The sequence below is a fragment of the Zosterops lateralis genome (assembly GCF_965231275.1).
Source record: "Zosterops lateralis genome assembly, chromosome: 31".
Classification (NCBI taxonomy): domain Eukaryota; kingdom Metazoa; phylum Chordata; class Aves; order Passeriformes; family Zosteropidae; genus Zosterops; species Zosterops lateralis.
Window position 1 is genome coordinate 4,422,594 of NC_139791.1, and position 71,809 is coordinate 4,494,402.

Sequence of the window (71,809 nt, forward strand, 5' to 3'; positions counted from 1 at the left end):
AATCCTCTAGTAGTAGAAAACAGAACTGATGTACTAACATTGGTGCATGAACTACAAAGCACCCGACTACGATTAATTAAGAGTTCTAACTGTCTGCACTGTGACAAGCCTAACTGTGGTGCTTGGGTAAAAATATATTGTGGGGCTTGTTGCTGACAGTGGTGGGTTTTTCCACAGCAGCTTGCACAGCCATGGTGCCCACGCTGCTGCTTTTATTGGCATCGTTATAATTGGTAGACAGCCATAAAAAATTATACAGGGTGCAGTACTGTGCCAGAAGCAGTAAACCTTGTTCAAGATTTAGGTCAAAGATATAGGCTAAAATTGGTATTTTTAATAGAAAAAGAGGTGTGTCGCCTGTTGGCACAAAAGGCTACTCGCATATTGCAGACAACCTGCAAATATGGGGTGAGGATACCTCATATGCATCAGGTGGGTCCTGCTGATTGGGATGTGTGTTGTTGCCGCTGGGCTCACAGAGCTACCAAAAATAGACGAAAGGCAAAACATGTGGGTCACTTGGGTTAATCAATCTGGTCAGGATAATTTGTGTTTATCACTTGCCACGCCTTCCAATCCATTTCGCACTTGTTTAATTGGAAAACAAGAATGTGCGAGGGAAGCGTGGAAAAGTTACGTTTCTCACTGGCAAAATGAGACAACAGCACAATGAGAATATTGCTCTTGGTTTGCTGAAATCATTCAACAAGGCAGTACTTCTTGCCGTGACCCTCTCCTGCCTATTGATTTGGCTATATGGCTCGAGAAACGCTATCTTCTTGGAGCCCTTGTTCAGCAATTAAAGAAAAAGGGGGAGAATAGGGGAGAGGAAAAAGACATTCCGGTATTAGAATGGTTACACCCCTACAACAATGTAAAACTGTTTTTAAAAAATCCGAAATGTTGGCAGTCCTTATCCATAAAGGTAGACAGCGTGCACGACAGATTACGGGGAATGAACCAGGCACTATTCTGTTGCCAATAGCTCGAGATATACTGCAATGGTACATTGAAAATCATGAGGAGGTGGGCCTTGCTCTGCTGGGAGGAGGGGCCACAGTTGTGACAACGGTAAAGTGGCCTCCACCCTTGCAATGGGTGGGAGAACAACAGTGGCTGAGCAAACCTCTGCGGAGTGAACAGCCCATCCCAGAAGCAATCACAGTTTTTACAGATGCTGGGAAAAAGTCACAAAAAGCTGCTATTACATAGCAGCAGAGAAATGAATGGCAAGAAGTAATATTGCCTGCTGAAGAGAGGGATTCTTTACAAACTTTGGAATTGTCAGCTGTTGTATGGGTACTGTGGTAACGAAAGTGATCACCAAGGGCTTGGGGCATATGGTGTAACAGCCAGCAGTAACAGAAACAGAATTTGGAACAATAATACGGCAAAAGCATTGCCAGCAAGAATTTTCCTGATCTGTAGGGATAGAGCATGGCAAGGAATACCTAAAGAGGTTATAGGAGGTCCCTGTTATCTAGGTCAGCTTACATTATTTGCCCCTGACCGCCACGCACTGCCCTCTTTGATCAATAGCACTCAGGTATGGCGACGACGATCTTTACGGGCCCTTGATAAAAACTGTGATGACAAAGTAGAATTATGGAGTCCTACAGCTCGTATTTTTGCATCTCTGACCCCTGGAGTTGGCACAGTTCATGCATTGGTGTCACTTAATACTGCATGTTGGGCTATAAAGCAGGCAAATGTTACTACAGAGGTCATATCAGCACTCACTCAGGACACAAACAGCCTGAGACATGCAGTCCTTCAGAACAGAGCCACTATAAACTTTTGGTCTAACACCATGGCTAACACAGCTTTTGAAAAAAGAGCTACGATTTTTGCTTATAATTTTAATTGTCATTCTATGCGTGAAATTGGTATTTGCTTGCTTTTTTCGTTGTCAGTCCCAAGTACTTGCAACCATTAAAGAAAAAGGGGGAATTGTGGAGAAGATAGCTAAGGAATGGTTAGAGGATAAGGGACACAATAGCTCTTAGACTAATATTGTAACTAGAAGCTAGAACAAGGCCAGCATGAGGATGAGGGAGAGAAACTGAGATCATGAAAAAAGAGGAACTGAACGCTACAAGGCAATACAACTGTTGCAATATGCTGATACAGCATGAAGTAAGCTATTGTGTAGTCACTACCAATCAGGAGCTTGGCTTTTGCAATATGTACGAACTAATTAATTAGAATATAAATGTAAGCGAGAAAACAAATAAAATTGAGCCTGATTAATCAACATCGGTTGAGTCAGTCTCCCTCTTTCTAACGCAGGTGTTACATGTGTATTAAAATTAACCATTATCGCAAAAAACACCCCAAGTTCCAAGATTCAGTACTTGTTTTTTCTATCACTGCACTCCCGAGCCAGTTGTCTTCTACTTGTCTTACAACTGTCCTTGCTGGGAAAGCAGGCCCTGCATGCCTTGTTCCTGAGCTAAAACTTCACAGGCACAGTAAAAGTTGAATGAACCCTCCTGGTTTCAAGCCCAAGGCTGTGTGTGGCCAGGCAGAGGCAGGCAGGAGGCAGAGCTGTCAGCAAAGGAAGGGCCCAGCCAGGTGGGGCAGCCGGGGGATGACGACAGCCTGCAGGGACAGAGGCGCAGGGCATGGACACTGTAGGACAGCCTGGGCTGCACAGGGCACAGGGATGGGCAGCAGCTGCAAGGCCCTGACACAGCCAACTCCTGCAGCACTTGGGCCATGGCTGCTGGGCCTGGGCCTGAGCCATGAGCAGGAGACAAGTGACCCTTGCAGCCCTGGGGCCTCATTGCCTCCTTGGCCCTGCTCAGCAGCCTGGCAGGGGCCGCCCCATGGTCCTGCCCTTGGCATTGCACATCCCCACATCCCAGTGGCCTGGGAAGAGCCCTGAGCACTGAGGGAGGGACAGGATGTGCCTTGGCAGGGGCTGGGGCTCAGGCCTTGGCCCTTGGCATTCCTGAAACACATCCAGGTTTGCTCAGCATCAGAGACACCTTTGCCTTGTTTGTCCCCACCTGTCATCACTGCCTGCAGTGTTCTGCTCTATCTGGAACCTGGGGACAATTTCTCAGTCACATCCTTCACAGGGACCCATTAAAACTTCAAGAAACTTCAGTGTTTCAAACTCATTTTGAATTCTTGAAAACTTTTTAAAGACCCTTTCAGGGACTGAGTGATGTAAACAACACCAAAGCCCCAAGAGACTCATTAAGGTCCTTGTACTTTTCCTGTGCTGCTGAGCTGGGCTGGGCTCCTGGCACAGAGGCAGCTCCTGGCAATCAAGAAGAGCTTCAAAAAGACATTTCTCCTGAGGAGCAGCTCCACTCCAAGCCCAGCAAGGCTGAGGCCACTGCCTGGAGGTACCTGAGAGCAGTGAAGAAGACAGAGGGTTAAAGCACCTTGAAGGACAATTCTGAGATTCTTCACAGAGAAATCTTCTGACACAGTAAGTCTGTGGCTGCAGGGATCTCCTAAAGCTGACCCAGGACAGGACTGACAGCACTGTAAGGATGGCTCTGCTGCCCTTTCTGCTTTGGGGGAGGATGTGCTCCAGAGCGGGGCTGCCCTGGGCACCGTCAGAGGGACAGGGCAGGACGGCTCCTGCTGCCAGGGACGGCTGCAGGGGCTGAGGCTGGGGCTGCAGCCAGGGCTGCCCAGGGCTGTGGTGCAGAGCAGGTGCTGCAGCCCTGAGGGCTCTTGGCCAGGCCAGGGAATCTGCCACCTGCCAGGGGCAGCTCTCAGCCTTCCTGGGAGCTCCCCATGGACTGTGGGGAGGAGTTGGAGGTGGAAGGAGCCACCCCCATCAGGGCAGATTCCTCCTGCTGTGGAGATGGTGCTGCATGGCCAGGGCTGCTCTCAGCTTTCTCCTAAAGGAAAGGGAAAGGGGCTGTCAGGGTTGTCTGTGTCACTGAGACTCCTGCACTGTCACCCTGGGGATCAGCAGATCTGCCTCAGATCACCCTCAGAAAGTGCCTCCAAACCCTCCTCTGCCTTCAGACAGCACCAGCACCAGCTTGGCTTGCAGCATCTGTCTGAGCTGCCCTTAAGGCCCTGCTGCCAGGGAGATGGCCTTGGGCAGTGGCCTGTGCTGGGAGGGGTGTGCAGGACAGAGCTGAACCCCCAGAGCTGGGCTGGGCTCTGGGAGCACTGGCAGGGACAAGGCTTGGATAAGGAGAAACAGCTCCCAGTAGGCACAACTCTGAGGAGCAGAGAGACAGTCCAACCCTTGGTATCTGTCCGTTTCCAGGTGCACAGAAAAAAAGAAGGGAAGAGCTTAGATAAACTAATTTTTAAAGTGCGGCTTACAGGTAGTCCACTTTATTTTTCAAGAAAAGCTGAAGCTCAATCACCCTGAAGTAAGGGAGCTGTAATTAGCAAAGGAGACCAGTAGGTCTGACTGCACTGGGGCACAGGCCTCTGTTTGGAGGCCTGGAGACCAATTCTGAAAATGAAGCAATAACTCAGCAGCACAAATATGAACTGAAAAATAAAACTTTATTGAATTTTCTCCAAAACAAGGGAAATATTAATGAGGGGATTCCTGGTTAAACAGCATAGGATTGAATCAAGGAATTTATTCCAGCTTGTCAATGTGTTCTTTCAACAGTCCACAATGCCCAGAGTGAAGAAATGTCTAACAGCAGCTCCATCAGCCACTTCCTCCTGCTGGCATTGGCAAACACGCGGCAGCTGCAGCTCCTGCACTTCTGCCTCTTCCTGGGCATCTCCCTAGCTGCCCTCCTGAGCAACGGTCTCGTCATCAGCGCCGTGGCCTGCGGCCACCACCTGCACAGCCCCATGTTCTTCTTCCTGCTCAACCTGGCCCTCACCGACCTGGGCTCCATCCTCACCACTGTCCCCAAAGCCATGCACAATTCCCTCTAGAACACCAGGAACATCTCCTATGAAGGATGTGCTGCACAGGTGTTTCTGCTTGTCTTTTTCATTTCAGCAGAGCTTTGTCTCTTGACCATCATGTGCTATGACCGCTACGTGTCCATCTGCAAACCCCTGCACTACGGGACCCTCCTGGGCAGCAGAGCTTGTGCCCACATGGCAGCAGCTGCCTGGGCCAGTGCCTTCCTCAATGCTCTGCTGCACACAGCCAATACATTTTCCCTGCCCCTGTACCAGGGCAATGCCCTGGGCCAGTTCTTCTGTGAAGTTCCTCAGATGCTCAAGCTCTCCTGCTCACACTCCAAACTCAGGGAACTTGGGCTTCTTGCTGTTAGTGTCTTTTTAGCTTTTGGTTGTTTTGTGTTCATTGTTTTCTCCTATGTGCAGATCTTCAGGGCTGTGCTGAGCATCCCCACTGAGCAGGGACGGCACAAAGCCTTTTCCACCTGCCTCCCTCACCTGGCCGTGGTCTCCCTGTTCCTCAGCACTGGCTTTTTTGCATACATGAAGCCCCCCTCCATCTCCTCCCCATCCCTGGATCTGGTCCTGTCAGTTCTGTACTCAGTGGTGCCTCCAGCCCTGAACCCCCTGATCTACAGCCTGAGGAACCAGGAGCTCAAGGATGCCCTGAGGAAAATGATGGCTGTATCTTTTCAGAAAAATTAAACTATCTCCTGCTGCAGAGCATTCAGAATGTAACTGTTTACAATCTCAACTTTTTTTTTTCCTGTTTGTCCATTTCTTAATTGGTACCTTTTTAAATTTTTTTTATACTGTTGTAATATTTTTTGTAACATACTGTATTATTTGTCATAGTATTTCTACATAAACATGTCCCTGTCCTTTGAAGCACAAAAGCTTTTTCTTGTGCATTTTATTAAAAACAAGTGACTATCCTGACTTGTGTGTCCAAGACTCTTCCTGAGCCCTTCACTGTCTCTGCAGGGGAAGTGCCTGTGAGCAGAGTAGAGGGCAGAGACTCCTGCCACAGCAGCACAGCCTCAGTAGGGTGCTTGCAGGGTGCAGTGGTAATTGGCTGCCAGCAGAGAGAACTGTCATACTGTGCCATGGAGGAGTTCAGGCTTTGGTTGCTGGCAGAGGGGGATTGTTCTTTTTGTTGTGCCCTAAAGGGCCTGGTTTGCTGGCAACAGGAGCTAGCAGTTTAGAGGTAAATCCTTGTCTGTGGTTGTTATGTGTTGTGAGTGTGTCCTGACTTTCAGAATGGCTGTGAGAGAGTTTGCTGAGACCTGCTACTGGCATGAAATGAGAGGGTGTTTGGACCTATGATTTTGTCTTCAGGCAACTGAAACAGTCGGGAAAAAATGAAGTGACTGATGGATGCATGTTCAAAGCACTTGATAGGGCTGTATGTTGTGTGAATCATTTAATTTTTTCCTAATAAAAAGACGCCCCTCCCTGCTGTGATTGTGACGTGTGTGTACTTTGGTTACAGGGTTCAGTACTTACTGTAACACCTGGTGTTCACACTAAAAGGGTCTGGATTTACAGAGGCAATTAGGATGGTATTTGGGGTATTTTTCTGCCTGTGGAATTTAAGATACAGGGACTGAGTGCCTTAGTGTAGTGGTTTTTTAAGTGTTTCCCACCGAAATCATAAGGCTTTGATACTAGCTTGTGTGTGAGTGACTAGTGTGGTATTCACCTGTGCGTAAGTGACAACTGTTTTGGAGCTGTGGTGTCTTTCTGAGGTGACACTGCCATCTTGTGTCAAAAGTTATAGGTGCAGCAAGTTTGTTGCATTGGTTTGATTGAAGGTGGCAGCTGAAGCAGGATCCAAACCAAAAGAGTTTAGCCGTCTAGGCAGGCCCTTTTTAGATGGTTTCAACTTGAATCAGGTGATTTTTTGAATGCTACTGGAGATTGGGTTTTGATAAGGTGAGAGGACGGGAGGACAGAGACAATTTTTTGTGGTGGTTTATATGCAAATCGTGCTAATAATCATTTGGCTTTCGATTGGGAATTACCCCCAGTTGAAGGAGGACTTAGGAACCCATTGTGGCAGGGACTAATAGGAGTAATTCATTGTTTTGTATGTACTCTAACTATTTTCCATTGGGATATAAACTGGCATCCAGTGTGGGTTCTCCTTTGTTGAAAGGAGTGTAAGAAGAGGTGGTTTTGTGTATCTTACAGAAGGAGGCCTGTGTGCCCCAGGTGTATTCTGGAGCTGGCACGATATTATAACTGGGAAGCATCACACGCTGAGTGTGAAATAGTAAAAGTGATTTGTGGAAAGAGTTGTTTAGTTTTTAGGAGCTGGGACAGGGACATTGTTGAAGGAGATTGGGAAGAGACAAGGAACATGACATGTTTGGCAAAGAGAAGAAGCTTTTCATAAGGACTTTGTTTGATTTTAGGCACAGAGGTTGTGTTTGTAGATTGTTAGAACTATCACAAGGGTAGCTTTGTCTGAGAATTCAGCCTGGCCAGATGGATAGAAGGGATCCCTTGACCTCAGAGTGATAGTGGTTTGGGAGTTTGTGAATTCGGTAAACTGGTGGATAGACAGGGGACACAAAAGGGTGCATTTAAGTGGATTATACCAGACTTTCATTGGTAACCTGGTGGCTCTGAATTGGAAACAATCTGCTGTAGAGAATTTAGAAAGTCAAGGAAGGGTGAATGGAACAGCTTCTGCCCGTGAGAATTTTCCTGCAGCCTTCAGTGCATCTAGAGGTTGGCATTGTGTGTGGGTGTTATTGCAGTATAGGATTTGAACAGGACACTCTTATTATTCTTCTGCTAACTGGTACAGAGAGTGTGCCCAGTGCTGACAGCTCCCTGATCGAGCTGATTTTGAACCAAGGATTTTAAAGCTGGTGTGTGGAAAGTCACACTAAGTACCTGAGCTGTGGGCCGTGCAAGAAGAAGACTGGGAAAGACTGTAGGGACTGTGAGGTGAAGTTTGGATGGACGTGAGATAAGAAGCAAAGAATGAGATAATAAGAATTGGTGTAGAGTGCTAGTTTTGTTAAGGGGAGAAGAAGCAATGGGAACAAAACAGAGTAGAGAGATCTCTAAAATTAGTCCTTTGGGATGTATTTTGACACACTGGAAAGAACTAGTGGGTTATGGTGGTACAGAAAACAAGAAGGCTTTTGTTAAATTTTGTACACAATGGTGGCCACTTTACAGGCTTGAAGAGGGTGTCGGGTGGCCACCAGCTGTGACTTTGGATTATGAGACTCTGTTACAGCTGATGCTTTTGTTGAGACAGGAACAGAGGTGGGAAGAGGTGATATATGCTGACATGTTTTTCTCCCTCCAGAACCACCCTGAGTGGCAGAGGGACTGTGGAATTAGCCCCCCCTCTGACCCCTTGGTATTGGCCTATGAGAAAGACAAGAAGGTTTATGGAGGGAAACCCAAAGGATGTTGCAGTACATGTTCAATAAACCAACACTGCACACACCCTGTCAAGGTGCATCCAGCTGATTCACTGGAGCAAGAGTTGGGGGATTTGTTTAGACCATCCCCAGCAGACAAGGGGGGCTGAGAGAAGAAGCAAATTCAGGACAGTTATTAACCTCAACTCCCACTTCATCCCCGACTTCATTCCCAGATGAACCAACTCCAGTTTCTATTTCAACTCCAACTTCTATTTCATCCCACACTTCAACCACAACCCCAACTCCTGCTTCATCCTCCACACCACCTCCTTGGGGAAAACCCACCCCAACTCCTACCTCATCCTCCACTTCACTCGTAGCTGTATCAACTCCCACTTTATCCTCTACTTTATCTTCTTGGGAAAAGACCCCACTTACTTCAGAATCCTCCAAACCAATGGAACTATATCCACCATTGCCCAGCAGTGACAGTGAAGAGGAGGAGCCCTCTCCAAAGGGTCCTACAGCATCCCAGACCCCAAAACAAACTAGGGAAATTATACAAGCACCCTGGAGGGAGGCAGTAACTTCTGAAGGGAAAACAATGTTAGTTAAAATTCCCTTTTTCTACAATGGATCTAGAAGCTTAGGAAAAGATTGCTAAATGCTACCAAAGTGACCCACTAGGTGTTGCAAAGAAATTAAAGTTTACAATTAAACAGTATCAATCTGATTGGTCAGATCTTCAGCTGTTGTTGACTGCCTTAATGGAGACAGAAAAAGCATTAGTTTTGAAGGTAGCAGGGAGATTTGCAGAAGTGGCTTGTAGAATAACACAGAAGAGAGTTAAAAATCTCTTTCCTCTTCAGGATCCACATTGGGATCCTAATGGTGATGGTTATATGGGAAGAGTAGAAGATTACCAAGACCTTATCATGAAAGGGTTGGAGAGGGCAATTCCTAAAACTATAAACTGGTTGGCCCTCTATGCAATTAAGCAAGGTCCCTCTGAAACACCTGAATTTTTAGAACGTTCATGAGATGCAATGTGTTACCATACAACCTTAGATCCTGAGTCTGAGGAAGGGACACAACAGTGGTGGGTTTATTTCTAGGACAATCTACAGGGGACATCAGACACAAACTTCAGAAGATTCGGGGCCTGACAGTGCGAGATTCAGAGACTTTGCTAGAAGAGGCATGGAGGGTTTTTAGCAACCAGTAGGGTGCAAAGAAGGGATGAGAAAATTGGTAGCAGTAATAAGGGAAGAAGAAAAAGGGAGACTTGGATAAGGGCTCCCAAAGCAAGGACCACCACGACTAGGGAAAGACTAATGTGCATTTTGTAAGAAATTTGGACACTTGAAGAACCAGTGCCCAGAAGGGAGAAAGGGTGATGATCAAAGAAGAGGAGACTGAAAAGGGGAGGGAGTAGTTGCTCACATTAAGAAAGACTGAGGAGGACTGGAGGATCTTATCCTAGGGGACCCTCTGGTTACAATGAAAAAAGGGAACAAAGGAAAAGAAATGGAATTTTGGTAGACACAGGGGCAACATACTCAGTGTTAAATAAAGCTTTAATACCAATAACAGATGATTATGTCATGGTAAAGGAGGCAACTGACCAATCAGAAAGAGCGCATTTTTGTAGACCACTGGGAAACTTGGGAAACGATGGGGAATTCACAAGTTTTAACACATGCCCAATGCTCCATCAGCACTTTTGAGTAGAGATTTATTGGAGCAACTGGAGGCAAAAATAATTTTTAAAAATGGAGAGATACCTTTGGAGGTGTCAGGGTCCACAAATATATGTGGGGAACCTGATGGTTCGTTTTAAGGATCTCAGAGTGCAAAAGACACAGCGGGGGACAACTCAGTTTACTCAATCACAAATGCACTTTTATTTAGTGCCAACAAATGCGATACTGGGGAGAGAAAATAGAGAACAGTAAGTAAGATAGAGAAAGAGGGGAAGGGGATTATAGCTATCAATGTGGAGGGACGAGTCCTCAAGGCCTAAAGATGCCTATAGATGTGATCTTCTCCAGTGGGGTGAGATCACAAAAGTCAGCGGGGGTCTCCAGAGTTTTTATGGGTTGGTCAAGGTGGGGACCAAAGCAAGAAGCACAGAGCCAAAGGGAATCAAAGCGAGGGGCACAGAGCCAAGGCAGGAACCACCTGTGTTGAGGTTGGGTGCTCGGGAGCAAACTGCAAACTGTACCTCTGGTATGGACAGACCAGTTAGGACAGGCAGCCTTGACTCAGTCCTCTGTGACCAGTTCCATTGTTCTCGCACTCCGTTCTCATGGAGATGCACACCAGTCCTCTGAGACTTGGCAAATGTTCCACCTTAGCCAGGCCAGGGGCTCCTTTCAGAGTCTGGGGTCTCAGTCCTCAACGATTGGAGACACTTGTGAAGCATATCACATCCTTGGACAGACTCTGACACAGACCCCTGATCGTTTCTCCATAATCATCAATTTCCATGCAGCACTCAGACTCATTGAATTTCCACAAACACCTCCCTCTTCAGCTAACAGGTAGTCTAATGTTATGTAGTTTTGATACACATAAGCCCACATTTGAGAATGTTGTCTGCTAATAATGCAAGAGCATCTGATGTGTGGTTTGATACAATTTCTACAACAGACTTAAGTCTTATTAATGTATTCAACAGGTAGATTGGGGTCCTATATCCCCACCTCCCATCATGGGCCCAAGTTGCTGGGCCATAACATTATTCTTTCTGCTGGCCATTCTTCCTCCCCCCACCTTTGACTCCTTCCTGCTGTGGGAAGTTCTTTCTTCAATCCTCTTTTCTTCCTGTTTAATGTCTCATAAAGGAGGGCTCCCAATAAATGACTCTCTCACCTGGGTAGTGGAAAGAAGAAAGGCCTGATCATTCCCAAAGCAAAAGATCCTTTCCACCTGCAGAGTAACTCACTATAAGCTTTCTTACCACAGATCCAGTATATTCCATCTGGAGCCTTCCACTTTATATTCACATTCCCAGGGTCCTTCCAGAAATCTCTTAAATTTTCCAAAGATTGGTAAGGGTTAGCTCCAGAGCTTTTATGCCAACACAATCCAATTGAGTCAATCCACTCACAACCTTCCTTTTTTATCCGACTCCAATACCTCGTCAGGAGCTCAGGTTGCCAAATTTTGGTTTTGTTATTTGAATTCACTGCTAAAGTGGATATACAGGGAGTGTACCCTACTACTTCAGTGTACTCTCTCCCTTCTCTTCTAATACAAATCATCCAATTATTTTCTAATCTATAATCCACCCTTCTGGTCTCTGCATTGTTTTGGAAATTTGATCGTTATCCCATTTTAGCAGTTGTTCTGGACACAAACTCTCTCCTTTTGATGGCCACTTTTCAGCTGACTTAAGTCCACCACAAATCCAACAATTAGACAAACCTAGTTCAGTTGCAATCTCCTGCATTAAGTCTATAAACAGATTCTGATTAGAAGCAGGCAGACGCCAGTCACTATTTTGTTTTTCTAATTGCTTATAGTGCTGGCTTAAAGTTTTTAACTTTTCCTGTTCCATCCTTTTTTTCCTGGCTTCTGATTCTTGTCTTTTCAATTCCTGAGATATCTGCTTCATTTTATTCTCTGGGTCTAATCCCTCTTTGTTCCTTGAAAAGCAAAAAGTTTTGTCATACTGCAAGCATATACTGTCATCATCATTTCTAAGGAGGTCAAGCATTATGGGCTCATTCTTTAGTGAGGACTTTTCATGATGTTTCAAATTCTTACCTACCCAGTAGGTTTTTCCACCCATTAGGCACATTTCCAGCTGACTGCTGTCATAACATAAGTCATTGACTTGAAAGTATCCCACAAATGTTGATTTTGTTTTACCTCCTATCCATACAGGCCGATTACATTGGTTACAAATAGGAATAGTAGTGATTCTTCCTGTATCCCTTTTTGTGTATTGCATGAGTGAAAGAAGCTTCTGACTGCTTGTTCTTAGATTTCACCTTTGGGTTGTGGGACACTATCCCCCCTTCCAATTTACACACTTTATATTGGGTGCCATTATAGGAGCAGTATCCTCTTTCCATATCACTCTGACAGTCATATTGGGCTTGGTTTGTTATGCCTTTTGGAGCTTCTTGCTCCTTCAGGATCGCTTGCAAGTACTGCTTACACTCATCAGTTAGGCTCTGTCCTTCAGTGCTGTATTGATCCTCTGTGTGCACCCCGGATATCTCACACACAACTGGGCTCAGGACCATCAGGATTCTCCACAGGCATACCCCTCTGCCTTTGCCTTCATCTGTTGGGTTCCCACCAACGGCGGGGTAAACCATCTTCTCGACAGCAAGTTTATTCTTCAGGGGTCTCACAGCTAGTTTGAATTGCAAACCTCCTTTTAAAAATGCCTCACCTCAATAATTTGACTGGATCAGCCCTTCAGGGTACTTTAGTTGACCTTTGGCACTGAACTGCAAGGACTTTTGCCTTTGCATCCAATTCTCCCATTACTCTTTTTTGGTATAATAGATACTAATCCGAGGAGTCTATCTCCAATATACCCAAATTCATGGCAAGCCCTAAGGCAAGGCTAGTCAGGCTTTGCTCTTCTTCTAAGCACTTGAAACACAGACCCCTAGGCCTGTCTCCCCCTCTGCAGTGGGTAACCCAAATCTCAACACAATATACACACTTAAAATGGATAAAAGGGAAACATTCACATCTGGGCACCAAACAATTTTTTTGGTCCCGGTTGGTCATTTACTTTAGTACTGTTGACATTATAGTTTTATCCTTAAATTCCCATGGGGAAGAAGTCACTTTCCACTCAGGTGTCTCTTCTTGATGCTCCACCTTCTTTACTTAAGATGTGTGTGTCCAGCCTTTTTCTGCAGTTCAAATGGCTGTATCTGTGGTGAGAAGGACAAGAAAGGGACCCTCCCAGTGAGGTGCCGGCAGGATTTCTCTCCAGGTTTTGATCAGTACTTCATCACTGGGTTGTATCTTATGAATAGCAAACTCCAGTGAGGTGCTTTGGGTTACCAATCCCTGCTGTCATAGCTCTTGCAAGTTCGTATTTATGGCTATTAGATAGGGTTGAATTTGGCCCTCTTCTATAAGGGGGTGCCCCACAGGCATCCCATGTTCATATGGCATCCCATAAAGCATTTCAAAAGATGAAATTCTAGTTTCAGAATGAGGCATAGTTCTTATATTTAGTAGTGCTAGAGGGAGGCACTTCACCTAGGACATCTTGGTCTCTAACATCAATTTAGATAGCTGTGCCTTTAGAGTCTGATTCATTCTTTCCACCTGTTCTGAGCTCTGAGGGTGCCATGTGGTATGAAATTTCCACTGAATTCCTAGAGCATCTGCTAATTGTTTGATGATCTTTGAAGTGAAATGTGTTCCTTGGTCAGAATCTATATGATTCACTACCCCATATCGAGGTATAATTTCTTCTAATAATATTTTTGACATGGTCTGTGCTGTGGCCCCTGCACTTGGAAAGGCCTCCACCCAATGAGTCAATTTATCTACTATTACCAACAGATATTTGTACCTACCTACCTTATGTAACTTGGTGAAGTCTGTCTGAACCCTTTCAAATGGGTGACAAGCTAGAGGGCGTCCCCCCAGAAGTGTTTGTCTTGACCTAGCTTGATTAATCTTTTGACAACTATGCATCTTTGTACTTCTTGTTTTGCCAATTCATAAATCCATTTACACCCAAAAATTTTGAGAAATTGTTCCGCAAGAGCTTGTGCTCCCCAGTGAGTCTGCTGATGGAGTCTCTTTAAGATTTTTCTAGTATATTTCTTAGACAATAACTCTCTGCCATCTGGAAATTTCCACTTGCCTTCCTCCAGTCTTCTTCCTATTTTCTCATATCTTCAATTTCTTTCTGAGAGGGAGGTATTCTTGAACTGTATTCTCCTCAATTTTTGATGTACTTACCACCAATAATGCATCATTCTTAGCTTCTCTATCTGCCAGGTTATTTCCTTGAGTTCTGAACTGCATCCCTACCTGGTGGCCCCCGACATGCACAATAGAAATAGCCTTTGGCTCCTTAATAGCTTCTAGGATTTGTTTTATCATTTCTCCATGAACCAATCCCCTTCTATGGGTACTAACCAGGCCTCTCTCTTCCTAGATTTTTCTAAATGTATGAACCATCTCAAAAGCATATTTTGAATTTGTGAAATTTCTTTCCTTTCAGCCTCTTAAGTGCTCGTAGCATTGCATATAGCTCACGAGCCTGAGCAGACCAACTGGCACTGAGAGGTCCTGACTCCACCACCTTTCTTGACTTGCCATCTACAATTGCATATTTAGGCTTTCTTTTCCCTTCCACCACCTCTGCTGATTCATCTACAAACCATTTCTCTCCCTTTTCTAGCTCTTCTTCCTCCAGATCTGGTCTTATTTTTGTCTGTAATTCTACCACCTCTGCACAATTATGAGTTAACTTCTCTAATGCCTCACCAAATAAAAACTGAGCTGGATTTTGAGCCATGGCTGTTCGTAATTCGCAATCCTGTGAGTGAATCAATATAGCCTCATACTTAAGGAGTCTAGCATTTGTAAACTACTTGTTTGCTTTTTGCTGTAAAATGCCTCTCACGTTATGGGGAGTGTATACTACCAGTGGAGCTCCAAAAGTGACTTTCTTAGCCTCCTCTACCAACAATGCAACTGCAACAATTGCTTGCAAACAAGTAGGCCATCCTTTGCTTACTGGATGTAGAAGCTTTGATATGTATCTTACAGGCTTTTTTGTTCTTGCCCAATCCTGGGTTAGCACTCCATGGCCAGTACGGTTACTGAAATCCACAAATAGCTGAAATTGCCTTTTTACATCAGGGACGCTTAATACCAGGGCTGCTATAAGCATCTCCTTCAGTTCTTTGAATCTCTCTTCATCCTGCTTTGTCCATTTCAACTTACTAGTAGTTAGTTTCTCATATAAGAATTTTACTTTCTCACAGTACCCCTCAATCCACTGCCTACAGTATCTCAAGAGCCTCAACAATTGCTTGATTTCCCTTTTTGACCTTGGAGAAGGTAATGCAATAATGCTTGCTACCCTCTTAGGATCTAATTTCCTACCCTTTGTAATCCAATGTCCCAAATATCTTACCTCTGGTTTTGTAAACTGTAATTTGGACTTAGAGACCTTCAATCCTTTATCTTCTAAGAAACTCAGTAAGGCTATGGTACTTGTTCTCACATCTTCGTCCTTTGGACCTGCCACCAATAAATCATCAATATATTGCAACAATTTTGTTCCCTCTATGGGCACAAATTGACTTAATAATTGTTCTAGAGCTTGTCTGAATAGATCAATGAATTAACAAAACCTTGAGGTAAAGATGTCCACCTAAATTGTTGTTTTTTATTTGTCTCAGGGTCCTCCCATTGGAAAGCAAAATATTTTCAGCTTTCCTAAGCTAGGGGGCAGGTCCAAAAGGCATCTTTTAGGTCTATCAGACTGTACCAAATATCCTCAGGGGAAACCTGACTTAAAAGGGTATATGGATTTGCTGCTACAGGAAACTTGGTTCTAGCTCTTTCATTTACAGCCTGAAGATATTGTACCAACTTGTAACTTCCATCTGTTTTCCTCACTGCTAGGATGGGGGTGTTATGTCTTGACATACATGGCTCCAAAGTTTTCTTTTTTCCCAGTTCATCTATTACTGGTTTCAACCCCCTTCTTCCCTCCATGGAAATAGGATATTGTTTAATTCTAATTGGCTCTTCAGGTCTTTCTGTTTCAATGCAAATAGGTTCTATTTCCAACCTCCCTGCTTCTCCTTGAGCATGCCAAACTTTAGAATCTATCTTATCCTCATTTTCCGTGGTCAACTTACACAAGCTCACCACTAGCTGGGATTCTTCCACAATTAGATTTATACCAAGAGCTATAGTCATATCTCTTCCCAGTAGGTTATAATCTGCTTCTTCTACTAACAACATATCCCCCAAGCAAATCTTAGTTTCTGATTCTATTTTTGCATTTTTAATCACAGGCGCTTTGACCGACTCGCCTTTCGCGCCTATCACCAGCATTGTTTCCTTGCTTTTAGCGCACCCTGGTGGTAACATTTGCAAAGTACTCCTTTCTGCTCTCGTATCAACTAAAAAAGTGACCAGTTTTTTCTGGGGACCTATTCTTAATTTTATCAAGGGCTCATTAGCTGTTCTGGTTCCCAAAATAAAAAGCCCCTGACACCCCTTATCCTCTTGAAAGATTTGTTCATCTTTCATCCTATTTCAACAATCTCTCTTGAGATGTCCCTCCTTTTTTGTAAAAGTTAACATTCTGGGACTTCCTTCTGGCTATCTGAGTTCTTCCTTGAGGTGGCAGACTGCCTCCTCTGAGCCTCGTGGTTTTGGGTCGGTTTTACCGGGTCCCAGGTGCGCTCCTGTTTCTGGACTTCTCTGATCACTGCCACCACTACCTTTGCTTGTATTTTCTGTTTTTCTTCATGTCTCTTTATGTAAACCTTCTGAGTCCCTCTCAATAACTCTAGCAACCCTTTTTCCTGCCAGTTTTCTGATTTCTCAAGTTTCCTCTGTATATCCTCCCATAACTCAGCTACAAACTGGGTTTTTACCAATACTTCCCTGATTGGCGAGTTAGGATCTGTTCCTGAATATATCTGCAAACACTTTCACAGTTGATCTAGCCACTCAGCTGGAGTTTTGTCCCTCCCTTGGCATTCTCCAAATACCTTACTGATGTTTTGTCCCCTTGGTACCACCTCCCGTATACCTTGTATCACAATATTCCTTAAATCTATTTTATTACGCCTACCTTTTTCAGATTGAGCATTCTATCCTGGGTTCTGGCTTGGCCATTTTTGTTCCCCTGACACCCCTTGCAGATTCTGGCGTTCCCAGTCCTGTATTCCTGCTTCTTTGATCATTTCCTTTTCCTCCGTATGAAATAGGGATTTTAATATCAAGCTAATATCCTCAAAACTGAAAATACTCATGCCAAGGAATTCATCTAATCTATCAGCAACTCCAAAAGAATCATCCATCAGCCTCCCCATTTATTTTTTAAATGCTCTCATGTCCCCTGTATTAATAGGCACATTCATGTAGCCTATGACCCCTGGTGCCATTGGCACTTCCCTTAAGGGAAGAAGATGGTGACTGTCTTCTTCACTCTCAGTATCCTCCTCATTAGTCTTCTTTGCTTTACACCTTATTCTCGGAGGAGAGTACGTTATCTCAGTGCGTGTGTGTTACAGATTTCCTCAGGAAAGGAGGGCATGATTTATATTTAGACCTCCTTGAACTACCTTGACTGAGGCCTGACCTGAGGCCTTGTTGGGGCCTTGAAGCTGTGACGCAGATAAAATTTCTTAGTAAGTTGTGGCACAGTTAGAATCAGATATTAAGGTGTCTGGGAAAAATAATGGGGTGTTGAAGGTCACTGAATAGAGTTGTTAATAGGCACATGTTAGCCACCTTAAGAGTAAACCAAATAATGTATGTTTCCATTCTTTCTTCTGCTGTGTGCCAATGAAAAAGTTATTACATGTATAAACTATGTAGAATTGTATATAAACCACCGTGCTGCACGTAATAAATGGACAACGTAGAAGTAACCACAGTGGTCAGATCTGCGTTCTCTTAGTCCAACCCTCTTTTATTATTCTCGGTATCCCAGGCTTCATAATGGTGCCTGAATACAGGGACACCTTCGCTTAAATGAGTTTCGCTTAGATGCATTTGCTTAAATGCAGAAAATCGTCTAGACATGTGTGTGAGAACTCTGTTTTAAGTGGGGGGAGTTCTCGTGCGGATTCTACCTTGCATGCAGGTAGAAGAACTCGCAAGACTTCTGGCTTAGATGCGGTAAGAGCTCATTAAGCCTCCTTGCTTGGACCTGACTCGAACGGGCTCGGAAGCGCAGTGGACTGAGACCAGATGGGCTGAGCAACAAGGAGAAGGGGTTGGAGCCATGCGGCTGGTCGTCTGACACCGCAGAAGAGCGTCAGTGCCATCCCGTGGCAGAAGGTATGCCACAGTGGGGAGAGACAGTTCAGAGACAAGATGGATGCAGATCTCAGTTCGGCAGTGCGGCTTCTTTATTATATTCTCTCTATGAGAGATGAAAAACTGAAAGAGAGTGAGTTAGAGCAGTTGGCCCTGTGGGCCCGGAAAAACAGGAAGTTACATAAGCCGTCTTTGCTGTTCAGCACTGCGGAATGGAGGGAGGTTGGAGAGATGCTTTGGAATTCAGCAGTTTCTGGACAGAAAGATGGGAAGAGTGCCTGTGAGCTTGGTGTGATGTGGTGAAAAGTACATCATACCTTGCAAGTTGTCTCAGCTGAGAAAAAAGTGGCTGGGGCAGCAATCCAGGCTTTAGAAGGGGCAGAGCAGGCAAAACCAGAAACCCCATCTCTTCTATCCCAAAAACCCGCCAGAGCTGCAAAACTCTTTGGCATTTACAACCGTCCGATACGTGACCTGAGCACACCCATCAGCCCACCCCACAGGATGTTCTAGACCATGTGACTCATGCAGAGGACTTGTCTCCTCAGCCGCTGAGACAGACTGAGAGTGAACTGGAAATAGTGCGGTTGCCCAACTCTGTGGGAGTGGAGACAGGTGGGGACTCAGGCAGGGCTGAGGGCAGAGATGGGCAGTCCCAAGTGATGCAGCACAGAGGCGGAACGCGAGGCAGAGACCAGAGTGATGTGGTGGCACGGGCGGAGCAGACCCACTGTCAGTGCACGCAGGCACAGAGTGACCCGGAACAGAGAGAAGACGTCACTCGCTGGCGCGTGACGGCGCACAGCGATGCTGAACGCTCGCCCTTCCCCGTGGGGGGAAACAGGCTCCACAGTGCCTGGCAACTGTGGCGTCCATGGCAACGACAGCTGCAGCGGCTGCAACAACAGGAATACCAGCACGGTCATGAAGCCCTGAACCAACAAAAGGTCCTTTCCCTTCTGACTCTGACACTGACTCAGAAACTTCAGACAGTCAAGTGACTGCTTCTGCAGCTCGTGGCAAACAGCGATCACAGAGACAATCGCAGAGTGTCACTGCCTCACGACACAAACAGCATTCACCAAATTGCATCAAGCTATCTCCAAACTTGCTCAACTGTCACATCATCATGACAAACAAGAGCAATAGACAGATGCAAGCTCTCAACATAGAGTCCAGAGGGACCAGAGCCCTTTTCCATCTCCACTAGCAATGCCACCTGCTTCTTCAGTGTCAATGCCAGCCTTTTCTAATGTGTGATTGCAGCATGGTTGTCATCAAATCCAGCTAAAACTACTTCTAGACAGCGGATCGAATGTTTCTATACTGAACCAATTGTATTGGCCTTGTGATTGGCCTTTGCGGGCTCCGAGCAACCACATCATCGGAGTGGCTGGAATGAGAATTTCTGCAATCAGCACAGATCCCATTTGCATCATCTTCGAAGACAATCAAGTTATTGTAGCACGACTGTACGCCATGCCTTTATCTGTCACGCTTCCAGGTCTGTTGGGCAGAGATGTGTTGACCCAGCTTGGCTTGGTTTTAACCACAGATCAGCATTCTGAGAATCACTTGGTTGACTGACAACCCTGTATGGGTGGAGCAGTGGCCCATGACTGAAACAAGTCTGCAAATTGCAGAACAGCTGATTCAAAAACAACTTAATGCTGGAGACATTGAAAATGCCAACAGTTCATGAGTTTGTGCCTCCTCAACACAGCTTCCTTTGATCAAGTACCAGATCCTGTTTTCTAAAGTGTTGAATGATAAAGAACAATCTGTGCAAGTGCAGCTCCTGATGCTCCTCTGGGTTTTTTCAGTCCAGAGCAGATTTAAACAGTCCTAAGAAAATAGTCTAAGAAACCTTTTTGCACCAGCTGGCTTGAGCGTTTCTTCTTTCTCTGCTCGCTTTCAGAACCAGTCTTGATGATGCAGAACACACAGAACAGATGACTGAACATACAACCACTATAGTCACCCTAAGACATGCCCACTTGCCATTGTCTTTCAATGGCAAAAGAAAAAGAGGGAGAACAGATCTGACCAAAAATTCAATTCTGCAGCAATCATAACTGAGTGGGTGTTTCTGCCCGTCCAGCCAAAGTGTCGTGTCATGAGCAGAACAGATGCTTTTGCAGCATTGATAAGAAAAGGCAGAGACAGAATTATAGAAATAGATGGGAAAGAGCCAGCAGACATCAGCATTCCCGTGAAAGGTGAAGACTTGGAATGGCTGTTGAGGCACTCAGTTGCATTGCAAGAAGCATTGTTGGGTTTTGCAGGTGTGGTTCACAACAAGCAGCCAAAAGGTCCAATGTGGCATCTGATCACGTGACACCGATGGTTGGAAAGGCCTTTGTGTTCACTGAAACGAGTGGAAGGCAGAACAGTGTTTACAGATGCTGGTCAAAAAAACAAAAAAGGCTGCATGTGTCTGGCAGCAACAAGGACAATGGCTGCAACATGTAATTAAGGGTGAAGCAGGAGATACACTTCAAACCCTTGAGTTGAAAGCCGTGTGTTGGGCTTTGCAGACTTGGAACAAGGAACCATTCAATGTTGTATCAGTTTTTGTACGTAGTCAGAATTGTGCAGAGAATCAAAGATGCACTCCTCAGGCAAACCCAGAATCAATGTCTTGGAGAACTGTTTTTACAACTGAGAAATGTGCTGAAACAACATCATCATGTCTTCTGTGTTATGCACATCCAAAGTCATCAGTGCCACAAAGGTTTGGGAGAAGGCAATGCACGAGCAGATGCTGCAGTCAGCTGTGTTGTCCATGTTCCCCCTCAGAACAAGTTTGAAAAGGCTTGCAACAGCCATGAAACTTTCCATCAAAATGCACGAGCCTTGCACCGACAATTTCAGATTCCTTTGAGTGATGCACAAGGCATTGTACGTGCCTGCCCTCAATGCAGTCATCATGGGCCTGAACTGGGGCTAGGCACAAACCCAAAGGAACTGAAAGCTTTAGAACTGTGGCAAATGGATGTAACTCATGTTCCAGAATTTGGAAGATTGAAAGACCTCCATGTCACAGTTGATACCTATTCTAAGTTCATTTGGGCGACAGCACAGCCAGGGGAAAAAAATTTGCATGTAGAGAGACATCTGTCCATTTGTTCTGCAGTCATGGGTGTGCCTGTGGAAATCAAAACCGACAACATCCGGCCTGTGTCGGTCAGCAAGTTGCCAGATTTATGCAGAAATGGGGGTGAAACATACCACAGGGATCCCTCATTCTCCCACAGGTCAAGCTATTGTAGAAAGAGCAAACTGCACCCTGAAAGAATATCTAGCAAAACAAAAACAGACTGATGACATTGATGTAGTTAGTAGATTGTCTAAAATATTATTTACCTTAAATTATTTATGTCTAGCAGAAGGTTGAGAAGAACCTGCGGTCGTGATACATCATCAAGCAATAAAAGAGAGAAGGCCACAGGCAATTCCAGGACTTTATGTTTATTATAAAAACATGTGTATAGGTAAATGGCAATGGCCGAGTCAAGTGTTGTTTAATGGTTGTGGATACATGTGTGTGTCCACAGACACTGGTCCTGTCTGGGTGCCGAGTTGATTTACCCGTGTGTGTCCTCTGGCAAGAATACCATCGGACAGTGAAAACGATCCAGACCACAACGACCTACCTGGAACACCTTCTGATGATCCTGAACCTGATCAAAGTTAATTTTAAGCGTGTGAAATAAGTAGTTTGTATAGTTATATTTATAGAAGTTATTATAAGTTATTATAAGTTATAAGTATTTTTAATAGAACACTGGAGAAAAATAACAAAAGTACCAGCAAAATGCTGTGAATTGAACTACTTGTTCTCCACATTGTCTTGACAGGAAGTGTGTTTGGAGTGCTCAACATTGACAAAAGACAAAATATGTGGGTCACATGGGCCAATCGAACTGGACAAGATTCATTCTGTCTGTCTTTAGCGACACCGTCCAGTACTTTTCGCACCTGTTTAATTGGAGTTCCATTGCTTTTGATGACAGAGTTCAAAAACTGGACTCAAGCCAAAATATATTCTAATTTGATGGAAGCTTGGAACGCATGGTGCAATTGGCCTGTTGGGTCCACTCACACCCAGTCTGAAACTTGGTGTGAAATCTATAAAATCCCAAGAAATTATTTAGGAGCACAAGCTGTTGCGATCACGCAAGATCTTAAAATAATAGGTACTGAGCCACAGGAATTTGATCTCCTTGGTTCTGTACCAAGTAATTATTGTTTGACGTTTGGTCATGTACGACAATCCAAAGTCAGCAACACTTGGTTGTTCCCTAAATCCCCGTTGTATTATAGCAATACAGAGTACTGCAACAATTGGACACAGCTTGTAGCACCACCATGAGATGCTGGGGATCAAGCCTGGTCTGCAGTACCCCAGAGAGCTGCAGGGGGCTCATGTTACTTTGGGAAATTAACCCTGTTTGCTCCTTCCATTCATCAAATTACAAAATTTTCGCAAACACCTCGACGATCCAAATGCAATGTTCTTGAGTTAGATCCCACCTGTAAATGTTCAGTATTGTTGTGGGGACCCCCAACTGTAATAGTAGCATCAATTTTTGCCTCAGGAGTTGCATCAGCACAAACTCTGACCCAGTTACGAACCTTAGCTTGCTGGACATCAAAACAAATCAACATAACATCTAATATGTTGAGTGAACTTGCTGCGGATGTTTCATCCATCCGCCATGCAGTGCTTCAAAACAGAGCTGCCATCGACTTCCTTCTCCTTGCTCAAGGGCATGGATGCAAGGAATTTGAAGGCATGTGCTGCATGAATTTGTCAGATCACTCTCGTTCAATTTATGAACAGCTCAGACAGCTAAGAAGTAACATGGGGAAAATTGTAGGTTTTAATACTTAGCTTGACAACTGGATCAATTCATTTGGGTTTGCTGGTTTGCTCAAAGACTTGATCCATTTTGGAATCTTTCTCTTCATTGTTATTATAGTTATATTAAAGGTTGTCCCCTGTGTGTTAAACTGTGCGAAATGCAATTAGTCACGCCTTTGACTCCGTCTGGGTAGTTCGAAAAGAAAAAGAGGGATTTGTTACGGATTTCCTCAGGAAAGGAGGACATGATTTATATCTAGATCTTGGACTACCCTAACTGAGGCCTGACCTGAGGCCTTGTTAAGGCCTTGAAGCCTGTGACGCAGATAAAATTACTTAGTAAAGTTGTGGTGCAGTTAGAATTAGATATTAAGGTGTCAGGGAAAAATAACGGGGTGTTGAATGTCACTGAATAGAGTTATTAATAGGCATGTGTTAGCCACCTTAAAAGTAAACCAAATATTGTGTGTTTGTATTCTTTCCTCTGTTGTGTGCGAATGAAAATCTATTGAATGTGTAAACTATGTAGAAATGTATATAAGCCGCCATTCTGCATGAAATAAAGGAAGAACACAGTGGTAACCACAGTGGTTGGAGCTGCGTTGCTTTTATCCAACCCTCTATTATTAGTGGTATCACTGGATTCACAGTTCAGCTGGCCTGGGTTGTTCTAGAAGTCCCCAGGTGAATAAGAGAGCTCGTGCAGAGACCTCAGCCAGTCATGGTCAGTTCAGAGAGCAGAGATATATCACTGATCAAGGAGCTGAGTGGGGCTAAGACTCAAACCAACCAGTGTCTAGAGCTGAGAGTTTTGAACTCTCTATATAAGAAGGTTTTAAATAATAAAACTGGCTGTTTTGTCTAATGATGATGAGGACTTGAGTCACGATTTCTGTCACCCTACCTACAACTGTCACATAATGGAACAGAACAGCACAGCCTTGGAGAAACAGATAAAGGATGTAACTCCAGCAAACAGAAGTCATTCAAAGCGCAAGCAGGATGCCAGCTCAGCTCTGCAAGGCTGACAAAACAGAAGTTATGCAAAACAAGGATATTGCCTTCACTCCAGAGTGGGGGTCAAGAAACAGCCGCCTAAAAAGACATCAGACATTGAAGACAGAGCTCAAAGAACCATGTAAGGACTTGTGCTAAGGGGTGCAACTACGTCAAATAAAATCAAAGGAAGTGGGGATAACTCATGAATGTGTAATCAGTGTGTGTGATAAAACCTCTGTTCATTCAATGCTCAGTGCACTCAAATGGTGAAAGGATTGCTGTGGAGAAGATAGCTGAGGAATGGTTAGAGGATAAAGAACACAATAGCTCTTAGACTAATATTGTAACTAGAAGCCAGGACAAGGCCAGCATGAGGATGAGGGAGAGAAACTGAGATCATGAGAAAAGAGGAACTGAACATTACAAGGCGATACAACTGTTGCAATATGCTGATATAACATGAAGTAAGCTATTGTGTAGTCACTACCAATCAGGAGCTTGGCTTTTGCAATATGTATGAACTAATTATTTAGAATATAAATGTAAGTGAGAAAACAAATAAAATTGAGCCTGATTGATCAACATCGGTTGAGTCAGTCTCCCTCTTTCCAACAGATTGTCCAAGTGACCAGCATGCTGTAATAAAGAACACCTGCTTTCAAATACTCAAAACTGTGTTTAAAAGTTTCTATCCAGTGGATTTCAGTACCAATGGTGTCCTTGACTCCATTATGCCCCACTGTGGCAGGACATCCCTCCTACTACAGAAGAGCTTATCTGCAGCTGGTGTGACAGCTCCAGACATTCTCTCCCCCATGTGAAGTGATAAGACAACCTTGGCCAGTTAGTTGTTATGAGCCAGGGAGATGTTTCTTCCTCTGGCGCTTGGAGTAGAACTCCAATTAAACAACTGGGTGAGAGAAGAGATAAGGGGAGTTAAGCCAGAGATTTCTGACTGAAAAGGCACTACTTTTACAACTATAAAAGCTACACCATTTTCCACAGAGGTAGAAGCCTTCTACACACAGTCTGGAAACGTGCAGGGACTTCTTCCACAAGCTCAGACATGAACTCTGAGGATATTCTCCCAGGGAATTGAGAGAAGAATTCTAAGTGTACCCCATCACCAAATTGATGGCAACTTACATTAAACCCTAATCTATACTATTTCTTTGCTAGCTGTAATATGGGTACATTTAGACTATTAGTAGTTCTTTTTGTTTTATTCCAGTGCTATACCTATTCTTTTAATTTTTTGTCAAATAAATATTTCGTTTGGTTGCAGACCTAATTTGCCATTATTAAGAACTTGTGACTGAGAGCAATCTGGGGTGCAGGCTGCTCCAAACAGAGCTACTGCCAGAAATCTGAGTCAAAGGCAGGACTTGTCTAAGCTCTCTCTGCATTCACAATACCCACAGTTTCACAATGGCTCCTTGGTTCCATAAGGCTCTGCAGTGTCACAATATTCAGTAGTTTCCATGAGCATCTGTACTATCATCCATGTCCTTTTTTGTATTGAGGCCCACAGTGCCTCAATGGCCCCTTGCATTTATGTGGCCATCCTGTGTCACAAGGGCTCCTTGGATCCATGAGCTTCTGTAGTGTCACCATGATCTCCTTGGATCCACAGTGTCACAATGGACAGTTGGTTCCATGGGACCCCAGAGTGTCACAATAAACCCCTAGTTCCATGAAGTTCTGTAGTGTCACCATTGTCTCCGTGGTTCAATGGGGCCCTTGAATGTCACAATGGCTGCTTGGTTCTGTCAGCTTCCATAGGGTCAACAATGGCCTCCTTGTTTCTGCAGTGTCATCATGACCCCTTGGTTCCATGAGGTTCAGCCTTGGTTTGAAAGACAGGTATCTGCTAGGGAAGGCAGGAGCCTCCCTTGAAACAGAGAATGTAAACCACCTACCTCCAAATCATTAAAATTTTGAAATTAAGGGGCTCTCAGGAAAAAAGATATGGGAATAGAAATAACAGCTCTTTACTAGCATGTCTAACAAGGCAAGCAAACAACAATAACTGTGGCATTAACAACAAACAGAGCCAGGCCCCCAGTGAGCCCTTCTCAGCCGCGGGCAGTTTCCCCTTTGGTGCAGTTCCGGTCACAGCCAGCAGGGGCGCTGGTGGCTCCCGGTGGGCGGGGCAGGTGCGATGATTCCCCCGCGGCTGCAGGGGGCGCTGTGGCGCGGGCTCGGGGAGCGCGCGGGAATGGCGGCTTTGTCCCAGCCGGGAGGGATGGAAGAGAGGCCTCGCTGCACAAACCCCTGGGGCTGCTGATCCCAGGGCCCTGGCAGGACTCCGGGGAGCAGCAGGCTGGAATGGCAGGGATGAGCAGAAATCCTGGGGCGCTGGACGAGATGTATCAGACACTCTGCGGCGATCGCTGGGACTGCGGGACGTCCCAGCAGGGCAGGGGGTGCAGGGCCCAGCAGCAGGAGAAAGGCAGCTCCCAGCTGGGTTGTAGCAGTGGTGGTGAAATTCCTTTCCCCAAGCAGCAGCTTCACCATCCTCTTCCCAAAGCTGAGAGTGTGTGCCCCAGCTCCAATCCTTTACACTCCTCTCTTCTCGTGATATGTCTGTCCCTCTGAGAGAAACTCCCAAAAACCAGAGGAGTGCAACCAGACACCCTCCTTCCCTGAGGCCTGGCCACCTCCCCCTGTCTCAGGCACTCAGCCATCAGTGCGTCTTAGCATCTCAATATGAAAGAAAAAAGCATAAGTAAAAAGGAAAGAGAAAGGAAAAAAAGGAAAGGAAACCCAACCCCCAGCTGGTTCCTAAATGTCACTGGTCTCCTTGGTTTCCTGTGGCCTTGCTGTGTCACCACGACCCCTTGGTTCCACAAGTTTCTGCACAGTCAGCAATGGTTCCTTTGTTCCAATGAGGCCCTACAGAGTCACAATGGACCCTTGGGTCCATGAGGTTCCATCATTTCACAGTGGACTTTCCATTCCATGAGGTTTTGTACTGTCAACAACAGTTTCCTTGGTTCTGCAGTGTCACAATGGCCCCTTGGGTCCATGAGCTTCTGGAGTGTAACACGGTCACCTTCATTCCATGAGGTTCAGCAGTGTCACAATAGAAACCCTTGTTCCATTAGGCCTCCAAGTTTCACAGTGTTTGATTCCATGAGGCACCACAATGTCCCAATGGACCCTTGGATCTATGAGGTTCCATAGCATGCCAATGGTCACTGTGGTTCCATGAGTTTCCTTAGTGTCCCAATGGTCTCCATGGTTCCATTGGGCCCTGCTTTGTCACAATGGTCCCCTGGGTTCCTGCCAGGACAAACAGCTCTGGCTGTCTTGGCTTCCCAGGATCCATCTCTCTCCTCTTCTGCCTTTGAAACACTTGGGCTCTTTGCTTTCCTTCCACTGGAAAAGAACCATCCTACTTATCAACACAGAAATGGCTGAATGTGGGATTCCACCTCCAAAATTCCCTATATCCAAGGGTTGCTTTCAGACAAAAGCTACCAGGACAGAGAGGTCTGGCTGGCCTTGGCCTCTGGTGTCCACCTTTCATCTGCTCCTGAAACATCAGTGTTCCATGCTTTCCTTCCTATGGAAAAGAACCATCCTTCTCCTCCAGGCGTTAATGTCCAAAATTGGTATTCTGCCTCTAAAATTCCCTATATCCAGGGATAGGTCCCAGACAAAATCTGCCAGCACCATCTAATCTGGCTGCCCTTGGCCTCTGGTGGCTGCCCCTCATCTGCCCCTGTGACACGGAGGCATGGTTGGTTCCTTCCTATGGAGACCATTGTGACTCTGTGGGAACTCATGGAACCAAGGGGGGCCACGGTGACACTTTGGGGCCTTGTGGGACCATGGAGACCATTAAAACCCTTCATGGCCACGTGTAACTAAGGGACATTGTGACACGTCAGAGCCTCATGGAACCAAGGGGCCATTGGGACACTGTGGGGCAACCATAGAACCAAGGGAAGATGGAACAGGTCTGGCTGGTTTGGCCTCTCAGGGGCCACCTGACAGATCCAGCTGATCTTGGAATGTCAAGAGCTGCTTCTCATCTTCCCATGCACAACTGGGGCTCCATGATTTCATACCTCTTTAAAAGAATTTGACATCTTTTTAAATACCCATGGCCAAAATTGATACTTCCCAGAAAAAAAATTGCATACATGCAAGGGTATCTCAAAAAAAAAAAAAAAAAAAAAAAAAAAAAAAAAAAAAAAAAAAAAAAAAAAAAAAAAAAAAATTAAAACCACCAAAAAAAACGTGCCAGCTCTGGATGGCCTTCTCCTTGGGTGGAAACCTCTCATTTGCCCTTGAAACAATGGGGCTCTCTGCCTTCTAGCCTATGGAAAAGAATCAGCCTCCTTGTGCAGAAGCTGTGGCCAAAATTAGAATTTGGTCTCCCAAAATTTATATATCAAAGGATTGCTCCAAGAAAAGTGTAGCCAGGCTGGCCATGGCCACTGGAGATTTTCTTAGACTGTGAGCAAAATGTTTTCATTTGCCAAGACCTTGGAAAGGGCCCAGAGATCTCCCAGTGTGGGGTTTGGAGGCTTCAAGCACATGACCACTATATAGGGACAAAGGAGCTCTGTGCTCAGTGAACTGGAGACTGAGGACAGCAGAGGAAAGCCCTGGGAGGGATTGAAGGGTGGTTTTAGAGATGGTGGATCCCTTTGACATAGTAGAGAACAGCCATAGAAAAAAATAATGCAAAGCACAGCTCAGGGGGGACAAGATTGAACAGAAGGAGGTAAGGAATTTCTGTCCCAGGGCAGGGCTGTGCTACAACACATCCCCCAGAAGGAGTGTGGAGCAGCCCAAGGCTCTGTGTGGCCAGGCAGAGACAGGCAGGACACAGAGCTGTCAGGGAATTTGGGCTTCTTGCTGTTAGTATCTGTTTAGCTTTTGGCTGTTTTGTGTTCATTGTTTTCCCCTATGTGCAGATCTTCAGGGCTGTGCTGAGGATCCCCTCTGAGCAGGGACAGCACAAGGCCTTTTCCACCTGCCTCCCTCACCTGGCTGTGGTCTCCCTGTTCCTCAGCACTGGCACATTTGCCCACCTGAAGCTCCCCTCTATCTCCTCCCCATCCCTGGATCTGGCCCTGTCAGTTCTGTACTCGATGGTGCCTCCAGCCCTGAACCCCCTGATCTACAGCCTGAGGAACCAGGAGCTCAAGGCTGCAGTGTGGACACTGATCACTGGACAATCTCAGAAACAATAACTTGGTTGCCAATTTCTGGAAATCATTTGTAATAAAAGTAGTCTTTGATATCCCTTGTTGGTTTGGTTGTCAGGGTTTTGTTTTGTTGTAGTTGTTCAATATTGTCCACAAAGCCAGGTCATTGTTTGTGCCCTTCCTTGTTTTGTTTCTCTCCACCTTCGCTGTAACCCCAGACTGTGTCAAAGACGGGCTGAGCTCTCAGTGGCTTTAAAAGAACTAAAGGATCTCCCAGCACACTTTTCAACAGAGATCCCTTTTTTATTCCCTTCTCTGGGGCTGCAGCAGCAATGTCTGTGTGCAGAGCTGGGGGCAGATCAGGGCTGGCACAGCAGCTGTGCCCAGCACCAGCAGCCCTTGGTGTTGCCAGTGCTGCTCCCGTGGCCCTGCCCCGCTGCCCTCCTGGCCCTGGTGTTGCTGTAGGGCCTGAGGGCTCTCGGGGCCGGGCACAGGGCTGGGGGTGGCAGTGCCGGGGCTGCAGCAGGGACAGGCCATGGGCACTGCTGGGGCAGCGCTGACGCCTCAGGGCAGAGCCTGGGGGCTCCAGGCTCCTTGCCCAGGCTCTCTCCAGAACAAGCCCAGGCCAATGCTCAGCACAGAAAAGCCCCGTGAGCAGCCCCATGGTGGCCGTGGGCAGGCTGGGGACAAACAGCATGGCTGGGGCTCTGCAAGGGCCCTGGGGGAGATGGGAAGGAGCAGCAGAGCAGGGGCTGATCCATCCCCATTGCACTGGACACCCCAGGGCAGCGTCCCAGAGCATCCTCATGCCCCTGCCAACAACATCCCCCCTCTGCAGCCCTGGCCTCTACCCCAGCTCACACAGGTGCAGGATCCTTGCAGGCACAGACAGGGCAGCACTGGCTCAGGAGCCCCTGTTTGCACTGCCCAGAGCAGGCCTGAGCACCCCCATGGTGTTGGTGTGAGGAGATGCACCTGAGGGAGCACAAATGCCATCAGCCCCTGGGGCCAGGAAGGGCTGGGGGACAGGAGGGAAACCACTCAGGTTATTTCCTTTGCTTTGCTCTACCTTTGCTTTCTTTCCTCTTCTCTGCCCCAGATTTCTTCCTGCTACCCATCCTTGCCCCCTCCATTGAAAACAACCCATCCCTTATTGCTCTTCCCTCTCTGGCCTCACTCTCCATTTCAGTTCCTGAGCTGGCACCATGGGAACATCACTTGGGGATCTGGATCATCTTCCAAGTGCTTCAGGAATTTTCTGCAGGGTCCTGCAGTGCCTTAAGTTAAGGATTTAAAGAGTCAAGATTTTATCTAAGGGAAAGAAGCAATTTATATTGATTAAGATTAAGATTTAATTTGTGAAGAGTAGTTCATGGTCACTCAGTGTGGCTCTTCAGTCTTCTTCACTCAAGTGTGATGAATCCAGGCGCTCTGGTCTCTGATCTTGATTGCAGCAAAGGTGGTGAGAAGCTCCTGGAATTATCCTTCCATCTGGGGTTCCAGAGTCTTTTCTGCAAAAGATAATACATATACATAATCCCCTGACTGCATGTTATGTACTGGCCCATCTAGTTCTCTGCTCTGAGCCCCAGCCACGTGTTCCTCAGTTCTTCAAGTTGTTTGTTTAGGGCCGCCATATATTTGTGTAGGGTTTCTTCTCCTACTTGGGTAGGTGTTGTTCCTTCTTGGACCTCATATGGTCTTCCATACAATATTTTAAAAGGACTGATTGCTTGCAGGTGGAGGTGCTGTGTGTGTGCAGGTAAAAGTAGTGAGGGAGGAAGGGAGCAGCTGGGCTGGAGGCAGGGTGGTTCTTTTCTTGGGGGTTTTGTTTCTTTTTTAAATTACATGCCCCTCCACCCTGTCAGCTGTGGGCAGAGCTGTGCAAATGTATGTGAGCCTTGCCTGGTGCAGGCTGGGGGCAGGCAAAGGGCCCTTGTCCGAGCTGTGTGCAGAGGAATCCTCAGGGGCCCAGGCCGGGGCTGCTCAGCGGCCGGTGGGTTGTGGTGAGTGGCGGCAGCTGTTGACGCTTCCCTTGGAGCGTCTCCAGGCAGGGAATGTTGGGGGCTGCCAGCGCTGGGGTGTCCCAGAGCCAGTGGAACATTGGAAGGTTGGGGCTGCCCTGCTCCTGGCGCAGGCAGCAGAGCTCTGTCAGCCCCTGGAGAGGACAGCCAGGGCTGTGCAAAGGTGAGAATGGCAGAAGGGGCTGAGCTGAGAGGGAGCCAGAGGGATGATGGAGTCCAGGCACTGGGGGCCTGGGCATCCCTGGCAGGGGTGTGCCAAGGCTCCTGGAGCTGGGGCAGCCTCGGGGCTCTGAGCATTCCCTGGGGAGCCTGGTCAGAGGCCCAGCCCGGCCTGCAGGGGAAGGAGCTTTTGCTGCTCTGGGGCCCGGGGCCGGCCTGGCCCAGGCCCAGCCGTTGCCTGGGCTGCTGTCCCTGCTGGCCCGGGGCCCGGGTGGGAGCTGCCCCAGCGCCGGCCCTGGCAAGGAGCCGCAGCCCCTTTTTGCAGAATTTCTCAGAGAATGAGGACATGATTTATATTTGGATTGGGGTTTGAGCTACCCCAGCCTGGGCCCCAAAAATCAGGCCTGTGAAGCCTGTGGTGCTAGAAATTATTACTTAGAAATTACGTTAAGCTATTATTGAAGGACAGAGTTTTTTCTACGTATAAATAGGTATAGTTGGTATAGTTGGTAGTGTGGACACTTTAGCCACCTTAAGCATGAAATAAACAATGTCTGTTTCCATTTTTCCTTATGCTTTATACCGATGAAAATGTATTTGTAATTAACTATATTGAAGTGTATATAACCTGCCATTTTAGATGGAATAAACGGAGAACGTATGTTAACCATATTGTTTTGGATCTGCGTTGCTCCTGTCCAGCTTCCCATTATTTTTAAGGGGTTCCTTGCATCATCTGGCACTTGAGCACGGACTCGTCGCCTAAATGCAGTTTTGTTTCAATATGTTTTTTTTTTTTCGTTTTTCACTTAAATGCGGTTTGCTTAAATGTGGTGCTTAAATGCAGATTTTGCTTAAATATGGTTTTGATTCCACTTCAGTGTGGTTATGATTTTTGTTTATTATGGAAGATTCCACACTTGTTCCCAGGTCACAAACCAAAACAGGGGTGAGATTTCAGAGCTGGGAAGTTGGAATGCAACGATTGCCTGTCTCAAACAAAGACCGACAGTGACTGACCACGCAGAAGGTAAGCCACAGTGTGAAACAAAGACAGAGAAAGGAAAAATGGATAGGGAATTGAAGGCAGCAACACGGCTTTTTTGAATATTATCTCTAAGAGAGATTAAAAAAAAAATAAAATTACCTAGAACAGTGAGCCCTGTGGGCCAAGAAGAAAGGAAAGTTAAACAAACCATCACTGATGTTTAGTGTGACAGAGTGGCGGGAGATAGGAGGCCTCTTGTGGGATTGTGCTATTAGAGGTGGGAAACACAGAAAAATAGCTCAGGAGCTCAGCACAGTTCAGAAAGAAGTTTTAATTATATTGCAAACTGTCTCAGCCAAAAAAAAGGCTGCCGAGGCCACCATTCAGGCTCTTGAAGGGACAGTGGATGAGACAAAGGAAGTACAGAAACCTCCAGGGTTGTGAAGTTTTTCAGTGTTTATAATGCCCGTCCCATGACAGGAGCGATGGCGCCGCTCAGCCCCACTCTGCAGGATGTGACAGATCACATGTCTCAGGTGGAGGAAGTTTCCCCACCGGTGCCAAGACAGACTGAGAGAGAACAGGATGTGGCACAGCCGCCCCACTCTGGGGTGTGGTGAAAGACAAGGAGTCAGGCGGAGCCAAGGGCGGGACGGGGCTGGCCCAGGGGACTAAGGAAGGGAGCGGAGTGCGAGGCAGAGACGGGAGTGAGGGGGTGCAGCCCACCCTTCCCCTGAGAATGAGGAGGTGGCAGAGGCCACATGAGAGGGACAGCCCTGCCTCACACAGCAGCAGCAGCAGGAGCTGTGGTGGCACAGCCAGCAGATCGTTCACAGCACGCCACAGCAGCAGCACAATGTCCCCTCCCCACAGACTCTGATTCAGAAACTTCAGAGATTGAGAGTTTTGGTTCCAGGTCCCAAGGCAAACAGCGGGCACAGAAAAAATTACAGCGTGCAAATGAATTACAACAAATAATAATGAAGCTTGCTGAGCTCTCAAAATGAAAAGATCAGTGAGAAAAACAAACAACTGTAATTCCTCAGCTGTGGGCACAGGGGGAACACAACCCACTTCCATCCTTGCTCACAGCTCCCCCTGCACATTCGATTTTTCCTTCAGCACAGCAGGTGTTGCTGCCACCAGTTCCAAAAAACCCAACTGAGAGACGCTGGGCTGCAGTTGTTAAAGATGCTATTTTGGATGGAGATCGGCAGACGGCCAGCTCTGTAGCCTGCCCTGTTATTATCAAAAATGGAAATGCTAGTTGGGAACCTCATAAGTGGAAGGTACTTCAGTCAGCAAAACAAACAGTCACTGATTATGGAATCAGATCAGAAGCAGCCAGAAACATAATTCAATATATATTTACAGCAGATATACTTTGCCCTGCAGATTCTGCTGCTAACACTGTCACAATTCTTCATTTTTGACAGAGAGTGGAAGCGTTTGGCAATTGAAGAAGTTAACAAACATCAAGTATTAGGAGACCCTTTGTATGGAATCCAGCCAGACATGCTGACAGGACAAGGACCTTATGCTACAACAAATGTACAGCTTACTTATCCCATTGAAATCCATCAGCTGTCTCAATCGCTGGCTCACAGAACCTTGCTTCTAGTTTCAGAAAAAAAGAAGCCAGCACCCTTCTCTATAATAAAGCAAGGGGCCACAGAACTGTATGGACAGTTTATTGACAGTCATCTGCTTTAAAAGATGCACCAGATGTGTCACCAGAGGTGCAGAAATACTTGTTTTGTTCTCTTGCTTTTGAGAATGGCAATTCACACACGAGAACCATTCTGGCCACGCTCCCTCAAGGCAGTCCAGTAGATGAAATGCTGGTGAGGGCCGAGCTGAACAAAACAACCAGACTGCAGCATTCACAGCAGCCATGCATGAGGACACCTCATTGCAGCTGCTTTGTCAGGTGGCAAAATTAATAACCCCAGCCACAGCAACAAAACTCTACATCCCAACAAACCAGCTGGCATCATTTGCTTCCAATGTGGTGAAACAGGCCATTTCAAACAAGCCTGCCAAAAGACTGTGTGGTGTCACACATGTAATCTTGACACCCATGCCACTGAAGCTTGTTGCAAGTTGGAAAACTTCAAGCACAGTGCATTAAGGCACTGCATGAAGACACAAATTGATGCCTTGGAGAATTGCTTCTGCAGTTGCAGAGTGTCCTGAAACAGCATCAGCATGTTTTTTGTGTCATGCACATTTGAAGTCATCAATGCAACAGAGGTTTGGGAGAAGGCAACGCACGAGCAGATGCTGCAGTCAGCTGTGTTGTCCATGTTTCCCCACAGAACAAGTTTGAAAGGGCTCCCAACAGGCATGAAGCATTTCATCAAAATGCAAGAGCCCTGCACCGACAATTTCAGATCCCCCTGAATGATGCACAAGGGATTGTGTGTGCCTGCCCTCAGTGTAGCCATCATGGGCCTGGCCTTGGGCTAGGCACAAACCCAAAGGGACTGAAAGCTTTAAAATTGTGGCAGATGGATGTAACCCATGTTCCAGAGTTTGGAAGATTGAAATATGTCCATGTAACTGTAGATACCTACTCAAAGTTTATTTGGACAACAGCACAAACAGGGGAAAAGGCTCTGCATGTTGAAAGACATTTATCTGTTTTGCAGTCATGGGTGTACCTGTGGAAATTAAAACTGACAATGGTCCAGCTTATGTCTGTCAACAAAATGTCAAGTTTATGTAGAAGTGGGAGGTGAAACATACCACTGGAATCCCTCACTCTTCGACAGGTCAAGCTGTTGTGGAAAGAGCCAATCAAACCTTGAAAGAATATTTAGCAAAGCAAAAGCAAAATGATGAGATGGATGTAGTCAGTCAATTGTCAATGGTATTGTTTACTTTAAACTATTTGTGTTTAGCAGAAGGAAGAGAAGAACCTGCAGTCGTGACACATCACCACACAGTGAAGGAGGGAAGACCACAGGCAATTCCAGGACTTCATGTTTATCACAAAAATATGCAAACGGGTGAATGGCAAGGACCGAGTCCTGTGTTGTTTAATGGTCATGGATATATGTGTGTTTCCACAGGAGCAGGACCTATTTGGGTGCTGAATCGATTTACCTGTGCATGTCCCCAATCAATGATACCAGCCAGCAGTGATAACGACATTGACAACAACGACTTACCTGGAACACCCTGTGACAACTCTGAAACTGATGAAAATTGACTTTATAGTGTGCAGAAAAAAATAGTTTATATAATCATAGTTATAAGATTTAGTTTATTTTAAGTCAAAATTAATATTTAGGATTCAATAATAACTAGCTATTGTTTTTCTGTTTTTCTTTGACGGAGAACTGGGAAAGATAACCAAAAAATATCAGAAAAATGTTGTGGGTTGGAATGTTTGTTTTAAGCAGTGTTTTGGCAAAGAACGTATCTGGAGTGCTTGATATTGACCAAAGAAAAAATATGTGGGCCACTTGGGCCAATCAAACTGGACAAGATTCATTTTGTCTGTCTTTAGCTACACCGTCCAATCCTTTTCATACCTGTTTAATTGAAGTTCCCTTGAATTCCATGGCAAAGTTCAAAACTTGGACTCAAGCTTGAATATATCCAAATTTGAATGAAGTCTGGAATGTGTAGTGCAATAGGCCCACCGGTTCCTCCAGCACTTGTTTTGTCAGTTGGTGTGAAACGCAGAAGATTCCAAAGAATGCTTTAGGAGCACAAGCTGTTGCAGTGGCACAAAATCTTAAAGTTATGGGTACTTAGCCACAAGAATTCGACCTTCTTGGTTCTGTGCACGGTAATTATTGTTTAATGTTTGGACATCATGTTCCAAAACCAAATTTGTTATATATGACAGAAAGGCAGCCAAAAGATGGCAACACTTGGTTGTATCCCAAATCCCCATTGTATTAAAATTATTAAAAATATTTTAACAATTGGAATCAATCTGTAACACCATTAAAAGGGGCTGCAAGGAAATTGCCACCAGGAATTTTCCTCATTTGTGGGGACCGTGCCTGGTCTGCAGTACCTCAAAGAGCTGTAGGAAGTCCATGTTATTTTGGCAAATTAACACTGTTTGCTCCCACCATTCATCAAATTTTTAGATTGTCTCAGAAGCCCCAACAAACTAGACACAGTGTTCTCAAACTAGGCCCCAATTGAAAAGACCAAGTGTCATTATAGAAACGTCCAACTGTAATAGTAGCATCAATTTTTTCCCCAGGAGTTGCTTCAGTTCAAGCTCTCACACAGTGGTGAACCTTGGCTTGCTGGACAGGAAAACAAATTAATATAACATCTAATATGTTGAGTGAACTTGCCATGGATGTTAAAGGCATCCATCATGCAGTTCTTCAAAACAGAGCCGCCATTGACTTTCTTCATCTGACCCAATGACATGGATGTGAAGAGTTTGAAGGCATGTGTTGTATGAATGTCTGACCACTCTCAATCAATCTACAAGCAGCTTTCACAGCTAAAGAGCAACATAGGAAAACTTGTAGTTGTTAGCACTCCTTTTGATAAATGGCTTAGTTCATGGGGTTTTGTTGGTTGGATCAAAGACTTAATCCTTTTTAGTATTATACTTTATTATTATTGTAGTTATTTTAGTTATTGTGCCTTCTTTAGTACTGTGTGTGTGAAAAATAACTAGCTGTGCCTTTGACTCAGTCTTGGTAGCTCAAAAAGAAAAAGGGGGAATTGTGGCAGAATTTCTCAGAAAACAAGGGCATGATTTATATCTGGATTGAGGTTAGAGCTACCCCAGCCTGGGCCCCAGATTCAGGCCTGTGAAGCCTGTGGTGCAGTTAGAAATTATGTTAAGGTATTAGCATATGACAGTGGTTTTCCTAGGTATTAATAGGCATAGTTTGTAGTGTGAACACTTTAGCCACCTTAAGAATGAAATAAATGTCTGTTTGCATTTTTCCTTGCTGTATATCAATAAGAATGTTTTTGTTATTGTAAACTATATAGAAGTGTATATAATCTGCCATTTTAGATGGAATAAACAGAGAACGTATGTTAACAATATTGGTTGGATCTGCATTGCTCTGTCCAGCTTCCCATGTTTTTAAGGAGTTCCCTGCTTCGCACTTCCTCCCACTTTTGTTCTCAAATTAAGAAAAGCATCAGCTGTAACAACATCTCATAGTCAAAGGTCCCAGCTGGTGGCCACAAATGCCCTTTTCTAGCCTGTAAAGTGGTCACCATTGTGTACAAAAATAAACAAGGGCTTTTTGTTTTCTCTACCACTGTAACCCACCAGTTCCTTTCAGTGTGTCAGGATACATCCTAAAGGACAAGTTCTAGGGACCTCCTTGCCCATATTAGTTCCCATTGTCTCTTTTTTTTATCCCAGGTCTTTTACCTTAATTGAAAAAATCTCTGGGTATAAATAGTTGAGCACATTTAGTCTTAATTACTTTTGCTGGGTTCCCTAAAATATTAAAAACTCTCTTTCCAATAACTCAAACAATCTACCACTGCCTTTCATTGCAACCAGTTGCCACTTAAAAAGCCCTTAACAAAAACTAGCACTCTAAACCAATTCCTATTATCTCCTTCTTTGCATCTTCTCTTGCTTCCACCCAGACTTCACTTCAGTCTCTCACAGTCCTTTCCCAGTTTTCTTCCCACACAACCCACTGCTTTGGGTACTAGGTGTGACCTCCTGCACACCAACTTTAAAATTTTCAGTTCACAGTCAGCTCAATTAGAGCACTGTCCCCACTGGCCCTGGGCACACTCTCTGTGCTGATTTGCAGAAGAGCAATAATAGTATCCTGCACAAATCCTACACAAACCACCACCTGTAATAATTCCCATATAAAAGACACCCCTGTTATAACTCTAAGAATCCGCAAACACAATTTCTGTGTCTCAAATTCCAAAATTCACAACTAAACCATTACAAAAAGGGACTTTACTCCCTTTTGCCAAATTTACACTGTTCCTTTGTCTATTCCCAATCTTCTTCAAAAACATCCATGTCCCAAATCCCAGAAACAAACAACTCTTTCCACAAACTACATTTACTATTTCACACTCAGCATTTTCTGCTTCCCAGTCATAATATAACGGCAGCTTTGGAATGCACCTGAGGCATGCAGGTTTTTGTCTGTAGGACATGCAATACCACGTCCTCTTACACTCCTTACAACAAAGAAAAACCCAAGATGGATGCCAATCTATTTTCCAAGGAAAAATTGTCAGGCTACATACAAAACAAGGAATTACTCCCGCTCGTCCCCACCACAACAAGTTTCTATGTCCTCCCTCGACCAAGGGAAATTCCCAATCAAAAGCCAAATTATTTTTAGTTCAGCTTGAGTATAATCCTCCACAAAACACCTTTTCTGTCCTTCTGTCCTCTTGTGTCACCAAGATCCAGTCCCCCTGTCACATTCAAAAAATTGTCCAGTTCAAACTGAAACCATTCAAAAGGGCCTGCCTAGACAGCCAGACCCTGTCAGCTCAGGCTCGAGCCTCAACTGCCATTTTCAACAGAACAAGCCAACAAACACCAACACAACCTGCTAAAAGTTACCAGTTTGCTGCAATTACAACTTTTGACACAAGATGTCAGGATTACCTCAAAAATACACCACAACTCTTAAAGCCAGGGTCACTCTCACACAAGCTGCCTAACTTCACAAAGCTGAAGTCTAAAAAGCATTCACAACTTCACAAATCCTGTGGAAAAAACTTACAAAAATACTATACTGGAACAATCTCTCCAATTCTACAAGGAGGGAGCTGTTTAAACTCAAGCACTGAATGTCACAGCAAATGCCATCCTTGTTGCCTCCCGGGTTTTGTTCTGTTTAAGCCCAAACACCAGGTGTTACAGCAAATACCATCTACCGTAACCAGAAGTACACACACACCACAGTCACAGTGGGGAGAGGTGCCTCTTTACAAAGGAATAAAATATTCACACAGCATGCAGTGCTATGCAGGGCTTTAGGCATTCACCCCACTCACTTCATTCATTCCTGGCCGTGTCAGTCGCCTGAAGACGGAACTGTGGGTCAGAACACCTCAAGTGCTTCGTACCCAGGGTGGGTCTCAACAAGTACTTGCACAGTCACTCTCACAGTCAGGACACACTTAAAAGGACAACAGATGATAAAATAACAATAAACAAGGACTTGCCCCAAACTGTTTGCAAATTTGCCCCAAATCACTAGTGAGCCCTTTACAGCTCGACAAAACTCTCTGCTGGCAACCAAATCCCACTGCAGCTCACAAGCAGACTACATGGGCTTGAGCTGAGTGTGGGATGTCTCCCATGACTTACCAACAGTGACCTGGTCACACCTACGCCTTATAGGCCACAATTTTCAACTTTTGAACAGATCGTTTTGTCCAGAGTTCTCGTAGTCCTTGTCTGTCCCCAGTGAACAGTCGGGGAGCAGAGCCCTCTCTCCAGGGAGATCCCTGGGGGTGCCCCGAGGGGTCCATGACCTGAACTGCTCTCACAGCTGAACAGAACCCAGTCCTGCTGTGGTCACCAACTGATTTGCATAAAATCGATAAGATTATGGAGAAAAGACTCTCTAACTAATTAAAGTCAAAAAGTGGTGTGCTTTATTCAATGTTGGACGGCACAGGAGTAGCCTCCTAAAGGTGTGTGCACCAATCACAAAGCTCTACCCCTCTATTTATTTACAAAAGTCTTCCATACTTCATTCAATTACTCAAAACACCTATTCATAGACATAATCCTAGCATTGTCTATCCCTGCTTCATATTATAATGAGCCCAAAGTCCTTTATTCCTGGGCTCAAAAGTCCTTTATGCCTGCTCAGTTGTTCTCTAAAAATTGGGTTGGTGGATCTTGAAATGGGTCAGTGGTCATGAAGGATGAAGTCAGAGATGTCTTCTTCACAGTGACCTTTTTACCTTAATCTTATTGGCAGGCTACATGACCTTTTGGGCATAGTCCAAACTCTACTACTGGGTTTCCAATTAGTTTCTGTGTCCAGGTGCAGTCATGGTTTCTTCCATTATCTCAATTATCCATCTACCTTATTTCCTTCTAGAAACACAACTAAAATGAGCAAGTAATAGATTACCTATGCTCTAGCTTAAGCATCTAATAATTAACTCTTTCACTTCATCTCTACTCTTCCAACTTAAATCCCAATCAATATTAATTGCTTCTGTCCCTTAGCTAAAATCTTAACTTTTTAATTTCTTAACTCAAGGCACTGCAGGACGCTGCAGAAAATTCCTGAAGCACTTGGAGGATGATCCTACTCCCCAAGGGATGTTCTCATGGTGCCAACTCAGGAACTGAAATGGGGAGTGAGGCCAGAGAGGAAAAGGCAAACAGGGATGGGCTGTTTTCAGAGCAAGGGAGAGGGATGGGTAGTAGGAAGAAATCTGGATGAGGAAAGAGGAAAGAATGCAAAGGTGGAACAAAGATAATGCTCAGGGCAGTTTGGGAGTGGCTGCCAGGCAGTCCTGGCCCTGAGTAACAACATCTGCAGTAGTACAGGAAACTCACAGCTCATGGAAACAAACTATCTGGCTGACTTCAGAGACCACAAAACCTGAGTGGTTTCCCTCCTGTCCCCCAGCCCTTCCTGGCCCCAGGGGCTGATGTCATTTGTGCTCACGCAGGTTCATCTCGCCACACCAACACCATAGGGGTGCTCAGGCCTGCTCTGGGCAGTGCAAACAGGGGCTCCTGAGCCAGTGCTGCCGTGTCTGTGCCTGCAAGGATCCTGCACCTGTGTGAGCTGGGGGAGAGGCCAGGGCTTCAGAGGGGGGATGTTGTTGGCAGGTGCATGAGGACACTCTGGGATGCTGCCCTGGGGTGTCCAGGGCAGTGGGGATGGATCAGCCCCTGCTCTGCTGCTCCTTCCCATCTCTCCCAGGGACCTTGCAGAGCCCCAGCCATGCTGTTTGTCCCCAGCCTGCCCAGGGCCACCCTGGGGCTGCTCACGGGGCTTTTCTGTGCTGAGCCTTGGCCTGGGTGTGTTCTGGAGAGAGCCTGGGCAAGGAGCCTGGAGCCCCCAGGCCCTGCCCTGAGGCGTCAGCGCTGCCCCAGCAGTGCCCATGGCCTGTCCCTGCTGCAGCCCCGGCACTGCCACCCCCAGCCCTGTGCCCGGCCCCGAGAGCCCTCAGGCCCTACAGCAACACCAGGGCCAGGAGGGCAGCGGGGCAGGGCCATGGGAGCAGCACTGGCAACACCAAGAGCTGCTGGTGCTGGGCACAGCTGCTGTGCCAGCCCTGATCTGCCCCCAGCTCTGCACACAGACATTGTGGCTGCAGCTCCAGAAAAGGGAACAAAAGGGGGATGTCTGCAGAAAACTCTGCTGGGAGATCCTTTAGTTCATTTAAAATTACTGAGAGTACAGCCCGTCACTGACACAGTCTGGGGCCACAGAAAATGTAGAGACAATCAAAACAAGAAAGGACACAAACAGTGGCCTCTCTTTGTGAACACCTTTGGAAAATAAATAAAGACTAAACCAGGAAAACCAAAATAACACATGCTATCAAAGAAGACTTTTATTACAAGTGATTTGCAGAAAATGCCCAGTAGTTTAGTGTTTGTGAAATCATCCAGTGATCAGTGTCCACACTGCAGCCTTGAGCTCCTGGTTCCTCAGGCTGTAGATCAGGGGGTTCAGGGCTGGAGGCACCACCGAGTACAGAACTGACAGGGCCAGATTCAGGGATGGGGAGGAGATGGAGGGGGGCTTCAGGTAGGCAAATGTGCCACTGATTATAAAGAGGGAGACCACAGCCAGGTGAGGGAGGCAGGTGGAAAAGGCTTTATGGAAAACGCGTCCATGCTCAGAGGGGATCCTCAGCACAGCCCTGAAGATCTGCACATACGAGAAAACAATGAATAAAAACAGCCAAAAGCTAAGCAGAGACTAACAGCAAGAAGCCCAAGTTCCCTGAGGTTGGAGTGCGAGCAGGAGAGCTTGAGCATCTGAGGAACTTCACAGAAGAACTGGCCCAGGGCATTGCCATGGCACAGGGGCAGGGAAAATGTACTGGTTGTGTGCAGCAGAGCATTGAGAAAGGCACTGGCCCAGGCAGCTGCTGCCATGTGGGCACAAGCTCTGCTGCCCAGGAGGGTCCCGTAGTGCAGGGGTTTGCAGATGGACACGTAGCGGTCGTAGCACATGATGGTCAGCAGGGAAAGCTCTGCTGAAATGAAAAATACAAATAGAAATAGCTGTGCTGCACATCCTGTGTAAGAGATGGTCCTGGTGTCCCAGAGGGAATTGTGCATGGCTTTGGGGACAGTGGTGAGGATGGAGCCCAGGTCTGTGAGGGCCAGGTTGAGCAGGAAGAAGAACATGGGGCTGTGCAGGTGGTGGCTGGAGGCCACGGCGCTGATGACGAGGCCGTTGCCCAGGAGGGCAGCCAGGGAGATGCCCAGGAAGAGGCAGAAGTGCAGAAGCTGCAGCTGCCGTGTGTCTGCCAATGGCAGCAGGAGGAGATGGCTAATGGAGCTGCTGTTGGACATTTCTTCACTCTGGGCATGGTGGGCTGTTGAAAGAAGACATGGACAAGGTGAGCCAATCCAATGCTATTTTTCTGGAGTCATCTCCAAATTACCTCTATCTCTGTGAGGGAACTTTGTGAATGTTTTTTCAGTTTGGGTTTCTGCTGCTGAGTTACTGCATCATCTTCAGCATCGCTCTCAGCCTGGACACTAGGGAGCCCAGAGGGAAAACAGGATTCCCTGTGCCCCAGTGCAGTCAGACCTGCTGGTCCCCACAAAGATGCTCTTTGCTCATTTCACCTCCCTCTACTTCAGGGTGATTGCACTTAAAACTTTCTTGAGAAATAAACTGCACTATCTGAAAACTACAATTTCAAAATAAACTTATATAAATTATCCTCTCCTTTTTTCCCGTGTTGCTAAAAATTAAGGATGCCAAGGTTTGTTCTGGCTCTCTGCTGCCTGGAGTTGAACCTACTGGGAGCTGTTTCTCCCTATCCAAGCCTCGTCCCTTCCAGTGCTCTCAGACCCCAGCCCAGCCCTGGAGGCTCAGCTCTGCCCTGCACACCCCTCCCAGCACAGGCCACTGCCCAGGGGCATCTCCCTGGCACCAGGGCCTTAAGGGCAGCTCAGACAAACAGAGATGCTGCAAGCCAAGGTGCTGCTGGTGCTGTCTGTAGGCAGAGGAGGGTGAGGAGGCACTTCCTGGGGGAGATCTGAGGCAGATCTGCTGATCCCCAGGGTGACAGTGCAGGAGTCTCAGTGACACAGACAACCCTGACAGCCCCTTTCCCTTTCCTTTAGGAGAAAGCTGAGAGCAGCCCTGGCCATGCAGCACCATCTCCACAGCAGGAGGAATCTGCCCTGATGGGGGTCACTCCTTCCACCTCCAACTTCTCCCCACAGTCCATGGGGAGCTCCCAGGCAGGCTGAGAGCTGCCCCTGGCAGGTGGCACATCCCCTGCCTGGCCAAGAGCCCTCAGGGCTGCAGCACCTGCTCTGCACCACAGCCCTGGGCACCCCTGGCTGCAGCCCCAGCCTCAGCCCCTGCAGCCGTCCCTGGCAGCAGGAGCCGTCCTGCCCTGTCCCTCTGACGGTGCCCAGGGCAGCCCCGCTCTGGAGCACATCCTCCCCCAAAGCAGAAAGGGCAGCAGAGCCATCCTTACAGTGCTGTCAGTCCTGTCCTGGCTCAGCTTTAGGAGATCCTGCAGCCAGAGACTGACCAGGTCGGAAGTGATGAAGATTTCTCCACGAAGGAGCTCAGAATTGTCCTTCCATTTTCTTTCAGCCTCTGTCTGCTTCACTGCTCTCAGGTACCTGCAGGCAGTGCCCTCAGCCCCTCTGGGCTGGAAGAGGAGCTGCTTTTGAGAAGAAATGTCTTTTTGAAGCTCTTCTTGATTGCCAGGATCTGCCTCTCTGCCAGGAGCCCAACCCAGCTCAGCAGCACAAGAAAAGCACAAGGAGCTTAATTAACCTCTTAGGGCTTTGATGTTGTTTACATCAGACTAAGTTTCTCAGAGAATGTTCAAAAAACTTCTCAGGAGCTCAAAAACAGATAAGAAACTCCAAAGTTTCTTGAAGTTTTAATAAGTCTCATTGAGAAAGTATTCCCAGGTTCCAGTTAGAGCAGAATTCTGCAGGCAGTGATGACAGGTGGAGACAAACAAGGCAAAGGTGTCTCTGATGCTGACCAAACCTGGATGGGTTTCAGGAATGCCAAGGGTCAAGGCCTGAGCCCCAGGCCCTGCCAAGGCACATCCCGTCCCTCCCTCAGTGCTCAGGGCTTTTCCCAGGCCACTGGGATGTGGGGATGTGCAATGCCAAGGGCAGCACCATGAGGCGGCCCCTGCCAGGCTGCTGAGCAGGGCCAAGGAGGCAATGAGGCCCCAGGGCTGCAAGGGTCACTTGTCTCCTGCTGATGGCTCAGGCCCAGGCCCAGCAGCCATGGCCCAAGTGCTGCAGGAGTTGGCTGTGTCAGGGCCTTGCAGCTGCTGCCCATCCCTGTGCCCTGTGCAGCCCAGGCTGTCCTACGGTGTCCATGCCCTGCGCCTCTGTCCCTGCAGGCTGTCGTCATCCCCCGGCTGCCCCACCTGGCTGGGCCCTTCCTTTGCTGACAGCTCTGCCTCCTGCCTGCCTCTGCCTGGCCACACAGAGCCTTGGGCTGCTCCAGACTCCTTTTGGGGGATGTGTTGCACCAAAGCCCCACCCTGGGAAAGGAATTCCTTTCTCTCTGTTCCCAGTCTGGACCTCTCCAGGTATCCTTGATATTAATTTTTTCTTTTCTGGCTGTTCTCTCATATGTCAAAAGGATCCACCATCTCTGAAACCACCCTTTAATCATTCCCAGGGCAGTCCTATTCTGTCCTCAGTCTCCACCCCACTAAGCGCAGAGCTCCTTTGTCCCTATATAGTGGTCATATGCTCGAGGCCTCACAGCTCCTCCTTTAGAGATCTCTCGGCCCTTTCAAGATCTTGGCAAATGAAAACATTGTGCTTACAGTCTAAGAAAATCTCCTCTTGCCATGGCCAGCCTGACCTGTCTGTCCTGGCTACTTTTGTCTTGGCGCAATCCTTGGATATAAAGAATTTGAGAGGAAAATTTCTAATTTTGGCCATAGCCTCTGCACAAGAAGGCCAACTCTTTTCCATAGGATGGAAGGCACAGAGCCCCATTATTTCAGAGGGAAATGAGAAGTGGCCACCAGAGGCCGAGGCCATCCATTGCTGACAGGTTTACTTCTGAGAGATACCCTTGCATATACCAATTTTTTTTTTTTCTGGGAAGTACCAATTTTGGCAATGGGTATTTATAAAGAGGGGCAATTCTTTTCCATAGGAATGAAAGCATAGAGCCCCAGTGTTCCATGGGAAGATGAGAAGCAGCTCTTGACATTCCAAGATCAGCTGGACCTGTCAGGTGACCCCTGGGAGGCCAAACCAGCCAGATCTGTTCCATGTTCCCTTGGTTCTATGGTGCCCCACAGTGCCCCAATGGCCCCTTGGTTCCATGAGGCTCTGAGGTGTCGCAATGCCCCTTAGTTACACGTGGCCATGAAGGGTTTTAATGGTCTCCATGGTCCCACAAGGCCCCAAAGTGTCACCGTGGCCCCCCTTGGTTCCATGAGCTCCCACAGAGTCACAATGGTCTCCATAGGGAGGAACCAACCAAGCCCCAGTGTCACAGGGGCAGATGAGGAGCAGCCACCAGAGGCCAAGGGCAGCCAGATTAGATGGTGCTGGCAGATTTTGTCTGGGATCTATCCCTGGATATAGGGAATTTTAGAGGCAGAATTCCAATTTTGGACAATAACGCCTGGAGGAGAAGGGCTGTTCTTTTCCATAGGAAGGAAAGCACAGAACACTGATGTTTCAGGAGCAGATGAAAGGTGAACACCAGAGGCCAAGGCCAGCCAGACCTCTCTGTCCTGGTAGCTTTTGTCTGAAAGTAGCCTTTGGATATAGGGAATTTTGGAGGTGGAATCCCACATTCAGCCATTTCTGTGTTGATAAGTAGGATGGTTCTTTTCCACTGGAAGGAAAGCACAGAGCCCAAGTGTTTCAAAGGCAGAAGAGGAGAGAGGTGGATCCTGGGAAGCCAAGACAGCCAGATCTGGAAGAAGATGACAGGTGCCCACCCATAGGCCAGGCCAGCCAGACTTGGCTCCCCTGGCATCTTTTTATCTTTTTGTCATCTTTTCAGGGCAATCTTGGACATAGGGAATTTTGGAGGTGAATTCTCAATTCTGGCCATCACTGCCTGGATAGGAAAAAGATTTCTTTTCCTTAGGAAGGAAAGCAGAGAGCCTCAGAGTTTCAAAGGCAAATGAGAACCAGCTCTTTGGAAGCCAAGGCCTGCCAGACTTGTCTCTCCTGGCAGCTTTGGTCTGGGAGCCATCCTTGGATATAGGGAATTCTGGAGGTGAATTCCACACTTTGGCCATGGGCACTTGGACATGAAAGGTGCTTTTTTTCCTGTATGAAAGAAAAGCATATGGTCACAGTGTTTCAAATGCAGATGAGAGGTGGCCCCTGGGTGGCTAAACCAGCCAGATCTCTCTCTCCTGGCAGATTTCATTTTACTATCAAACAATCTTTGCATATAAGGAAATTTGGAAGAGGAAAGGAGAAATCCCAATTTTGGCTGGGGGCTCCTGGAGAAGGACAGTTCTTTCCCACAGGAAGGAGAGCACAGAGCCCCAGAGCTTCAGGGGCAGATGAGCAGCAGCCCTCAACATGCCAGGCTCAGCCAGACCTGTCCAGCAGCCCCCAGGAGGCCAAACCAGCCAGGCCTGTTCCATGTTCCCTTGGTTCCATGGGGCCCCTGAGTTTCACAATGGTCCCCCTGATTCCATGAGGCCCCACAGTGTCCCCATGGCCCCTTGGTTCTGTGAGGTTCTGTACTGTCAGCAATGCTCTCCTTGGTTCTGCAGTGTCACAGTGGCCACACAAAGGCCCAGGGGCTTAAAAGATGGAGCACGAGCTCAGCACATGATGTGGGATCTCCTTCTCCTGGGGTTTGTGTCTCACCCACGCTGGCTCCATGGAGTTGGTAGCTGTATGTGTGTCTTTCTTTATCTTTTCTGTCTTTCTGTCTCTCTCTTTTTTCTCCTTCTACTCCTTTTTACCTGAAATGTTTTTGGGGAACTTAACTTTTCAAAGGTTAAAGTTTCCAGATAAAATGGGCTAAGTAAATGAAGGTACAGCTGTGCTAAGTGTTTTATGTTGAATTAGATGTTTTATTAAATGCTTTGCCAAAGTTCCTTGATTTTCTGTATTTTGCCACTAAAGTTTTGTGTCATTTTCACCTCTGTGGGGCCCAGGGATGCTCCAAGGGACTTGGACTTTTGCTTCTGACTCCTTGAGCAGCTTCTTCACTCTTCTTCCAATGACTGGGGTTCTTGGACTCAGCTCCAAATCCAGTGTGGGGCTGATTAAAATACAGAAAGCCCTCAGAATCCGCTTGTTCTCCATTTGTCTTCAAGTCTGCAGGGCTTGTGCAGTTGCTTGGAGTCAGTTTAGAGTTCTCTTAAGGAGGAAGACTTCAAAGTGCACTTCATGATTTTTTCTTATTTTAATCGAGCATTTTTTTTATTATCCAGTTCAGAGAAGAGGTGATTTCTCAAGTGACCTTGATGCTGAATGTCTCCTTAGGAGGTCTGGGCACAGAGAAGAATGAGCCCCTTGCAGGCTGACCCTGTTTGGACAACCTGCTCCTCACCCCAACCTCACCATGTCTGACATTGCCCACCTGGGACTGAAATCCCTGTGCCTGCATCACAACCTTGTCCCCTGAGCTCTCAGCTGGGTGTCCCAGCCCATTGCACCATGTGCCACCTGCTCTCCTCAGGGCTCTGCCTGCACACAGGTCCAGGAGAAGTTTTCCTGTTTGTGAGGAAAGAATGGAAAGGGCTGAGCAGGTTTCCTAAACAACAAACCTCACTCAGGAACCACATGCTCAGTACAGGCTGCCTGGAATGATGTCACCTTTCTACAAGGGACAGTGTGACCAGAAATGATCTCTGTCAGCAGAATTCTCTGAGTCTTTCAGCTCAATTCTCTGTGCCTGTCCTGGATCTCTGTTGCAGATGGAAGCTACTGGTGCCATCTTCACCTTTAACTCTTCTTTTGAAGTCAAACAGATGTTCCCAGGTGTGTAAAGGAAGCTTTGCTCAGTGTTTATGCAAAGCTTTTTTGTTCCTCATGGAACCAAGGAGATGGTTGAGACACTGCAAGGCCTTGTGTAACCAAGGGTCCATTGTGACACAGCGGGGGCTCATGGATTCAAGGAGACAATTGTGACAGTACAGAACCTCATGGAAACAAGTCTCCATTGTGGCAATCATGGAATCAAGGAGAGATTTGTGACACAGTGAGGCCACGTGGAACCAATGGTCTATTGTTATACTGCAGATTCAAGAAGAACATGGTGACACCAGGGAACCTCATGGAACCAAGGGTCCTCTGTGGCACAGCAGGGCCTTGTTGGAACCGAGGGGACCATTGTGACAAAGCAGGGCCCAATGGAACCATGGAGACCATTGTGACACTAAGGAAACTCATGGAACCACGGTGACCATTGGGATGCTATGGAACCTCATAGATCCAAGGGTCCACTGGGACACTGTGGTGCCTCATGGAATCAAACATTGTGAAACTTGAAGGCCAAATGGAACAAGGGTTTCTATTGTGACACTGCAGAACCTCATGGAATCAAGGTGACCGTGTTACACTGCAGAAGCTGATGGAACCAAGGGGCCATTGTGACACTGCAGAACCAAGGAAACTGTTGTTGACAATACAAAAGCTCATGGAATGGAAAGGCCACTGTGACATGATGGAATCTCATGGACCCAAGGGTTCACTGTGACTCTGTGGTGCCTCCTGGAATAGAGGGTCCATTGTGACACAGTGGGGCCTTGTGGAACAAAGGAGCCTTTGTGATACTCCAGATCCTCATGGAACCAAGGGAGCATTGAGGCACAGCAGGGCCTTGTTGGAACCAAAGAAACCACTGCTAAAAGCAGGGTAACTCATAGAATCCAGGAGTCCATTGGTACAATATAAAACCTATGGATCCAAGGGGCCATTGTGACACTCAAGAACTTCATGGAACCCAGGGTCCATTGTGACATAGCGAGGCCTCATTGGAACAAAGGAACCATTGTTGACTGTGCAGAAACTCATGGAACCAAGGGGCTGTGGTGACACAGCAGGGCCACATGGAACCAAGGAGACCAGTGACATTTAGGAACCTGCTGGGGGTTGGGTTTCCTTTCCTTTTCTTTCCTTTTTATTTCCTTTTTACTTATAGTTTTTTTCATATTGAGATGCTAAGACACACTGATGGCTGAGTGTCTGAGACAGGGGGAGGTGGCCAGGCCTCAGGGAAGGAGGGTGTCTGGTTGCACTCCTCTGGTTTTTGGGAGTTTCTCTCAGAGGGACAGACATGCCACAGGATGAGAGGCAGGTAAAGGACAGGGGCTGGGGCAGTTGGGGGTTCTCACTCACTCTCAGCTTTGGGATGAGGATGGTCAAGCTGCTGCTTGGGGAAAGGAATTTCACCACCACTGCTACAACCCAGCTGGGAGCTGCCTTTCTCCTGCTGCTGGGCCCTGCACCCCCTGCCCTGCTGGGACGTCCCGCAGTCCCAGCGATCGCTGCAGAGCATCTGATGCATCTCGTCCAGTGCCCCAGGATTTCTGCTCATCCCTGCCCTTCCAGCCTGCTGCTCCCCAGAGTCCTGCCAGGGCCCTGGGATCAGCAGCCCCAGGGGTTTGTGCAGCGAGGCCTCTCTTCCATCCCTCCCGGCTGGGACAAAGCCGCCATTCCCGCGCGCTCCCCGAGCCCGCGCCACAGCGCCCCCTGCAGCCGCGGGGGAATCATCGCACCTGCCCCGCCCACCGGGAGCCACCAGCGCCCCTGCTGGCTGTGACCGGAACTGCACCAAAGGGGAAACCGCCCGCGGCCGAGAAGGGCTCACTGGGGGCCTGGCTCTGTTTGTTGTTAATGCCACGGTTATTGTTGTTTGCTTGCCTTTTTATACATGCTCGTAAAGAACTGCTATTCTTATTCTCATATCTTTTTGCCTGAGAGGCCCTTAATTTCAAATTTATAATGATTTTAATGAGTTTACATTCACCATTCCAAGGGAGACTCCTGCCTTCCCTAGAAAAAACACCTGTCTTTCAAACCAAGACTGAACCTCATGGAACCAAGGGGTCATTATGACACTGCAGAAACAAGGAGGCCCGTGTTGACACTATGGGAGCTGACAGAACCAAGCAGCCATTGTGACACTCAGTGGCCTCATTGGACCAGGGAGACAATGGTGACACTACAGAACCTCATGGAGCTAGGGGTTTTTTGTGACACTCTGGGGTCCCATGGAACCAACTGTCCATTGTGACACTGTGGATCCAAGGAGATCATGGTGACACTACAGAAGCTCATGGATCCAAGGGTCCATTTTGACACAGCAAGAGCTTGTGGAACCAAGGAGCCGTTGTCACACTACAGAAGCTCATGGAACCAGGGAGTAATTGAGATACAAGATGTCCACATAAAGGCAAGAGGCCATTGAGAGACTGTGGGCCTTGATGGAAAAATGGACGTGGGTGATAGCAGGGATGCTCATGGAAACTACAGGATGTTGTGACACTGCAGAGCCTCATGGAACCAAGGAGATCACTGTGACACTGAGGAACCTTATGGAACCAGGCAGCCATTTGCACACTACAGAACCAAGGAAACTACTCTTGACAGTCCAAAACCTTATGGAACCAATCATCCACTGTTATACAGCAAGGCCTCATGGAACCAAGTGCCATGATGACACTGTGGGGCCCCATGGAACCAAATATTCATTGTGACACAGTGGGGCTGCTTGTAACCAATTGTCCATTGTGATACTGCAGATCCCAGAGACCATGGGAACACTATGGATAGTCATGGAACCAAGGGGTTGCTGGGATTCACCAAGGCCCCGTGGAACCAAGGAGAGCATTGTGGCAGTGCAGAACCAAGGAGGCTTTTTGACGGTACAGATCCTAATGGAACGAAGGGTCCATTGTTATACAGCAGGGCCTCATGGAACCAAGGAGCCATTGTGAAACTGTTGGGGTTGTGAATGGAGAGACAGAGCTTAGACAAGTCCTGCCTTTGACTCAGATTTCTGGCAGTAGCTCTGTTTGGAGCAGCCTGTGCCCCAGATTGCTCTCGGTTGCAAGTTCTTACTAGTGGCAGATTAGGACTATAATAAAATGAATTATTTAAAGACAAAAATATAATAGATTCCATAGCACGCAGGAATAAAACAAAAAGAAGTACCAGTAGACTAAAGGTACTCATATTACAGCTAGCAAAGACGTAGTATAGATTAGGATTCAATGTAACTTACCATCAAATTGGTGTTGGGGTACATATTGAATTCTTCTTTTAATTCTCTGGGAGAGTATCCTCAGAGTTCATGTCTAAGCATGTGGGAGAAGTCCCTGCATGTTTCCAGAGTGTGTGTAGGGGGCTTCTACCTCTGTGGAAAATTGTGTAGCTTTTATAGTTGTAAAAGTTGTGCCTTTTCAGTCAGAAATCTCTGGCTTATCTCTCTTTATCTATTCTCACGCCCGCTTGTTTACTGGGAGTTCTACTCCAAGTGCCCGAAGAAGAAAAAACTCCCTGGCTCATAACAACTAACTCGCCAAAGTTGTCTCATCACTTCACATGGGGGAGAGAATGTCTGGAGCTGTCACACCAGCTGCAGATAAGCTCTTCTGTAGTAGGGGGGATGTTCTGCCACAGTGGGGAACAATGGAGTCAAGGACACCATTGGTACTGAAATCCACCGGATAGGAACTTTTAAACACAATTTTAAGTATTTGAAAGCAGGTGTTCTTTATTACAGCATGCTGGCCATTTCGGCAATCCTTTCACCATTTAAGTGCACTGAGCGTGGAATGAACAGAGGTTTTATCACACACACTGATTACACATTCATGAGCTATCCCCACTTCCTTTGACTTTTTTTGACACAGTTGCACCCCTTATCACAAGTCCTTACATGGTTCTTTGAGGTCTGTCTTCCATGTCCAGTGTCCTTTTTAGATATCTCTTTCTTGACTCCTCCTTTTGAGTAAGGGCAGTATTATTGTTTTGCATAACTTCTGTTTTGTCAGCCTTGCAGAGCTGAGCTGACATCCTGCTTGCACTTTGAATGACTTCTGTTTGCTGGAGTTACATCCTTTATCTGTTTCTCCAAGGCTCTGCTGTCCTGTTCCATTACGTGACAGTTGTAGGTAAGGAGACAGAATATCATGACACGATTCCTCTTGATCATGAGACAAAACAACCGGTTTTATTGTTCAAAACCTTCTTATATAGGGAGTCCAGAACTCCCAGATCTAGACACTGACTGGTTTGAGTCTTAGCCTTACCCAGATCCTTGGCCAGTGATATGTCTGCTCTCTGTCTGATGTCTCCTAAATGTTTGAGTCCTGGAGTTCAAGTGAGGTGGTGGGTAAATTGTCTTCCTATTGACAATCTTCTGCTTCTGACAAGCTGTTGGTTTGCTAGGTTCTGTTGTAAATTTATTTAAATGCATGAGAAAAATATGACAACATGAGAACAAAGACTCTTGAGGAGGATGTACATCCACCCCTCTTCTTCCCTTTTCTTGTTTTAGCAACTATAATAGGAACAAAAGATGCAATTTTGAAAAAATTAATAAGGTTAAAGTTTAACTGCCTATATGCTTTGCTATTCCTGAGGATCTGCTATTGCTGAACAACATCCTTTTCACAAGGAGGACTTGGAGACCCTCTTCCAGATGAGACTTTCCATGGTTATCTCAGAGGAAAAATGGTTCAGCTTCTGTAAAGCCAAATCAGTTAGTCCAAGTGACTTGCTCTCATTTTGAGCACACAAACACCTGGGTTTGATGCTTTTCCTGCCAGTCAAGGGCATAGCCTGCCCAGAAATAAGACCTAGACTGGGAGGGCTGGATGGAACACTTCTGGCACCAGTGATGGCCACAGCTTGGCCAGAGCTGAGCCTTAGACTGGGTGGGTGCTGCACGACTGAGAGATGGGACTGCAGAGAGGGGGAGCAAAAAAATCCAAGCAGGGAGCCTTAAGCCAAAGCTTGAGCAAAAAGAGGTGGGAGCTCAAAATAGGCCAAAGCCCTAAACAGTTACAAGATTTTTCTGACAAACTACAGGTAACCTGTAGTTTGCATTGTTTGGCAGCTTTTACAAAATTCCATAGATGTAAAGCCCTTGACAGTTACATGTGCAACTCACTTCCCAGCTCTTGTTCATATCTGTGCTCTCTCTACACAACGGCCTGTGCCCAACCAAGGCTAAGATATCTCGATTCACAAGCTCCACCGTGCCCCACTTCATCTCTTATCTGTTCTTCTCCAGGTGTTAATGACAGAGTGCCCAGGATTCACCTTGTCAGTCAGCTCTGGCTGAGGCTGCTGCTCAGGCTCAGCACATCAGCAGGCAGGAGCAGGGCTGAGCCTGGCCGTGCTGGACATGCTGCACATCCCCGAGGAGGAGAGGCAGAGCCCGGGACAGGTCTGCAGCTGTGACAGGTGAGCCGGGCTGGGGGGACAGGGTGGCACCCAGGGGACAGCCCAGCATGGCTGGGGACAGCCTGGCAGCGTCTGGAAAGCCTGACAGACACAGGGACATTGTGACGCCCGTGGAGACAGTCTGGCATCTGTTGGGAGAGCCTGACATCCATGGGGACAGCCTGACATCTTTGGGGACACCCCACCACCCACCTCTGCCTCACGTCCCTGGCAGCTCCGAGGAGCTGTTGGTGGCTGTGGCGGGGGTCTTGTGGCGTGGGGAAAAGGGGGGCAGCGGTGTCACCCCGGCGGTGTCCCCAGAGAAGCTCCAGCACTTGTGTGACAGCCCCGACATCGCCGACATCAGCACCGAGCAGGCGGCGAGCCGGGAGGGCGGCCCCGTGGAGAAGCGGCTCGTCCCCCTCCCCAAGGCGGACAAGCGGGTGCTGGGGAGCCGGGGGGGTTTGGGGAGCCCCCGGGGGCTCGGGGGGACGTGGGGCTGCCGCCCCGCCTGGCGCAGGAGGGGGAGTTGCCCGGGCTGCGGGAGGCTCGTTCCTTGGGGCCTCTCCTCGATGGCCACTCCCGGCTGGGGGCGGGTGCCCAGCGCTCCTTCTGCAGGGAGGTGGCCCCTGCCTGGCTCCGGGGGGACGTGGCAAAGCAGTGCCACGGGCCCCTCGGGGCCTGCCGGGAGCCCCTGAGCAGCCCCGAGCCGGCGGTGCCGGGGGAAGGGAGGTGACAGAATCCCCCCGGGAGGGCCGGGTCCCCATCCTGCCCCCTGGGCACCCCGGGAGCTGCGGGGCTTGGGGACCCCGTGGTGAGGGGTGGGCACAGGGCTGGGCACGGGGGGTCCTGGGGTGTCCCCGAGGGGGACCAGGGCCATCCCTGCCCTTGGCAGCGCCGAGTTGGCCGTGACCGAGCTGGAGGTGGCCGAGGGTGCCCCGGGGCTGTCCCTGCTGTGCCGCAGCCCCCGGGCCTTGGACACTTCCCTGCTGAGCGTTTGCGTCCAGGTGAGACCCCCAGGGCAGCGCCGGGGGTTTGGGGGGCCGGGAGCGCGCAGGGCCCCGTCCCCGGGAGGGAAACACAGCCCTGGCCCCCGCGGGGACGGTGACACGGGCACGGGCACAGCCCTGGGGCTGCTGCGGGCACCCGCGGGGCAGGAGGGGTTTGGGGGCTCCCGGGGGTCCCCGCCCCGCTGAGCCCGGCGGTGGCTCCACAGCCGCGCTCCGGCCGGGATTCCAAGCGGTGCCGGCTCCGCCGGGACCAGGACGGACACTTGTGGCTGTCGGGGCTGGCGCCGAGGTTCTGCAGCCTGCGGGAGCTGCTGGGCACCTCCGGGCACTGGGGGCTGCAGGCACAGGGGCCCAAATGCTCCTGGAGGCTGCCAGCTTGCCCTGCCCCAGAGGTGACACTGGGGGACATTGCAGAGAGGGGCTGTGAGGTCACAGAGTGGCAGTGATGTCCCAGGGGGGCTGTGTCATAGAGGCACCTCTATGGCTGTGTGTGATGGAGGCCCAGAGCAGCTGTGATGTCAGAGAGGGGCTGTGGGACATCACAGAATGCGGGAGTGAGGTCACAGAGTGGGCTATGACATCACAGAGTGAGCAATGACATCACAGAGTGGGTTATGTGAGGTCATTGATCAGCTATGGCAAAATAGAGGAGACTGTGTGACATCATGGAGTGGCTGTGTGACATCACAGAGTAGGCTTTGACATCATGGGGCAGCTGTGTGATGTCAAAAGTTACCTGTGACATCACAGGGTAAGTTGTGACATTACAGAGCCAGCTGTGACATCACTCTTACATCATACAGGGTGACAGAGTGACATCACAGAGCAGGGTGTAATGTCACAGAGTGGGCTGTAACATCAAAGTGCAGCTGTGTGACACCACAAAGCAGGCTGTGACATCATAGAGCAGGCTGTGACATCACAGGAGGGCAGTGTGAGGTCCCTGGGTTGGTCACTCTGCCCCAGCCCCACTCACATTTCCCCCCAGAGAAGTCTCCCCTGCTGCTCGTGCCCAGCAGGGTCCCCTGTCCCCCTGGGTCCCCCCTGCCCCCAGCACTGCAGCCTCCCCCAAGGATGTTCCACAAATCAACCCCCAGAGCTTGACACGGGGACAAGGGGCTGGCCTGTGTGACCAGGACATCAAGGACAGGGATTATCCAGGTCACTGTGGCCTGGGTTGGGTTCCCCAGGGCAGGAAAGATGTCTGGCAGCTGCAGCAGGGTTAGGGAAGGGCTCCAAGGTGGGGCTGGAGCCCTTGGGCTGTGAGGAGAGGCTGAGGGAGCTGGGCTTGTCCAGCCCTGAGCAGGGAAGGCTGAGGGGCTCCTGATCCCAGCCTGGCAGTGCCAGCCAGGAGGTGATGGAGAACACAGAGCCAGGCTCTTCACTGGGGGGCCTGGTGGGAGACAAGAGACAATGGGTGGAAGGGGCAAGAGGGGAGGTTCAGCCAGGTCAGGAGGAGATGAAATGAGTCAGGTTGGTTTCAGCATTTGCTCACCACCAAAATCAGCCTGACCCCCTTCTCCATCCACCACTGACAGCTCTGCAAATCAGGAATTGTTCAGGCTGTTTTATCCCTGTTGGGAAAGATGGAACAAGAAGGACTTATGAATATGATTTTATGGTAAGAAATACTGCAGATGTAAAACCTGTGAGTGAAATAGGAATGAAAGCTAGATTCGAGATGTGAGTATGGCAGGCAGGAAGACGGTGATTAGCTGAAGATGGTTGAAAAGACAGGAAAACAAAAGACAGGACTGTTGCCTTTCCACTCTGCAAAGGCATCAGGGAAAAAAACAGATAAGAAATGTAGGTTTTAGAGTTTAGAATATAAAATGACATGGTAATGTAGTAGTTCTTATAGGCTGCATGCAAAGTTTGTAGGTTTTGTATCTTGCACAGGTTGGTCGCTGTAAATTAAAATATTCAACACAAAAAGAGATATAATGTATTGTAACAAGCCTCTTAGCTCTCTCTTCTCTTGCCCTCTCACCTCTCTTACCCTCTTCTCTTCTCTTACCCTCTTGGCCCTTCCTCTCTTCTCTCTCACCTTGCTTGCTCCTGCTTTCTCCCCACGATTTTCCCCTGCTCCCACCCCGTTTTTACCCCTCAGCACTCTTCTATCTCTCTCTCTCCCTCCATTCTCTCTTTAAGGCTTTGCTTCAGCCGAGGCTGGTGTCTGGAACAGGCCCTCTTTACCCACGACCCTTGTAATAATAAAGCCACGTGTTTCTAGAACATTTCAGGTCTGCAGAGTTCCTTGTAGATGCCATCCACGAAAAATTACTACACCATGGAACCAATTTTCCATTGTGACATTGTGGATCCAAGGAGATCATGGTGGTACTACAGAAGTTCACGGATCCAAGGGTCCATTGTGACACAGCAAGAGCTTGTGGAACCAAAGAGGCCATTGTGACACTAAGGAAACTCATGGAACAAAGAAGCCCTTGTGACACAGGATGGCCACATAACAGCAAGGGGCCATTGACATGCTGTGGGCCTCGATGCAGAAAAGGACACGAGTGATAGTACAGATGCTCATGGAAACAATGGGACATTGTGACACTGCAGAGCCTCATGGAACCAAGGAGCCATTGTGAAACTGTGGGTGTTGTGAATGGAGAGAGAGAGCTTAGACAAGTCCTGCCTTTGACTCACATTTCTGGCAGTAGCTCTGTTTGGAGCAGCCTGCACCCTAGATTGCTCTTGGTCACAAGTTTTTAATAATGGCATATTAGACCTATGACAAAATGAAATATTTATTTAATAGACAAAAATTTAACAGATTACATAGTACACAGGAATAAAACAAAAAGAACTACTAGTAGACTAAAGGTATCCATATTACGGCTATAGTATAGATTAGGATTCAAAGCAATTTACCATCAAGTTGGTGGTGGGGTATGCATAGAATTCTTCTTTCAATTCCCTGGGAAAGTATCCACAGAGTTCACATCTGAGCTTGTGGCAGAAGTCCCTGCACGTTTCCAGAGTGTGTGTAGGAGGCTTCTACCTCTGTGGAAAATTGTGTAGCATTTATAGTTGTAAAAGTTGTGCCTTTTCAGTCAGAAATCTCTGGCTTATCTCTCCTTATCTATTCTCACACTCACTTGTTTACTGGGAGTTCTACTCCAAGTGCCCGAAGAAGAAAAAACTCCCTGGCTCATAACAACTAACTCACCAAGGTTATCTCATCACTTCACATGGGGGAAAGAATGTCTGGAGCTGTCACACCAGCTGCAGATAAGCTCTTCTGTAGTAGGGGAGATGTCCTGCCACAGGGGGGCATTATGGAATCAAGGACATCATTGGTACTGAAATCCACTGGATAGAAACTTTTAAACACAGTTTTGAGTATTTGAAAGCAGGTGCTCTTTACTACAGTGTGCTGGTCACTTTGGCAATCCTTTCACCATTTGAGTGCATTGAGCATGGAATGAACAGACGTTTTATCACACACACTGATTACACATTCATGAGTTATCCCCACTTCCTTTGACTTTATTTAACATAATTGCACCCCTTAGCACAAGTCCTTACATGGTTCTTTGAGCTCTGTCTTCAATGTCCAGTGTCCTATTTAGGTGGCTGTTTCTTACACTTTTGAGTAAAGGCAATATCCCTGTTTGCCATAACTTCTGTTTTGTCAGCCTTGCAGAGCTGAGCTGGCATCCTGCTTGCACTTTGAATGACTTCTGTTTGCTGGAGTTACATCCTTTATCTGCTTCTCCAAGGCTGTGCTGTTCTGTTCCATTATGTGACAGTTGTAGGTAGGGAGACAGAAATCATGACTCAAGTCCTCTTCATCATTAGACAAAATGGACAGTTTAATTGTTTAAAACCTTCTTATACAGAGACTTCACAACTCCCAGATCTAGACACACTGCTTGGTCTGAGTCTTAGCCCCACTCAGCTCCTTCAACCAGTGATATCTCTGCTTTTTGGACTGATCATGACTGGCTGAGGTCTCCTCACGAGCTCTCTTAGTCATCTGGGGACTTCTAGAACAAGCCAGGTCAGCTAAACTGGACTTGCCATGACCTGATTTATTTTGTCTTACCTAAAGACTAGCTGTGAGATGTCACCCCTGCATTTCTTGCTTTCAAGTGTTTGAGTCTTTGCAGCAGCTTCTCACTCTGCTTCATGTAAACAATATTGTATTCTTAGAATTTATCTGTATGTTTTGCATTCTTGTTCTCTGAGAGAGAACTTGACTGATGGTCATAGTGACCAATGGAGTCAAGAGGTTGTAACCTCTTTGGGCCAATCTTGGTCCTCTGTACAAAATGTGTATAAGCTATTGGAGTCAGATAATAAAGGGCCTTCCATGTTTGACCCTGCTACTGCTTGCCATCCTCTGTGAAGGTCCGCTCCCACGTCGCAACATGTTGCCCCTCTAAGGGCAGGGGTAACATTTGGTGACCCCAGATGTGTGGGAATGGGGTCTCCCGTCACATTTGGTGACCCTGAGCGTCTGAATGGACTCCTGGCGTGGGAGAAAGGTCACACTGGTGACCTTCGACTGCGAGAGAAACTGCACATCGGGTGGACCTCTGTGCCCAGTGAGAAACTGCAGCTGCTCTGCCTGAGGTATCGTGGTAAGAGATAATGATCTCTAAACCCTCCTCAGATGAGGAAATCCTCATGGTGGACCTTTGCCTTGAGGTCCTGAGGAGAGATGAAGTCTCCTTTCCTGGAGATGCTCTCCAGAAATTGTTCTATTATGCTAGAACTCATGGGTTTTTTGCAGCCTTCAAGAAGTTTTTTCTACAGCAGAGTGGAAGTCTTTGGGCGACTATCTGCTCCAGGTTTTCTTTGCAGATTGCAGTGTGAAGCTTTTGGAACTGATAGCCACCTGGAGCAGGCTGGAGATGGTTCTGCCTAAATTGCAGCTTTCCAGCTCTGAGGATGGTGCCAGCCTCATTGGGCTGGGTGCCAGGGAAGACGGTGGAGTCATTCCTCCTGTCCCAGCCCTGCAGAGGTGGGCAGGACAGCCGACCCCCCTTCCTCGGAAACACAGCAGCATGGTGGGAAGCCTGCCTGTCCTCAGCGCAGCTGCTGAGTCAGGCATGGGGTCTTCTGCAGTTCAGACCCCTTCCCCACCCATGCCTCATCAGCGATGGAGTGTGGAAAAACTCGGGGCTTGTGAAAGCCCCACGGGACCGGAGAGATGAGCGCTCTCGAGTCCCATGCCAAAAAAGCGGCGGCAGAGGCGAAAGATCGCCTCCCCCACTTCCCCCCTGCCATGCTTTCCTGACCATGGAGGCACCGGAGCGCTCTTGGATCAGGGGGGTGGGGTGGTTTTTGTGGATTGTCCGCACTGTGGAATTTCGGTAAGATGTTCCGTGCGGCGGGGCAGCACGGGGCTGCACTGTCCCAGGGCGCCGGGCACAGCAGCCGTGCGCCCCGGCAGCGGGGACTTGCATGGGGCACACAGTTCTGTGCAATTTGGCGACAAGCCAAGTGCCCTGCCGGAGCGGGGGTGGGGGCCTGCCCAGCCCGAGAGGGGCGGGGCTGCCCCGAGAAGTGTCGGGGGCCGGCCCGGAGCGGGCAATGCAGCCTGCCTGTGCCCCGCGGGGGGGAGTGGCCCCAAGGAGTGACGGGGCCACCCCAGGGCCACCCTGCACAGCCCCGGAGCGGGAGAAAACTCCCCTGCAGCGGCTGGTGCCGCCTGCCAGAAGGGGCGGGCTGGCCCCATGCCGCGCCACGTGGCCGGGCAGCATGGCAGCCACAGCCGCGGCTCCGCTTGGGAATGCAGGGCCGGGACAGCCTCCCAGCTCCTCCGCTCCTCACTGTGCCGATCATGGCGCTCCCCCTGTGCCTGTGGGGGCAGCGCTTGGCAATCAGGACACACCTCCTGCAGCGTTGCCATCTCCCCCCGTGCCGGGTCGGGGCAGCACACAGTGGGCAGTGGCCACCGGTCCGAAAGCGGCGCTGAGGGACGCTCCCCTCCCAGCGCGGCAATCTCTCCCTGCACTGAGGAGGAACAGCGCAGCGGAGGCGGCTGCAGGCTCTGCGCTGTTCGTTTTGAAGGGAGAGTGCGGCCACAAGCAGGTGTTCCCCCGCTGTAGAGGATCGCAGGGTGCCGGGTTCCCCTCAGTCTCGGGTGATGTCCCAGCCGAGGCTGATGCTGTGGGCAGCCGTGGGTCAGCACGGCTCCCCCTGCAGGGCAGGGATGGATTCCCCAGCTCTGCAGGTGCGGTGAGAAAAGCTCTCACCCCTGTCCCTGTGGAGCACATGGGACAGGATTTAGAGGTCGATGATGCCTCATCTAATGCTCAGGCCAGCAAGACTAATGCTCAGGCCAGCAAGACACAAAGAAAGAGAATGCAAAAAAGAGGAATCATTCCTTTGTTTCTTTGTGGAAGGTGTGGACGGCCGAATGTCAGAGTCTGTCCGAGGATGTGTTATGCCTCACAACTGTCTCCAATGGTTGAAGACCAAGACCCCCGAAGAGACTGGGGAGAGCCCCTGGCCTGGCTGAGGTGGGGCGCCTGCCGAGGACTGATATGCATCTCCACGAGAATGGAATGCAAGAACAATAGTAGCTCGTTACGGTGGACTGAGCTGACTATACTGACTGTGCTAGAAGGGTACAGCTTGCTGCTTATTCCTGAGCACTCAACTTTGACACAGGTGCCTGCCTTGGCCCAGTGCCCTCTTTGGCTCCGTTCCACTCGCCTTGGTCTTCTTCCTGACCAGCCTATAAAGACTCTGCAGATCCCGTGCACCCTTTGTGATCACCCCACTGGAGAAGATCGCGTCTATGGGCATCTCTACGTCTTGAGGACCTCCAACTCTCCACGTTGGTAGCTATAACCCCCTTCCCCTCTTTCTCTATCTTTCTCACTATTCTCTATTTTCTTACCCTACTATCGCATTGTGGGCACTAAATAAAAGTGCATTTTTTGTTTAAGCAAACTGAGTTGTCCCCTGTTGTGTCTTTTGTGCTTTGAGATCTCCAAAACGAACCATCAGGTTCCCCGCATATGTTTGCGGACCCTGACACAGGGGATCGGGCCAGGGCCTGACAATGGTGGCGGGAGCGGCGGGAGCAGCCCGCTCTGGGAGCTGCGCGGGACATGGGGGCTGGCTCACACCGCGGCAGCTGCGCAGGACATGGGGCTGGGTATGGCAGCTTGTGAGTCTCACGGGGTTTCCATGGTGCCGGCAGAACGGGGCCGGGCCAGCAGCGGCAGCAGCCGCAAGCCGGGGAGCGGGGTGGCCACGCGTTGGCCTGGTGGCGGCGTGTTTACTCCGGCGCACCGCGACTTCGGGAGCAGCGGCTGCGGCGGGCGCATGAGCGGCGGGACCCGCGCGGTGGCGGAGGGGGCCTGCTGTGGAGGAGCAGTGGGGTCTCTCATGGCTTTGGTGGTGGGGCGCAGGCCTGATTTATTAAAAAACTATGGATATTGATCTAATACCAATATCCAACTATGACGGACAAAGACTCTCTAACAGTTTAAAGTTAGAAAGTGCATGTTTATTACAACGCCGGGCAGCATACGGGATAGCTCCCAGAAACATAGGCGCAATTTACAGATCATCACAGGGTCTTTTATCTACAGGAGTATTGAATACACAAACTACAAATGCATATTCATAACTCTGGTACCTCCCATTCCCCGCTTCGTATGGTAATTAGCCCAAAAAGCCACCAAGCATGCGTAGTTTGTTCTTTGAAATGGGTCAGTGGTCTTTTTATAGGGTGGGGTCCCAAAATGATGAAGAAAGATTGTCTTCCTCAGCTCTGACTTTTTAACCTTTAGTGTTCGTGACAGCTAAATCCTGTTTTTCCCAGGACTGTTTGATTTATGATTGTATTGTGTTCATGGGGTCTATTGATTATTCAGGATGCAAAAGCCTAGTTTGACAGCTTCTCTGATTTATCAGTTCCTTCCAAGAATTATCAGTTCCTTCAGTCTGACTTCTGTTAGCAAAAGGGAAGTCCTAGCTACATTATCTCAGCACTATCTATTTTGACTACAGTCTTTAATTCTTCTAAATCAATGCCTCATTGTCAGTAGATAGGTTGCTCCTAACTACATCTTTATTCGTTTGAACCACGGGCATTTATCATTATTTCTTTTCCATACTTTAAACCTTCTGTACTAATGGAGCCAGAAGAGTTTTCTATCCCAAACAGACTAAAACACTAAGCTCTGTGTTTTCAGCATCCCAACTCACACGACCAGTCCCGGTATCTCCACAGGGGATTTTGGCCCTGGGGCAGCCGTGTGGCGATGGTGACACCCCCTAGCACAGCCATTCTGTGCATTCGGACTGGTGTCCAAAGGCATTTGGAACTCCAAAGTCATTCTCTAGCAGCAATGTCTATCTTTATTTTCTCTCTCTCTTTATTCTCTCTTTCTGCCCTGCACAGCCTAGTGGGGCTGGCGAGAGCCGGCCTCCCCTCAGAGCGCCTGAGGGCGGCAGCAATGGCGGCGCCGCTCCCTCAGCGTCACCCCAGGGCCGAGCGGGCGCCCTTCGGTGCCCAGACGGGACCGCGGCTCCTCCGGGCCCCGCTGGGCCATGGCCACCTCTGCCGAGCCCGGGCACTTGCCCGGCTCCGAGAAGCCACCAGTGCTGCTGCGGCTGAAGCGCGAACGCCCTGGGCGGTGGAGCGACCCTGCCACTGCCGCTGCTGCCGCGGTCCGAGGCCTTCTCCAGCCCGCACAAGGCACCGCAGCGGGCGGTGGGCACCCCTCAGCCCCCTGGCCCAGCCCTGGAAGGCGGGGAGCCCTCGGCAGCGCCCCTGTGGCCTCAGGGACTGAGCCCTGACACCCGGCTCTGGCCCTCTGGAGCCGCAGACCCAAGGGGGCCATGGGCAGGGTGCCGGGCACCATCGCCCCCAGCCACGAAGCCCCTTCGGAACCCGGCCCAGGGCTCACCCCTGCCTCCTCCAAGGCCCTGCGGGGCTGGAGCTGCCGCTCAGCGCGGGTGCGAATCTTGTGCTCCCCGCAAGCGGGGTTTGTTTGCAGCCCAGGGTGCTGAGGATCACTCAGGAAATGTCACTGCAAGGGCAGCGTTTGAAATTTTGGGGGCTTCTTTTGTGCTGTGCCTTAGGCTGATTGTTATAAACAACTCAAAACCCAGGCAGGAATGAGTAAACAAAATTTAATTTGAACCCATTAAAATTACAAAGTGAGGCAGGCAGAATAGCATTGGGGACTTGATGGGACTCCTTCTGCTCACCAGAGGCTCAAACTCACAAAATGGCATCTCCACCTTTTGCACCCTGAGATTGTATCAGCCTTATTAATATTTATTAGCGGCCCTCCTCGGTCCTTCTGGCCTGTCCCACAGGCCATAGCTTTGCCCATATATGGATATTTGGCTCCTCCTCAGGCCTGTCAATCAGTCCTTCCATGCCTTTCATTGGTGGAGCCCTTCTCATCTCTTGATTGGTGGAGCGATGTTACCCTGCCCCACCTCCCAGCCACAAATGTCGCCCACTCTTTGTCGCCTCTTACAAAAGCCAAATACACTCCCTGCCCAACATCTTTTACAGCCCTCTGAGCCAGAGCTGCCAGGCAGTAACCTCAAATTAATTAGTTAATTACAGATTTACCCACATATTACAAGAAATCAGCAACTCTGTCAGTCCTGTGTGCTGGTTTGGGCCGGGTTAATTTTCTTCCCACTGCCTGGTGCTGGGCTGTCTTTGGGATTTGTACAGAATACAGGGATGATAATGGAGATGTTGTTATTATTTCAGAGCAGTGGCCACATGGAGCCAAAGCCTTTTCTGCTTCTCGTACGACCATGCTAGGGAGCCTGGGGGTGCATGGGAGGCTGGGAGGGGACACAGCTGGGACAGGTGACCCCAACTGACTCAAGGGATATTCCAGACCATAGGACAACATTATCAGTATGGAAAATGGGAAACATCTGGAATGATGGTGTTTGTCTTCCCAAGTTCCATGGGATGGGGCCCTGCTCTCCTGGAGGTGCTGAGCACCTGCCAGCTCATGGGAATGGGTGTTTTGCTTTGCTTTGCTTGAGTGCTCAGCATTTGCTTTCCCTACTAAACTGTCTTTACCTCAACCCATGATTTTTCTCACTTTTACCCTTTCAATTCTCCCCATGATCCTGATGGTGAGGAGTCAGTGTGGGGCTTGGCTGCTGGATGGGGCTAAACCACAACAGCTGCCAGGACCAACTTCTTAGCAAAGTCTGAAGGTGATTTACAAGCTTTAAGCAGTTTCTCCTCAGTAACAGGACACCTGTTTAGGATAATGCTTCCCACATGGACTGGAGTGGAAGAGTGATACACACTGCCACAAGGATAAGGGAAGGTTTCTTTCCTCAGATTTCCACACTCTTCAGGAAGGGGTTCATCCCTGGCAGGACTTGCGCAAGGTGCAATGCAATCAGCTGAAGTCCTCTAGCTTAGCTCAGATTGAAAGAAGAACCCTCTGCTGGGGTCACCTGGAGCAAGATGATCTACAGACACTTTTCCTGAGAGGCCCAAGAGGCCAAAGCAGGAGCAGGAGCCGTGGCTGCAGTGGCAGTCCAAGTTGGCTGCCCCTGCTGCCCAGAGCTGTGAGGACTCCTGACAAGCACTGGCAGGGCTTTAGGCAGCATGTGGCAGTGAAAACCACAATGAAATCACCCTTTCCTGACTGTGTTCTTCTCCAAACAGCTGTCTGAGGGAGTGGAATGTGTTTTCCAGAGCTGCACTCAAGGCTCACCTCCATCACCTTCCTCACAGCAAAAGGAAGAGCTGTAGAGCTGTATTTCTAAATCTCTTGGGGAAAAAAGAGAAAAGCAGGCAATAAATGGACCTTCCAAGGCTTGCTGGCCCCTCATGTGCTAAGACACAGCCCAAACCTCTGGCCAAAACAATGATGTTCTTCTGTGTTGCAACACACAACAGCATGTCCCTGAGGGTGACCTGGAGTGCTTTCGGGGCCTGGAGCACTCTGCTAAGAAAGGCTGACAATAGAGGGGAGGAGACAGAGTCCTGTTTGGAAATCTGAGTGCTTTTATTTCGGCACATGCATAGGAGACAGTCTCAAATGTGTTCCAGGGATGAGAGAGCCCAGATGGGGCTGAGGACCCAGGGTTATATACAAGATAAAAGGAGCCTTTCTGAGGGTTAAGCTCCAATAGGGATAGGGAAGAATGGTGCAGAGGAGTGGCTAGGAACCGTGGGACTAATAGGATCACAGGGGTGGAAAACTGCAGTGAAAATAACCCAATGGGGTTCAAGGGAAGGAAGAACATTCAAGGAGGGGTGCATATATGGTGAACAGGGGCTGAACAGGGTGGCAAAACTTGACAAATCAATAGAACAACAAAACATAAGAAATATTAAGATGAGGCTGCAAAGGTCCATGGGAGGGATGTTTTTCTCACCTTAATTTAAAAGGGTATCTCTCCTGGTGGCAGGCCCCTGTGCTGCCCCACTTCTGGAGTGAAATGCTGCTTCTTGAAGTGGGGAAACACCCAGGAGCACTGGGCCATCCCCTAAAGGGAGCAAAGCCTGATGCACTGGGATGCTTGGTTGTTCACCAGCAAGATCTCAAACCAGACCTTCCAGACAGGCATTCTTGAGGAGAAAGATGCTATGCTGGTGGCAGGGGAGAAGGGATGGGGAACAAGGGAGATGAATTTCCCTGCAGGAGACCCCTCTGGTTTGCCATACAATGGGAGGGGCTGATGCTGCTCTTCACTGGTCCCATCTGCTGTAGGGATGCACCTTCCCCACCACGGCCCAGCTGCTCCTTGACTGTTTCCTGGTGCCAACTAGAACTTCCCCATTGCAGTATTTTCAGAGTGCCTTAAAGTCTGCTCATTGTCCACAGTAATTTCCAGGGTTTGATTCTTCTCAGGATGTGTCCTCTAATACACACTGGAGGAGGATCCAAATGGAGTTCACCAACTCTCTGCTCTGAGACCACCCTCACACTCCCCTCCTCCCCAATCCATTCTTCTAATTAGTTCTGCTCTCATGTCTTCAAAAGGAAACAGTCAATCAGGGTGTTTGATAATTTTGTTTCCCAGATACAGGCCATGTGGCTCAAACTTCTCTGAGGTGCAAAGAGGACTAAAAGCTGCTGAGAGATGAGCTCAGCCTCTTCTTCATTTTCAGATGGAAAAGAGAGGCCAGGGGAATGGCCAGACATTGGACTAAAAAGGAGTTGGCTTTCACAGAAAAGGAGCTCCCAAGGAAGAAAGGCCACTTTCCTGCACCAGTTTTGCCCATGGGGACACTTGGCAGGCTCCACTGTACTTCCTGAGAGGAAGGACCAGCATGACAGGGACAGTGATCTTGCCTGCCCTGAGGGAACACCCTGGCCCAGTAATGAATGTAAACTGGGCCTTTACACTTAGGAAAGACCAAGAAGTGTCTGATCTCCTTTCCCTGCCAAATAGGGCCCAACCCCAAAGCATAGTGGGGTATGAATAATCAAGGTCCTGAGCTGCTTTGTCCAGGAAAGGGACACTGTTCATGGCAAGCTGGGGCTGAGGAGACAGAAGCCACACCAGGACAGACTGAGCACTCCTGAGCCAGTGGATGGGGACAAGGCCTTGCCCAAGGCCTGAGCCCAAGAGTCCCTTAAGCTCTTCCTCTGGGGCTCTCACAATCCTATGCTCCTTCTCTCCCTGAACTGTCCACCTCCCAAGGTTCAAGAGCACATGGGCTCTGGAAGAAATCACAGGATCATAGAATATCCTGAGCTGCAAGGGACTCACAGGGATCATTGATTCCAGTTCCTGGCTCTGCCCAGGACACCCTTAATAATCCCATCCTGTGCTTGGGGGCATTGTCCAAAAGCTCCTGGAGCTCTGGCAGCCTTGGGGCAATGACCAAACCCTGGGGAACCTGTTCAGTGCCTTAACACCCTCTGGGGGAAGAACCTTTTCCTGATATCCAGCCTAACATCAGCTATACAGCTTCCCTGGCACAGCTCCAGCTGTTCCCTCAGATCCAGTCACAAGAGAGGAGAGAGGATTAAAAAGCTCCTCCTACCCTCACAAATCAACAGATGGGTAAGATTGGAAGGGACCACTTGAGGTCTTCTAGTCCAAACTCCCCCTCAAAAGGGTCTCCCAGAGACCATTAGTCAGATTTATGTCTAGTTGCCTTTTGAATGTCTCCAAAGAAGGAATCTCCACAACCTCTCTCTGAACTGGTCCCTCTGCTGAGTTTCCCTCACAGTAATGAAGGTCTTGCTTGTGTTTAGGTAGAAATTCCCTTGTTTCTGTCCATTGCCTCTCATCCCATTACTCAGCACCACCAAGAATAGCCCAGCTCCATCCTCCTGAAACCCACCCTTCAAACACTTTTGTACATTGATGAAGTCCCCTCTTTGCCTTTTCTTCTCCAGATCAAAAAGGCCCAGCTGCCTCAGCCTCTCCTCACCACAGAGATGCTCCAGACCTCTGATCACCTTTGTAGTCCCCAGCTGGGCCTGTCCCAAGAGCTCCAGGTTTCTCTTGTCCTGGGGAACCCAGCACGGGACACAGAGCTCCAGATGAGCCCCACTAGGGCTGCCCTTCCCTTAGAGGTTGGCAAAGCTCTGCCTAAGGCAGCCCAGGCAGCCACTGGCCTTCCTGGCCACAGAGATACATTGCTGACTCTTGGACAGCTCTCTGCCCACCAGAACCCCCAGGCCCTTCTCTGCAGAGCTACTTTCCTGCAGAGAAAGGCTTACCTGAGCCTGGGTGGGTGACTGGGCTTATTCCTTACCAGGTTCTCTCAATTGGTTTGGATGGATGGACTGCAGGAGGGCTGAGGAAAGGGCATCGGCCCTGTTCATATTCCTGAGGGTTTGGCAAAGGCCTGGGGGGCAGGATGGAGAGCAGGGATCATCCCCCTCCATCTCCCCAGACAGATCTGTGGGCTGTGGCAGACAACACTCTGTCATGAGGAAGGTGAGTGGGCAGGATTTGGACACCTTTACCATGTATCAGGTCATACCTACACACAGTCTTCAAAGACAAGAGAGCCAAGAGGGGCCTTGGACACCTGCAGAGAACACTTCAGCACAGAGGTGTTTTAACGTGAAGTGTTTTAATGTCACAGGTCACAAAAGCTGAGAGGCTCAGAAATGCTGACTTCAGTCACAGGGTGCATTGTGGTGGTGCATCCCATGACTAAAGTCAGCTTCTTTGGGCCTCTACCCAGGATGTCCCACCCAATCTCTTCTCAGGAGCTGAGCAGGGTGAGCTCACAGAGTGGTTGGCCTGTAGAGCAGCTTCTGCCTTCAGAGAGATGGAAGTTTGCTTGGCAGTGGCCCTGCTCAGCTTCTTACTTCTTCAGGCCTGCTCTAAGAAGCTAAAATTCATTCTCTGCTGACTCCAGTAATTTCTGTATATCTTTTTCCAGGGTTTCAATTATTTGCAAGAGTTGCTGGAATTTCACACTCATTCTGGAATTGAGGGCCCTTGAAATATCCTCCTCCCTCTTTCCTGTGAAAAAAGAACAATGCCACTGGGTCAATAATGATTCCTCCTTAAGGGGAGACAAGTATCTCACACAAAGATATCCAAATGCTCTGGTTTAATGTCCCTGACAGAGGGTCTCTGCCCTCACAGACACGTCCAGGCTGTGCTCAGGGAAGCTCCTCTCCCTGCTGTTTATCCATAGGAAAACAAGGGTGATCTCACGTGTGCCCCAGCATGGCACCAGCAGTGGGGCAGCAGGAGAAGGGCAGTGGGGAAAGGCAGAGAGATGGGAACAGGACTTCAAGGGTGGGGGGGGAACCTTAAGAAGTATGAGGCAATGAGAGAACTCCCAGCACACACCCTCTGCAAAGAGGAGGGACAGGAGAGGGTCTTTGACCATGTGCACCTGCAGAGAACACTTCAGCATGGAGGTGTTTCAGTGCCATGGATCACAGGAGCTGCTCCCCAGGGAAGGACTGTCCCTCCCCATGCCCTCTGAGGAGCTGAGCAGGGTGAGCTCACAGGGTGGTTGGTCTGTAGAGCAGCTTCTGCCTTCGGAGAGACAAAATTCTATTTGGCAAAGGCCTTGCTCACCTTGGGTCTTCTCCAGGTATGCTCTGAGAAGCTGAAGCTCATCCTTTGTGGTCTCCGGCCATTTCTGCACATCTTCTTCCAGAGTTTGAATTCTTTGGGAGAGGTGCTGGATTTCATTCTCCGTAATGGATAACAGGATCCTTGCAAAGTTCCTCTGTTTCTTTCCTGTGAAGAAAGAATGATGACACTAATGATTCCTCCCTGAGCAGGAGACCTGCTACGTGGCACAAGGATGCCCAATATCTCTGATTTAAGATCCCTGACAGAGGGTCTCTCCTCAGGGCTCTCCTGTGGGTGGCTTTTTCTGTCCTCATTCCCCATTAGAAATCCTCACCTTACAGGCTTTCTGTTTGGTCATGTGGGCAAAATCAGGAAATGGTTTTCCCTTTACCCACAGACTTTTAGTAGGGAGGGGACAAGAAACTCGGAACAAATGTTCATCCCTTTTCAACCTTTCATTTGTGCTCTCTTTAGCTCAATAAAGAGAGCTCCAGCTTGGAAAAGTGGGCCACAGGTTTAATTCTAAGCCCAAAATGGCTTCAGCCAGCAGGAATTCCAGGGGTTTCCCTGGACTCTTCTGGGCTGCTCCTGGCCAGGGCTTTGCTGGCTGCAGCTGCAGCAAGACCAGGAGCCATGGGCAGGGAAGGCTGATTGTTCCTCAGCTTTCCCTGCCCTGGGGACAAGAGGCTGTTCCCAACACACTTTGTGTCCTGCCTGTGCTAGGCCTGAGGGCACAGTCTGGGGCCAGCCAGGCCACATTGGTGTCTGTGCCCCAGCTGACTCCTTCCCTCCCCAGCACCAGCTCCTGCAGGCAGAGCTGCTCTGCACAGGCCCTGTGCTCACAGACACATCCAGGCTGTGCTCAGGGAAGCTCCTCTCCCTGCTGATCATCCCTAGGGAAACAAGGCTGATCTCGCATGGCACCAGCAGTGGGGCAGCAGGAGAAGGGCAGTGGGGAAAGGCAGAGAGATGGGAACAGGACTTCAAGGGGGGAACCTTAACAAGTATTTGACACAGAGAGAATTCCCAGCACACACTCTCTGCAAAGAGGAGGGACAAAAGAGGGACTTTGACCACGTGCACCTGCAGAGAACACTTCAGCATGGAGGTGTTTCAGTGCCATGGATCACAGGAGCTGTTCCCCAGGGAAGGACTGTCCCTCCCCATGCCCTCTGAGGAGCTGAGCAGGGTGAGCTTACAGGGTGGTTGGTCTGTAGAGCAGCTTCTGCCTTCGGAGAGACAAAAGTCTATTTGGCAATGGCCCTGCTCACCTTGGGCCTTCTCTAGCCATGCTCTGAGAACCTGACACACATGCTGTCTGGATTTCTGCAATTTTGTGAAAGATTTCTGCAAGATTTCCATTTTTTTCTTGAGCTCCTGAAAGGCTCCATCTATCTTACATTCCAGGGCTTTTCTGGTCTCATCCTCCTTTCTCCTTCCTGTAGAAAAAGATTGGTGTTAGTGGGAAATTGACATTGCTCCTTTGAAGGGGAGACCACCCACCCCACCTGAGGATGATCAAATCCTCTGTTTTAAAGTCTATTCTTGAAGGTCTCTTCTTGCATCTTCCTACAGGTTGGTTTTTGGTTTCCTCTCCTCCAGGCTGTCCTGGTCTGTGCTGGGAAAAGCCCACAGCTGGGATATCTCTGCACTCTGGGATCCTGGGGTCCCAGGCATCTGCATGGGGATGGGCAATACAACAATGGACTGGCTGGAGGCCTTTGGAAATGGGAATTTATGGACAGGTGGGATTGTTTGATCTGACTGCACTAAGCCCTCATGCCTGACAGACCTCTGGATCTCCT

General features: G+C 48.4%; 2 pseudogenes across 2 annotated transcripts; one reads left to right on the forward strand and one right to left on the reverse strand.

Annotated features, from left to right (window-relative positions):
* Window positions 1-4,626: 4,626 nt before the first annotated feature.
* On the forward strand, window positions 4,627-5,806 carry LOC310920666 (olfactory receptor 14J1-like; annotated as a pseudogene). Its single transcript has one exon. The product of its transcript is annotated as an olfactory receptor 14J1-like (transcript).
* A 36,231-nt stretch (window positions 5,807-42,037) lies between these two features.
* Window positions 42,038-43,049, reverse strand: LOC310920679 (olfactory receptor 14J1-like; annotated as a pseudogene). Its single transcript has one exon. The product of its transcript is annotated as an olfactory receptor 14J1-like (transcript).
* Window positions 43,050-71,809: the final 28,760 nt, after the last annotated feature.